A 72,089-nucleotide genomic window follows, 5' to 3' on the forward strand; every position below is an offset into this window, starting at 1 on the left:
TCAAAAAGCCCCCAAAGATTTTGCAAGATTTCTATTCATAGTACCGTGTTTGTCTTTGGCATCCATCTCTTAGGTCTCTTTCCCTTTAGGGGATATTTATCAACCTAGGGAACATTGGTGCCCAATTAACCTCTTAAGGACATATGACGGAATTTTTCCGTCATAAAACAATTGAGCAAGCTGAAAGCTGTGTCCTTAAAGGGTTAACGGAAGAGTGAGAAGCATCATATGCTTGGATTTAACATTGCACAAGTACATGGTTCTGCAGCACGGCCCCTTCTAATGAACAGCCAATAACTGAAGAACATTGTTTGCCAAAATCCCACCTCTGAGGTGGTAAGGAAGCTGGGGTCCTAGTTTAATTTCCAGGATCACATAAGCAAGCCTACACTGCAAGGACACCAAGTTACTTTGGCAGCTTAATAAATACAGCCCTTTATTTCTTTCACTTTCTCTCTTTCACTGTGTTTTTTTACTTTATTTTCTTCTCCCTTTTACTCCCTTTATCTCTCTCCCATCTATGGAAACACATAAGTGCACATGGCACACTTACATGTCCAACAAAATAGGCAGCCTGAAAGTGAATCATTGGCTGTGGGGAAAATGTGTGTTTGGCTGCCTGTCACTTAGGGCCCGATTCTCCAAAACCCTCTGCTCAGATGACATTATCTAAAAAGATCCGCCATACCACAAGGTACTTTACAGATTTCTGGAATGCCACATTTTGTGTATTACACTTTCTTTCACAAGAAAAAATCCTCCTCCGAAAAGAGTCAAATGCCACGAGCGGTTGCCTTCTTCCATATTTGGTAGCTATTTAAACTGCTGAATGTATATGTCTAATGTTTATGGTATCAAGAGGCATAATAGTTAGTGTTATTCTTTATATAGGTAACACTGAATGTTGGGACAATAATGTGCCATACGGGTGGAAAACAGTGCATACAGGGGGAGAAGAATCAGGGTGGTGGGCTAAAGGGCCCCACAAATTAGTCTTGCCCAGGGCCCCGCAAATGGTAAGGGTGGCCCTGCTAGAGAGGATGGTTCAGCGCTCTATGATGGTACAACAGGGAGGCTCTATCTGGTGAAGAAAACCAGGAGGTGAAGGGAGTTAATAAGTAAAGCTCTTTTTTAAATCTAGTAACTGACGAGTGCCCAGGCCAAGAAAAATAGTATGGTGATACGAGATCTGTGACATTGTGCATGGGCACTTGGTGTCAGTTGCTGGATTTAAAAAAGTAAAAGGAGCTGAGGTAATTAAAGAAAATGAGAGGGAGGAGGTTCCTTGGAAATTCCTAAGTAGTTAGGGGGTTGTCACCCTACTTATTTCACTCACTTATATGATCAGATCATTTGTGTCTAATATGTGAGGACATGACAATGCTGAACAGGACACATATCACTGTTATATGTTTTATGAGAGAGTAGATATTAGGTTCTGCTAAATTTGTATCTCAGAGAGAAAATATATTTATATTTTATTGCACTGTGCTGATGCTACATGCATGGTTATATTGTTATAATTAGTAACAATAGCACCATATGCATTATTATTATTAATAATACTATACAAAGGAAAATCAAAATATCTATCAGTGGGTGCCTCTATTTGTACTGCTCATAAAGCAGCCTAGTATCTCAAGGAATCGCCTGTTCACCTTTTTTCTATTCTTCTGACATTCTTGACTCCAGAGCCACTAATATTATACCTAGGGAATTGGAGAACTTAATATCTTGTCTGACAATGACAATTCATTAAAATTAAAGGCAAGAATTTGCTTGTACTTGAATGGAACTGAGTACCGTGACCTGAACAGACTGTTTTACTTGTTATGTCTGATCTCAATGCATTGTTACAATATCGCCAGCTGACAATGTGATCTTGTGTTTCTGTGAACATCCAATTATTTTAGTAGGGTGTAATCATATATGCTTTTGTAGGATAATTCATTTTACTGCTGCTTTGTCAGAAGTGATAATCATGTTTGTTTCTAATATCTCCTGATATAGATCTTAATTTGGAAACCTTCTATGAAATCTATTTTTTTTATGATCTGGTTTTTTTCTCTGCAAAAATTCAAGTAGCTGCTAGTCAGACCCTCAATCTTTTTAAAGGGACAGTCTAGTCAAAATAAAAAAATTCAGATAGGGCATGCAATTTTAAACAACTTTCCAATTTACTTTTATCATCAAATTTGTTTTGTTGTCTTGGTATTCTTTGTTGAGAGCTAAACCTAAGTAGTCTCATTAGCTAATTTCAAAGCCCTTGAAGGCCTCCTCTTATCTCAGGGCATTTTGACAGATTTAATAGACAGCACTAGTTCATGTGTGCCATTTTTATAACATAGTGCTCACTCCCGTGGAGTTATTTATGAATCAGCACTAAGTGGTGAAAATAACTGAAATAAGGGGGGGGGGGGCAGTCTGCAGAGGCTTAGATACAAGACAATCACAGAGGTAAAAAGTATATTAATATAACCCTGTTCATTATGCTAAACTGGACCAGCTCCTTGTATCATGTGATAGCCATCAGCTAATATATTTTAATAAAACTGGCTTCCTGTGATTCTTAAAAAAGAGGCTACAAAAGGTGAAGTAGTATGTAGTAAATAAAATAATTTTTTTACCATGCTAGATGCCTCCTGTAGATACATACTAGTTATATTTATATATGTACGCAGGACCATAACATTTGTGGTGAAAAAAAATGACTATAAAGCTAAATATCGTCATTGTAGAGGGGGCTGACAGGAGACTGTATCTTCTCTTTATTCTCCTATTTTTATTTTAGCCCCCAGCTCACCCTCTATATGTTTCTCTTTAATGTGCTAGACATGCAAAGTCTGCCATCCCTGTCTTGTGTTTATTGTACCCATTGTACAGATCTGTGGAATAATTCGGAACATTACAAATAAAGATTATTATAATAATATCTATTATTAATAACTGTAGTTGTATAACATATCCAGGATCTAATGCCACAACTCCATCCACACGATGCCCTGACTCCGCCCAACACTCAACATGCCCCGCCCATGGCAAAACCACAGTTCCACCCCTCCGTTCACAGCTTCACCAACCAAATATTAGTAGGTCACTGCCCACAGGTCACCCTCACCTCCCTGTCCCAGCAAGCCTTCAAGAAACATTGTGTTGTATTAAACTACCAGTGAATACATGCTTAAAAAAATACTATCCTCTAAAAGGGACAGTAAACACCTTGTAATGACAAGACATTTCTGTTATGTTGCTGTAGAATAGCATATCAGCCAAATCAAAACATTTTGCGAACAAATTAAGACCCTTTTTACTGCAATTATTTTTCAATCGCCAAAGTCTGGGCTTTAGTCTGCAGACAAGAAGGCTAGTCACTGTCAGAAAATTACTATAAACTACATTGTTATGCAGTTGTTATCTGTCAAATCCAATTAGAGACAAAAATGTACCAGAGTTAGCCTTGAAAAATCAGTAGCATGCATTTTACGTTCTGAGAATTAGAAAAAGTATATTGTAAAGATGTTTCATTATGCATAGCTAAACATTTTATTTAAAAATCTCATGATGTTTACTGTCCCTTTAAAGGTACATATAAAAATAGTTGGGATTTTTCAATTAAAGGACCAGTCAACACATTAGATTTGCATAATCAACAAATGCAAGATAACAAGACAATGCAATAGCACTTAGTCTGAACTTCAAATGAGTAGTAGATTTTTTTATAACAAATTTCAAAGTTATGTATATTTCCACTCCCCTTGTACCATGTGATAGCAATCAGCCAATCACAAATGCATATACGTATAGTCTGTGAATTCTTGCACATGCTCAGTAGGATCTGGTGACTCAAAAATTGTAAATATAAAAGACTGTACACATTTTTTTTAATGTAAGTAAATTGGAAAGTTGTTTAAAATTACATGCTGTATCTGAATCATGAAAATTTAATTTAACCTGAGTGTCCCTTTAAAGATATTTATGTTCATTGAATTAGCAAACATTTCATGTTTGGTTATTGCATACTGCAATAACCATTCTCATTGACTGTTAGTCAGAACTCTATACATGTGTATCAGTGAACAGAGGACAAGCCTTCATGATCAAGGAAAAGCAATGTTTGTCATTCATAAAAAGAATTATGAGGCAAAACAAAAAACATTATTTTACTATTTTCTCTTTAATTAAAAAAACATTTTGACAAATAAATACAGTACAGAAGATAGACACAAACAAGAGTGATGTTACTGATTTCTAGTCCAGAAAGGTAAGTTAGTCAACACTAATACATTTACATACATTAAAAAAACGGTATAAAAATGTTTAAAATTACCTAAAAAAAACATTCCACTTTATCTAGATGACTTCTAGAATTGCAAAAAAAACAAAAACATAACTATTTGCATTTTTAGATTTTGTGTAACAAAGTGGTAATGATAAAGTAATTGTACTTAACTTTCTATTTTAAAATACACTGTATTTTGATGACAAGAAAGGAACACATTCTTTTGTAAATGTTCATATTTGCTGCATAAAGTTTTACAGTGGAAAATTCTCCAAGGCCATAATAAAAGCAAATTAAAATGGGAGAAAAAAACAAACATAAAAGTACTCTGGCTTCAAAGTAAAGCCAGTGGTTAAACCAATACCAGTATTTTCCCTAATTTTGGGGATTTCCAGTATTGTCAGAAGCCAGCTATGAAAGTGCATCCATCAATAAAAAGATTTGTGCAGAATATTCCTATATCTTTATCGTTACAATTTTATGACAATCAATACATTTGAGATAAGTATGTTGTGATGAAATTTGCCAACTTATTGAAAAAGTAGTATATTTGTAAATCTCTTTATTGAATCTTTAACTTGTGCAATTAAGTATTCTGCTTTTTGACTAACGTAATGAAAGAAGTTTTAAGCTGGCTGTGGTCTGAATATGTATATATATATATATATATATATATATATATATATATATATATATATATATATATATATATAGTTTATATATATATATATATATATATATATATATATATCTTAGAAAACAATGTTCATGTGATGAAAATGTTTATAAATAGGTGCTTTCCTAGAAAATATTGTTCTACAATGGATTCAGTGTATTTTCTGCTGTCACTGTTACAGAATAACCATTTGGATTTTGTTTTCTGGTGTGGCCTGAACTTAGATGCACATTTTTCACAATCCAGATGACAAAAATAAAGCATTATCTAAGCTACGTGTTCCTAAATATTAAAGTCATATATTCTATAAATTGTAAAATATGGGATTTTAATGGGATAGGACTTGAATAAACATTCTATAAAATCATCACGAAAGAAAATTAATGGAGCATCCACAATTCATATTTACAGGACGAACATACAATGACCTAGGGGTACCAATAATTATTTTATGTTTTAAGGTGTTTTTTCCATTCCATGTTATCCAAGATGGGAATTGACTGTATGAAGAATAAAGGTTTTGAACAAGAGATGAATGGGCTCAGTCTTTCCAATAATATATCTCAGTACAAACCAGAAGCCTGTTAGGTTGGGGAGTACATTGACTTGGCGGAGCGTGCTGTAAACGGGACACTCTCTGCTTTGATAAAAGTGGTTATTGAAGGTTCAGAAGGTGATTTGGGTTGAGCCGAATAAGAACTTTGGATCTCCAAGTTCTTGGGAACTATTCTCGGATATAAATCCGTGTGCATACCACATCATCAGCAGTCATCGTCTGTAAGGAGAGAAAAGGATAAATAACCAAAAAGTAACAATAATCTTTGCAGTTCACATATACAAGGGACGATGCAAGCTCATTTAAACCATATACATTTGTATGCAAAATGGGCATTTGTAGAAATGGAAACATTTTGATAAATATGGGAGAAGTCTGGAATTTAGTACTCATTGTCTGCTGCTTTAAAGCACTACACTCTCTTGTCTATAACCTCCTCTCCCATAAATTATGTGTATTTGAATAGCTTCATTTTGTGCCATCCATGCAAAATGAATGAAAGTGAGAGTTATCATTCATGGTAAATGAATCAAATGATTATTAATGTAGCTCATTTACATATCACCAGACTTAATTTACGCAATAATTATGTTTTTCAAATGTTTTATTCTAATTAATATATCCATTTTGATACAATCAATAATAAAATATGTTAAACAAACAGAGCTGCAGAAATGTGGTTTGTATAATTTTTTTAGAATAAACTGACATTTTAGAAACACAGAAAGATTTTAACGCCAGATATGAACCACAGCCCAACAAGTATTCCCAAAATGTCCTAACTGCGTAAACGTTTTTAGTTTGTAAGATAGCCTTATGCTTATCTCATGTATTCTTGAAGTCCCCCACAGTGTTGTCCTTAACACCTATTATTTTATTTGTATATAATAGAAATAAACAGCAGATTGTTATTATATAGATGCTTTGCTGTAAGAAATGTGACAAGACCACCAAACATATGCACTGCCATTGACTAATGAAGAAACTAATTTAGGTCCAGATTACTAGTTGAGCACAAAATATCGATTCTGCAAAAGCGATATTTGTGCTCATCTGAGTAATACCAGTGCACGCAAATATACGTTGGTACCACGAGTTAGGTGCAATGCGAATGCAACCTCGAATTTGCATTGCACTGAAGCATTGCGCTCATGAGAGTGTGTTTCCATAGGCGCCAATAGGAGCCTCTTTCTGATGCCGTCATACACGGCACAGAACCTAAGTGCAGCAAATGTAAATATATATGTGTATAAATGTGTTAATATGTGTATATACATATATATTTACAGGGAACACAGAGCTCCCATAGACAGAAAAAAACAACAACACTGAAAAGTGCCTTTACAATGGGAACACCCGCCAACTTTAGCCCCCAAAAACTGCCTAGTGCAGTAGGTTTTTTTTGTGGGAAAAAGCTACATTTCTTTTTTAAAAAAAACCCTAAAATACAATTTTTTGGGGCATTAGGGGCACTTTTATAAAATTAACCAGTGATCTAATCTCTGGTTAATATTCAGAGTGCTAATTGCTACAGCAAACTCACGGTAGCAAAAACCAACCACTTGTAATGGCTGGTTATTTATCGGGTGCCTGCAAATGGGCGAATTTGCTTATTTGCGGGTGCACAATAAATTAGCGCTCCACTTGTAATATAGCCCTTAATGAATTATTGTTATTATACATGAAAATAACTGCACAGTTTGACTCATGTTCATAGTTTGATAAAGCTTATTAAAGGGACATAGTACTCATATGCTAAATCACTTGAAACTGATGCAGTATAACTCTAAAAAGCTGACAGGAAAATGTCACCTGAGCATCTCTATGTAAAAAAGGAAGATATTTTACTTCACAATTTCCTCAGCTCAGCAGAGTAAGTTCTGTGTAAAAAAGTTATACTCAGCTGCAGCCCAGCTGCAGGTAAAAAAAATAAAAAATGAAGAAATGAACAGCAGCCAATCAGCATCAGCAGTGCAGAGGTCATGAGCTCTTTTACTGTGATCTCATGAGATTTGACTTAAATCTCATGAGATTTCATTGTAAACTTCCTTACACTGAATAGGAAATAACATGAGAGTGCACAAGGCTCAATCCTTCGGCTGTCCCGGAACAGACATACTAATATGCTGCTTAGAAGTCCTTTACTGAGAAACTTTTGAGGTAAAATATCTTTTTTTTTTTACATAGAGATGTTCTGGTGATATTTTCTAGTCAGCTTTTTAAAGCTAACGTATACTGCATCACTTTGGGTATTATGGCCCTTTAATAGACTGATTTGAAGAAGACCTTCCAAATTGTGTGTCACATTTTCTCTTATTGTGACTTAAAGGGAAAGTCAACACCAGAATTTTTGTTGTTTAAAAAGATAGATAATCCCTTTATTACCCATTCCCCAGTTTTGCACAACCAACACTGTTATATTAATATACTTTACATGCCCTATTTGAAAGATGAAAGTGGATTCCCTTCTGTCTTCTTCACACCTCACTACCTGTCCACTTGACCCTATTACTTCACATCTAATACCTTCTCTGTTTCCCACCCTCACTCCGGCTCTTACTCACATATTCAACCTATCCCTTTCTCCCGGCTCATTCCCTGCCTCCTTCAAACATGCAAAGGTCACCCCCATCCTCAAAAAACCCTCCCTCGACCCTAACTCTTCTGCAAATTACCGCCCCATATCACTGCTCCCGCTAGCTTCAAAAATCCTAGAAAACTAGTTTTCAATCGCCTAACCCACTTCCTGTCCTCCACCTCATTGTTCGACCCCCTGCAATCTGGCTTCCATCCCGAACACTCAATTGAGACTACCCTCACCAAGGTTACTAACGATCTCCTTTCTGCTAAAAACAAAGGCTACTACTATATTCTCATCTTACTTGACCTCTCTGCTGCCTTTGATACTGTTGACTATCCCCTTCTCCTATGGACTCTCAGCTCTATTGGGTTCTGTGACACTGCCCTCTCCTGGATTCACTCTTATCTCTCTAACAGATTCTTCTCAATCTCTTTTGCTGGCGACTCCTCTTCTCCCCATCACCCCAAGTTCGCTGCCTTGGAGTCACACTTGACTCAAATCTGTCCTTCATTCCGCACATCCAATTGCTCTCTTCATCCTGCCGCAACCACCTAAATATCTCCAAAATTCGTCCATTTCTGAGTGCTGAAACTACTAAACAGCTAATCCACTCCCTGGTAATTTCCCAACTTGACTACTGTAATAACCTACTAACTGGCCTCCCTCTCTCCCGTCTCTCTCCCCTTCATTCCATCCTAAATGCATCTGCCAGGCTAATCTACCTCTCTCAATGCTTTGTTTCTGCTGCACCTCTCTATGAGTCCCTTCACTGGCTCCCCATTTACAGCAGAGTCAAATTCAAAATTCTCACCCTGACCTACAAAGCCCTCACCAATGCTGACCCACCCTACCTGTCCTCAGTCATCAACACATATACTCCAGCCCGCCCACTAAGATCCAACAATGACCTGCTCCTTGCATCCTCTACCATCACCTCCTCTCATGCTAGACTACAGGACTTCTCTCGTGTGGCACCAACCCTCTGGAACGCACTTCCTCAAGCTGTCAGACTTTTCCCTAATCTCTCCTCCTTTAAACGTTCCCTAAAGACCTTTTTGTTCAGGGAAGCTTATCACCCGACTCATTAACAAATGAACTTCACTTACCTAACAGTTGCCCTCATCTATCTCCTCACTAATATCATTCTCACCTTTGCAGTCCCCACCTCCTGTTTCCCATCCTCCTACCCATCTAGATTGTAAGTTCCCATGGGAATAGGGCCCTCAATTCCCTGTGTATTTGTCTTTTATTGTATTGCTTCTCCGTTGTACTTTTATCCTTGTACCCATGGGCAGCGCTGCATAATCTTTTGGTGCTTTATAAATAAAGAATAAATAATAATACTTTTTACCTCTGTGATTACCTTATATCAAAGCATCGTCTGACAGCCCCCTGATCACATGACATTTTATTTATTATCTATTTACATAAGTGCAGTGTCTGCCAAAAGCCATGGGTGTGATCACAAAGTTATCTATAAGGCTTACTTGAACTAGCTCTCTCCTGCTGTGAAAAGCAAATAAAAAAGCATGTGATAAGAGGTGGCCTTCAAGGGCTTAGAAATTGTATGAGCCTTCCTAGGTTTAGCTTTCAACTAAGAATACTAAGAGAACAAATCAAAATTGGTGATAAAAGTAAAAGGGGAAATTTGTTTAAAATGACATGCCCTATTTGAAACATGAAAGTTTTTTTGGACTTGACTGCCCCTTTAACAGTTCAGCAACTTGTCAAACAGTGTCTGGGTTAATGTACAAATTATACAATTTCCTTTTGAGACAAAAAATGGAAACAAGACACATTTCCTTACCAGGATAAGCTCTCCGTCATTGGTCATTTCTCTAGACCAGGCTGTCTTTGGTCCTTCCCCTTTCAGAAGCCTCTGTTCACACACCATCTTGTTCTCACTCTCCCATTTGGCCAGACTCTGAAGAAAGACAATGAAAGAGTCCTAAACAGTTCAGATACCTCATTGAATAACAATCAGCCTTTGCAGACAAGACTTTTTACACCTTCACCACAATTAATCATGCACAGGAGACAGCTGTCCTAATCAAAGGATATTCATTCCTGAGAAATCTGCAGTCAATTTGTTCCTTTTACACAATTTATAGACTTTTATCTGCTTTATCAAAAGGACTGTAGGAAGTGAACAGGAAGTGATGGAAACCTAGAGAAAAAGAGACAACTTCCCACCGTATATGTTAGTGCAGGTCAAGGGAAAATAAACACATAGGATAAACACCCACTAAACATTGCCCTATATGGTTGACATTCTGGCTTCTACCTTTTTGTTTTTTAATTCTTTTTTAATTTTGTGCTGTGTTTTCAAGATGGATTTGATGACACATATTCAGCCAGTAAGTTTTGCACTGCACGTACATTTATGTCATAGTAAAAAACTTTCTAATTCACTTCCATTATCTAAATATCCACAATCTTTTTTATATGCACACTTTCTGAGGCACCAGCTCTTACTGAGCATGTGCAAGAATTCACAGAATATATTAAATGCATTTTGTGATGGCTGTAGGCTATCACATGATGCAGGGAGGGGAAAGTGAACTAACTTTGAAATTAGTCAGAAAAAAAATCTACTACTCCTTTGAAATTTAATCTAAGTACTTTTACAGAGTTTTTTAGTGGATTATGCAAATCTACTGTTTATCTATAGTTAACAACCATACCGCTAGATTACGAGTTTTGCGTTATGAGGGGTGCGTTACTAACTTGCACGTTATTGTCACCGCTCACATCCCTACAGAGCTGGTATTACAGGTTGAGCGTAGAGTAAAATTGTGCTCTATACCGCACTCCAATACCAGCGCTGCTTAAGTCAGCGGTGAGTTGGTTTTACGTGCTCGTGCACGATTTCCCCATAGACATCAATGGGGAGAGCCGGCTGAAAAAAGCCTAACACCTGCAATAAAGCAGCGTAAAGCTCCATAATGCAGCCCCATTGATTCCTATGGGGAAACAAAAGTTATGTTTACACCTAACACCCTAACATGAACCCTGAGTCTAAACACCCCTAATCTTACACTTATTAACCCCTAATCTGCCGCCCCCGACATCGCCGACACCTACATTATATTTATTAACCCCTAATCTGCCGCCCCCGACATCGCTGCCACCTACATTATACTTATTAACCCCTAATCTGCTGCCCCCAACATCGCCACCACCTACATTATATTTATTAACCCCTAATCTCCCGCCCCCAATGTCGCCGCCACTATAATAAACATATTAACCCCTAAACCGCCGCACTCCACATCACAAACACTAGATAAATATTATTAACACCTAATCTGCCGCCCCTAACATCGCCGCCACCTACCTACATTTATTAACCCCTAATCTGCTGCCCCCAACATCGCTGCCACTATACTACATGTATTAACAAACCTAAGTCTAACCCTAACACTCCCTAACTTAAATATAATTCAACTAAATCTAAATAAAACTTACAATTATTACCTAAATAATTCCTAGTTAAAACTAAATACTTACCTGTAAAATAAAGCCTAAGCTAGCTACAATATAACTAATAGTTACATTGTATCTATCTTAGGTTTTATTTTATTTTTTACAGGCAAGTTTGTTATTTATTTTAACTAGGAAGAATAGTTACTAAATAGTTATTAACTATTTACTAACTACCTAGCTAAAATAAATACAAATTGACCTGTAAAATAAAACCTAACCTGTCTTACACTAACACCTAACCTTACACTACAATTAAATAAATTAAATAAATTACCTAAATCACAAAAAAAAAAACACTAAATTACACAAAATAAAAAAAGAAATGATAAGATATTTAAACTAATTACACCTAATCTAATAGTCCTATTAAAAAAAAGACCCCCAAAATAAAAAAAAACCCTAGGCTAAACTAAACTACCAATTGCCCTTAAAAGGGCCTTTTGCGGGGCATTGCCCCAAAGAAATCTGCTCTTTTACCTGTAAAAAAAAATACAAACAACCCCCAACAGTAAAACCCACCACTCACACAACCAACCTCCCAAATAAAATCCTAACTAAAAAACCTAAGCTCCCCATTGCCCTGAAAAGGGCATTTGGATGGGCATTGCCCTTAAAAGGGCATTTAGCTCTTTTTTTAGTGCCCAAAAGCCCTAATCTAAAAATAAAACCCACCCAATAAACCCTTAAAAAAACCGAACACTAACCCACTTACAGTTTTGAAGACCAGACATCCATCCTCAAGAAAGCAGGGAGAAGTCTTCATCCAAGTGGCAAGAAGTCCTCAACGGAGCCGGTAGAAGTCTTCATCCAAGCCGGCAGAAGTGGTCCTCCAGACGGGCAGAAGTCTTCATCCAGATGGCATCTTCTATCTTCATCCAGACGGCATATTCTATCTTCATCCATCCAGCACGGAGCGGCTCCATCTTCAAGACATCCGGCGCGGAGCATCCTCTTCTTTCCACGGCTAACGATGAATGAAGGTTCCTTTAAGTGATGTCATCCAAGATGGCGTCCCTTGAATTTCGAATTGGCTGATAGAATTCTATCAGCCAATCGAAATTAAAGGAGAAAAAATTGCATCAGCCAATAGGATTTTTTCACCTTTAATTCCGATTGGCTGATAGAATTCTATCAGCCAATCGGAATTCAAGGGACGCCATCTTGGATGACGTCACTTAAAGGAACCCCACAAAAGGCCTTTTTAAGGGCTATTGGTAGTTTACGTTAGGCTAGGGTTTTTTTTTATTTTGGGTGGGGCTTTTTTTATTTTGATAGGGCTATTAGATTAGGTGTAATTAGTTTAAATATCTGATCATTTCTTTTTTTATTTTGTGTAATTTAGTGTTTGTTTTTGTAATTTAGGTAATTGTATTTAATTAATTTAATTGTAGTGTAATGTTAGGTGTTAGTGTAAGACAGGTTAGGTTTTATTTTACAGGTCAATTTGTATTTATTTTAGCTAGGTAGTTAGTAAATAGTTAATAACTATTTAGTAACTATTCTACCTAGTTAAAATAAATACAAACTTGCCTGTAAAACAAAAATAAAACCTAAGCTAGCTACAATGTAACTATTAGTTATATTGTAGCTAGGTTAGGGTTTATTTTACAGGTAAGTACAGGTGGCCCTCGTTTTACAACGGTTCAATTTACACCGTTTCAGAATAGCAACCTTTTTTCCAGTCATGTGACTGCTATTGAAAAGTATTGAGAAGCAGTGCATTTATTAAAATAGCCAGTAGGTGGAGCTGTCCTCTTGTGCTGCAGCAAAGCCAAGCAAGCTGAAATTAATCAGTTCAACCAGACCTGAGCTATCAAGCAGATTTCAAAGGAACAAGATCTTCCTGTCTATAACTCAGTCCAGATTGGAATGCATAGAAAGAACTGTTTGCAGAAAAATGCAAGTGAAGTCTGTGTTTTGTGACAAACATTTGCTGTTTTTGTTAATTTAACTTAGTTTAATTATATATTATGTGTTGTGTGATTATTTTATTAGGTTTATAATGCTGTCTAGCATTTAAAGTCTTCATTTCAAAGCTTTTAAAATAATGTATTAGATGTTACTTATGACAATTTTGAGAGGGGCCTGGAACCTATCTCCCTCACTTCCAATTGACTTACATTATAAACTGGGTTTCAATTTACAATAGTTTCGATTTACAACCATTCCTTCTGGAACCTAAGCCCGGCGTAAACTGAGGACTACCTGTATTTAGTTTTAAATAGGAATTATTTAGTTATTATTTAGATTTATTTAGATTTATTTTAATTATATTAAAGTTAGGGGGTGTTAGGGCTATATTTATGGTTAGGTTTAGGGGTTAATAACTTTAGTATAGTGGTGGCGATGTCCGGAGCGGCAGATTAGGGATTAATAAATGTAGGTAGGTGGCGGCGATGTTAGGGGCGGCAGATTAGGGGTTAATAATATTTAACTAGTGTTTACGATGCAGGAGTGCGGCAGTTTAGGGGTTAATATGTTTATTGAAAAAAGACTTTACGCAAATTGTGTAAGTTAATTTGCGTTAAGGCCAAAAAGGTGTGCGGTACAGCTGTACCTACAAGACTCGTAATAGCAGCGGTAGTGAAAAAGCAGCGTTATAACCCATAACGCTGCTTTCTTACTCATAACGCAAAACTCGTAATCTAGCCGATAGTTACTAGACACTTCTAAAGCATTGTGGGCCAGATTATAAATGGCACGCTTTTTAGCATTTTAACTTGCGTGCAAACACCGCCAGAAGTAAACTTTCAACGCGCATGAGTTAGAGCGCGTATTACAATTTGAAATTAAAGTGTTTGCAAGAAAGCGAAAGCCGATGCTCGCTAATTTCAGGAATTCGGATATCGCGACTATGTTAACTTCTACTCACCACCATAGACTTCAATGGAGAGCGCAAACTGGGAAAAAACTAACACTTTTCACATGCACTCTAACCCAACAAATAAATACAGTAGATTTGCATAATCAATCAATGCTTGATAACAAGAAAATAGGTCTCCATTTATTAAGCAGTGGATGCTGCTTCAAAGTCCCATTGTTTCTGGTCCACCAGAAATGGAAGACCGCTGCTCTTTAACTTGTCCGCTACCTTTTAGTTATGTTTAAGTCACGTCTATTTCCACACCCACTTCATCATGTGATAGCCATCAGCCAATCACAAATAAAGTGTCCCTTTAAACCTACAGCGCTAACCCGAAGGTAGCTATGAATATTTTATATTCCAATGTTCTTCACAAACTAAATTTGTGGTCGAGCAGTCGCATTTACTTTCAACTTGTAATATGCGTGCAACTTACAGCTGGTGCAATATTTTAATATTCCACTACGCTAATGTTAGTGTGCCACTTGTAATCTAGCCCTGTGTGTTTCAGCATTTGCTAGTAATTAACGGGTTAACCACTGGTATGTGTTCTTGTACAAGAGTTGCATCCTAGTCTATACAAAATCACTCTTGAGTATGGGAAAAACACTATTTCTAACCAGAATAACAATTGCCATTGTATAGTAGTGTTGTTGTATTTACATTAGACAAATAAACCTGCAATGTGATGAGTATGTCTCCTCCCAAGAAGCACTTGACTGCCTGGTGATATCTAGGAAGGTGTGGTAGGGTTAGAATAATCGCATGACAAGTGCAAATATAAATCATACCTGGATGTAAGCTGCTAAATCATGGAAGGAGAGGTAATGAGAGAGATGAGGAAAGAACAAGAAAGGAGAGAGGGGAGAAAACATTAGAGAAGAGAAAGGGGCAAGAATAGAAGTGAGGTAACAGGAACAGAGTGCAGAGTTTGCCTGCCACCTTTTTTCTGGGTATTTCCAGGACTTTTTTTTGACAGTGTGCGATATTTGTACAGTCGTTTATGTGTCCCACTGTCTCTATACACAACACATGCACTCTGCATCCCATACTGTCTCTCCCCATGTTAGAGGAGCAAGTCTCCAGATATTCTATGTACCCAGTAGTAATTGTTATGAAAGGACATTGATTTGAGCTATTTATATGTGGCCTTTTGAGAAACAGATCGTCAGTACATGTTCCTTTAGCTAATTACATATTTTCTTGCCTACAAATAGGTATCTGAATTTGTAACTGTCACAATAAAGCTGTAAAGACGTATTTTAGTTTACATTAACAAACCAAGACAGCTCACCATAATACAACATTTATTTCTATATTTAGTCTTTATTATCTATACTGACCTGAATGATGACCATGTCAGTAAATTACCTGCAGGGTGGTGCCCCTAAAAAGTGTATGATATCACTATCTACACATCACTGTCATAATAAGTCAACTGTAAACCAGAGTCAATTGAATTACTTGTTAATACAGCTAAGTATGGGCAGAGCCCATGTGATGGTGTGGGATTTCCTTATGGCAGTAATTCAACATAACCTCACTTTACCCAACCACAAACTGCTTAGGAGAGCAGCCTCCAAGAAGTGTAATTTCCGCCCTGCTAAACTGGGCACTCAATAAATATTCTCAGAGTCCTTTTTATGAAGCTGAATCAGATACGGCATAAGAGGCGTGAAAATTCAAGCGTCTAGTTTCACAGTTTCTGTTACTTTCAAATGAGAAATTACTTTTTTTCTTATTCAAAGGAACTGTATATATGATGGCATGGGAAATAAGGAATATTGGTATAAAAAGAAACTGTGGTTATGTTCTGTAGTATGTGTGTACAATGTAGAGAGGTCTTTTTATATTCGCACTTTCTGAGGAACAAGATCCTACTGAGCATGTGCACAAGCTCACAAGGTATATGTATATTAGTCTGTGATTGGCTGATGTATGTCACATGATACAGGGGGCTGGAAAATGGGAGAAAAAATAAATTTGACAGAAAAAAATCTACTGCTTGTTTTAAATTCAGAGTAGGACCTATTGCATTGTATTTTTATTATGCACTGGTTAATTATGGAGTTCTATTGTATTGAGTATTTGTCACCGCATGTTTAAATAAAGAGGCTAGATTGTGTATTTTGTGCACAATGAAAAGGCTTATTAGTTATGTGTTTCTATAGGTAGGATCAGGTATATTTCCTGTGATGAACACATTGAGGGCATTAATGTATCATGTGCAAAGGGTCCAGGACGATGCCTGTTGTGCAGCATGAGAGTACAGAAAGGCACAATTATTTCTCCTAACTTACTATTAAAGGGACATTGTAGTGGAATAACAGGCACTAAATCATTAAGATCATGTCTTTTTTTTTTTTACTTATCATCCTGGAACTTCATGTATTTACCCCCCACAAATGGGTTAAATGCATAGATAAAATCATGCTTGGGAGCCACAGAGAACTTCTTTCACTGGTCAGAAGACAGCCGGTGAACCAATCATCAGCAGCAGTAGCACGACCCCTCCAATCACCAGCTCTGTTCAGTTTGGGAGCTGCAATGCTTGCTGCTCCAAAGCAGGACTTTACCAAGGTGTTTAAGCCCTTTGCAGGATCAGTAGCGAAAAAAATGACATGCTCTAACAAATGCTCTACATTTTCCATTACAATGTCCCTTTAAATAGTAGAATAGCTCGTAAGAAGTCAGCATTTAACTGTTTTCCATATATTCCATATATATATGTATGATAGTATGATGTGAAGTCATTTGTTTTATTATGGTCATAACCATTATATTTACTTGCTACGCTCGTCTTTATTAGCATTATGTTTATTCTGTTCTTTATTGTGTAAACTGCATAAATAACCACTAGACACTTTCTTAGACTATAACAAACACCAAGCATAGTCAGCATACTGTGTGCAAAACCTCTGATGCAAAACAATATGGGCCAATTTACAAGTGGAGCGCTAAAAGAGATATTTGCGCTCCACTGATCCAGCGCATGCTAATGTGAGCTGGTATTACAAGTTGACAGCAATGTGAACACGAGCTCGGGAACCATTGCGCTCATGAGAGCACACTTTAATAGGTTCCAATGGGAGCCTCATTCTGATGCCGTCATACACGGCACACAACCAAAGTGCAGTGAAAGGGGTAAGTAGCGCATCAATGGCAGCAAATTGTAAATATATTAAAAAATGTTTACAGTCATCATTGTTTGAAGAGAAACTTTTTACTAGAACCAGGGACAATGATCCACAAAAGAACCATAAAAAGTATTTAGTTTCCAAGCTTATTATAAAAGAATCTTTTGTACTGCATGGATTTGATTGCTCCTTAAAGGGACACTCAAGTCAACATAAACTTTTATGATTCAGATAGAGCGTGCAGTTTTAAGACACTTTCCAATTTACTTACATTTTGCAGTGTTTTTATATTCACGCTTTCTGGGGATCAAGATCCTACTGAGCATGTGCACAAGCTCACAGGGTATACGTATACTAGTTTGTGATTGGCTGATGTATGTCACATGATATATAGGCCGGATAATAGGAGAAAAAATAAATTTGTCAGAAACAAAAATCTACTGCTTATTTGAAATTTAGAGAAAGGGGTAGATTTATCAATGTGCAGGCGGACATCGATAAATGTCGACAGCATACGCTATCAGCATTTATCATTGCACGAGCATTTCTAGTGAAATGCTTGTGCAATGCCGCCCCCTGCACATAAGCAGGGGGTGTCAATCAACCCGATCGTGCTGATTGCTGTCCGCCACCTCAGTAACTTACATTTCCGGCGAGCCAGAAATTATTGGGGTAGATAGCAGCATCCTCTGCTTGGTAAATCTACCCCGAAGTATTATTGCATTGTCTTTTTTTTCTTTCACGATTCAGATAGCACGTTCAATTTTAAGTACTTTCTAATTTACTCCTATTATGAATTTTTCTTTGTTCTCTTGCTATCTTTATTTGAAAAAGCAGGAATCTAAGCCCCAATCAGCAAGCGCAACCCATGTGCTGAACCAAAAATGGGCCGACTCCTAAGCTCACATTCTTGCTTTTCAAATAAAGATAGCAAGAGAACGAAGAAGAAAAATCATAATAGGAGTAAATTATAAAGTTGCATAAAATTGCATGCTCTATCTGAACTGGGTTTAGTATCCCTTTAAAGTGATGGTAAAGTCTCCCCTTTTTAAAATCAGATCCAAAATGTAAGTGATATTTTAGATAGTTTAATTCATCAGTTGTAATGAAGATGCAACATAACTTACTTTTTAATGTAGATATGAAATTCAAATACCCCACAATGTGAACTAAAGGTTTGAATTGTTCTCTAATCAGCGCTCTAGCTACATTTAAAAGTGCCATATGGGGATAGTGCTGATTGGAGAACAATTCAAACCATTAGCTCACAGAAAAATAAACTTTTGAAGTGGGTGACGGAATACAGGGAATTTAAATGTCATGTCTACATTACAGAGTAAGTTATAGCACATCTTCATTACAACTGATGAATTAAACTCCATCTAAAATATTACATTCCAGACCTGTTTTTAAAAAGGGGGGACTTTACCATCACTTAAGTTTTATCCTACAAAACTACTTTTTTTTCATAAACCCTTATCAAGTAGTGTTAGATAGTAGAACTGCCTCAGATTCCTCAGCAGACAGCAATTTCTATTGTTTGTTATGTTTCACCAAAATATACAACCCCCCCCCCCAAAAAAAAAATAGCTTATATTTTAGGCCTCATTATGAACAAAAGAAGCATAATTGGCTTAGGATGGAGTATCTAGATCCTCACCTTGCAAGGACGGCCATCTACAGTCTGCTCTTCAAATTCTTCCCCAACTTTGAAATGAATCTCAGTGGTTCGAACTGTCGTGGAGGTTTTGATGTAGAAGCATTCCCCATCTTGCTTTATCTCCACTGCCGGTTTAGAAGCAGCAGCCACTGCGATCTTCCGCAACATGACGTTAACACCTAAAAAAAATTATTTAAATACATTTTGAAATGATAAAACAAATTCAGTCACCTCAAAACCAATCATTAACCAGGACATTAAATTGAAAGAAAAAAATGTAATGAATGAGGCCGATTTAAATATCCAAAATATATAAAACACAGAGGAAGTCTAGCACTCACTCGCAAACACTCAGCTAAGATTAAAAGCAAACATTTAAGAGTTAGTTAACGCATCTGGCCAAATGGAACAAACCCAGGTACTACGTCAAGGTCTCTCTCAAAACCAGGGTCCCTAATACAGCAATACAATTCAAGCTCTCAATCAAACACGTCAAGGGTGCACAGACTTAGGTAATCACCCTAGACCTATACAAAACACAGAGGGGGACTGCACTCACAGAGGTAAAATGTATATTAATATGTGTTGGTTATGCAAAACTGGGGAATGGGTAATAAAGGGATTATCTATCTTTTTAAACAATAACATTTTTGGAGTAGACTGTCCCTTTAAAAAGATTTGGATTTCAAAATAGTTAGGATTTTGGAATATTTGTATATTTACATCTGTAAAATGGGATAGCTTGGATAGGGGATGGGACCAAGTGTAAACATCAATATCTTATACATACAACCTAAAAGGTAGTTTTATGTTATTTTTAATACTTTTGTATACATAGTACCCTCAGAAAGATAGTATAGTACTGTTATCAGACAGCTAATAGTTTTAAATAAATATAGACTATTATCTACATTTTAGAATAAAAAACATACACACAGAAGAGACTGACTTACAGGCAAGGAAAAATAGAAATTTTTGATCATCTTAATTTTTTAAAAATATTAATTAAAACATTTGGATTTCAAAATAAGTGTGGATTTTGGAATTATATATATATACATACACTGTATATTCAAGAACTCTCTAATTTTTGCTCCTGTTGATTAATTACATATATGTAATTTAAAGAATTGTTAATGTTGGAGGTCACATTGAAACGTGCAGGTCAAGTGACTTGCAGTAGGTCACAGAACGCATCAGAAGACTTAGCTTACTAGACAAGACAGAGAGCAGATGTGCTTCCCCAAGACACTATGGGTCATCACCATTTGTCATATGATCTTTCAACCTGGATTGGGGAAATTTAATCCCACTGACTATGCTGGGTTCCTGTAGACCTCATCACACCTGATTTCCGCTTGACTGCAGTTTTCCAGGCCACCGAGGATTCCCTGAAAGTGTTTAGAGAACGTGATGAACTAAATATCACTCTACACCAGGTGCAGTTTCAGGAGGACTGCTTGACAGTGGCATTTTTGCCAAAAATGTAATAACTGTTACCAGAACTAGACGTTAATAAATCAGATAATGTGATACTCACTTAAGGAAAGATAAAGGCATTGCTGGCATCTATTAATGGGACTGTACCATTTTGTAATGACACATGACAACTTTAAATGCTTTAAAAAAAAAATTGTACTCAGGACTTATGCAATGCAGTGCTGATATATACTATGCTATATACTTATGGCATATAAAACTTACCAAGCACATTCTTCCCACAATGGGAAAAAAATGGAATACAAATTGCAGCAATAAAATTTGCATTAAAGGGACATTCTAATGAAAACAATTACATGCTCTAATTGGTTAGAGCAGGTAATTGTTGCATCAACTGTGTGTTTAACCCCCCAAAAGAGGGCAAACAGGTCAGTATAATTCAATTTGGGTGCTGCAAGCAATACAGCTCCTGAGCAGAACATGGTGGATGGGATAATCAGGAGTGGCAGCTGCACATAGCCAACAATTACTGGCCGTGTTCTGCTGAGAAGCTGAAAAGGAACACTTTGCCAAGGCTAACTAAACACACAAGCTCAAGTTTATGAACATGTGGGCAGCAAGGTTCCCATGCAGGGAAATTGTTTGCCTATGCTTGTGTGCAGTGATACGGTACCCGCTACTTGAATTTATGATTCCTACCAATTACACAAGAGTAGGGCATGTCAATCATCCCAGGCGGGATGATACAATTCTGCTACCTTACAAATGCTGCTTCTTAAAGGGACAGTTTAGTAAAAAATGTTTTCCCTTTTAATGTGTTCCCAATTATCCACTTTACCTGCTGGAATGTATTAAATTGTTTACAAGTATTTCCTTTACCCTTATATTGGCATTTGAAATAGTCAATTTAGCCTGTGGTATCCCCACCTATTCTGAAAGTGTCTGGTCTTAGGTCCAAGTTATAGATAAGCTGTGTAAACACAGCCAGCAGAAAAAAATTACCATCCCACTGGGGTATAGAAGATTTTCCATTGTTCTCTCCAAGTATTGGTCTTTGGTGTACAGACAGATATAAAATAAAGAAGCGTGTATATGTACACAATGTGATAAAGTAATGAGATCTGATTATACCTACAAGCTAAACCCATTTTATTAAGTTGTGGCTTCAAAAAACTAAATCAGTTATTTCATATACACAAATAAACCTTAAAAAGCAAATTCTCATACATTTTATACTCTGCAGCTTGTAAAAAAAGTTATGGGAAACACATTAAGGGTATACTGTCCCTTTAAAAATAGCAAGAGGAAGCCTGCACAAGAACTATTTCTGCAACTAGCTAAAATATCTCCCACAGTTAGCTAGGGTCAGTGACATAAAAATGACATGCTCTTACAAATTACTGCATGTCATTTTTTAATTAGAATGTCTCTTTAAATAACATTTAAAAACAAAGAGCAGCTCTCAGTAGGCTGACCCTAATTAAGCCTTGGAAATGTGATCAGTAAAGAATAGAAAAGACATTGTGCTGTGCCTTGTGAGCTTGGTGATCTCCAAGAAAACACGTGGTCAGTGCAGGCGTATGATATCCTTTAGGCAGAAAATGAGTTCATGTCTGTGACAGAGATGAACAACATCATCAAAAAAAAGCTGGAGGGCTTTGTTGGCAATTACAGGAACGCTGGCAAATATATCACTGTTGTTCCTCCCAAAGTTTATACAACAATAAATAATATAATTCCCCAATAGGACAGAAAGACATTTGAAAAAAATCCCAGTTAATCCCATGTTTATCTATGTAAATTCCAAATGCTATTGCAGGAAGCTCCAAAGAACATTTAAAGGGACATTAAACCCAGATTTTTTCTTTCATGATTCAGATAGAGAATACCATTTTAAACAACTTTCTAATTTACTTCTATTGTCTAATCTGCTTCAATCTCTTTATATTCTTTCCTGAAAAGCATATCTAGGTAGGCTCAGTAGCTTCTGATTGGTGGCTGCACATAGATGCCTCATGTGATTGGCTCACTAATGTGCATTGCTATTTCTTTAACAAAGGATATCTAAAGATTGCAGCAAATTAGATAATAAAAGTAAATTAGAAAGTTGTTTAAAATAGTATTCTCTATCTGAATCAAGAAAGAAAAAAAAAATATTTTGTGTTTAATGGCCCTTTAAATAGCATTTAAAGGGCAACCAATTGTATAATTCCAAACTACAAGCATATTTTAGTATATCAAGTTATTGACTAATAAAGAGAAACATTGTGCTAATGATGTTTATAAACACTGTGTAAACCAAGCTAGCCTAACTCAAGACCCTTTATTTAACCCTTCATTTCTTATGCCTGAATACAATCGCTAAACCATGGAGTTCATTGAATCTATGTTGGACATTTCTGTTTCTATAGATTTATGTAGAATCTGAGATAAAGTTCTGTTACAGCAGCTAAGGTGTTAAACCCCACCCCCAGGAGATTTGGTACATAAATAATAAAACACTAAACTCCCAACAAGGCCTGCTGGCCTTTGATCTACCAGTATGGTGTTTACCAATAGGGTGATAAACCATAAAACTGTAAAATCTTATAAGATTTACACCAGGCTGGGAACAATAGAAGAAGCACTAAAAACTTCAAGGGCTGTTTTCTGCTTGTGAATTGGTGTATACAGTCCAGTTGTCATAAAGAGAGGTTGATGGGTCACAGGTTTTGTTTGATGCAGATAACAGCTCAGTTAGTGGGGTTAAACTGTGGCTGAACCTAACAAGAGTGGCCTGGTGGGGATAGGGGTCCTAGCTGCAGTTATAAACCAATCATTTATCTATGTAATAAAATGGACCAAAGTCAAGGCTTGGAGGTGGTAGATGTAATCATTCGGCCACCCTGATCTTATATGTATCTGTTCAATGAAACTGTTTAATATGATTATCCTACAGCCAGTAAGTTGCCAGCCATTAGCTGCCTTCCTTAGTTCTCATCCACTGTCTCTTCCCGTCTTTATTGTCTATTTCTTACAATCTTTTCACACTCTCCCATTTTCACTATATATTATTAAACATACAAGGCAATCTTCCAATGTTTCTTCACTTTAACTCCTATGTTATTCTATGCAAATTGGAAATACTGGAGAATTTGGTGAAAGCTTTTAGTGAATTCTGTTTAATGACCTGTTATGGAAAAAGCAGTGAGGAGACATTTTGTATTTCCTACATTGTCACATTCACTAAGCAAATTCATTAAGATTAAGAGAGCTACCTTAGTGAATTACCTCTATATAATGACACAAGGATTTAATTAAGTCCCCTTGGATGGTCAGCGTATCTAGCCAACTGCCACATTTCCACCTCCACCCTTAAAGAGACAATCAAGTCAAAATGAAACTTTCATGATTCAGACACAGCATGCAATGTTAAACAACTTTCCATTTACTTCCATTAACAAAATGCAGAGTATATTTAGATTTACACTTTTTAGTCACAAGCTCCTACTGAGCATGTTCAAGAATCCACTAAATATACGTATGTACATTTGTGATTGGCTGATGGCTGTCACATGACACAGGAGGAGTGGAAATAGACATAATTGAAATTTGTCAGAAAAAAAATCTACTACTCATTTTTTCAGACTTTTGCATTGTCTTTTTATCATGCATGTGTTCATTATGTAAATCTACTGTATGCACTGGTTCTTTAATGTATATAAAACTACTAAAATTTATATAAGAAAGTGTACTTTTATAGTATACATTCCATAAGACAAACATGACCATTTTCTAATGCTACAGCTAAACCCATTGTTAAAAAAGTATATACATTAGCATTTGTTGCTAAATATTTCTATTCAAAGGTAACTTTTTGAACCTTAAAAGCCATCCTCTCAGCGACAGCATTGCTCAAGCTGTTCAACTGTATAGGAATATGCTGTCACTTTCTCCTTACTTTGGAGGACGAGATAAGCAAATGTTACTGAAATTATATGCAGCCGTAATGCTTAGGCCTCAGTACCCTTATGCTCATATAATGTATTAGCTCAAGCAACTTTAACTCTGATTGGCTGTGTAAAATAATGAGTGGGGACTGGTGCCTGGGTATAGCACAGTGCACTGGGAATAATGATGCCAACCAGATTGCATTTGTGATGTGTCCCTAAATGGCCTGTATTTTTGTTCTACATGTTGACAACCCTATCTGTAACTATTCACTTGAATAGCGCATCAAGTTGTACAGCGAAGTAGAAATAGAAAGATCTTACATAAATAGGGCAACCCAGACCTTGGCCTAGTCAGTTGTAACTCCACATACCCAACCTATCCTGGCTCCCCACACCCACATCCATATACCACCATAAATTAACCCCATAATTATGTAAGCACAGCCCCTAAGACTGAGTATGTATAAAAAAAAAGATATGGTTATCCCAAAAATTATTTTCTTTTGAAACAGAAAAAGTTTGAGTTCCAAATCAATTAATATGAATAGTTAGTGATTAAGACTACAAGATAATTGATATCATAACAAATGTTGCTATGCCATATATAAAATGGGGTTAGAACGATGTATCAGGTAAGAGTGATTAGATAATAAGCTCTCTTGCCAAGAAATACTTTATTGTAATTAAATTTTCCTGCAGCAAAACCACAAAAAAAAAACAACAATTGCATGTAGATTGTAAAACAAAACCTTAATTGAAAACAGCAGGGTATTTTTTTGGCAGAACTGGTGTTATTTTTCTCAGCTGGTGAATGTTGATAAAGTACCTTAGATGTGTCTGTTTTCATGCTGCGTCTTTTGCAAAACAATTATATTACATTAATGTTCATGTTACCAGAGGCCTTGGTGAGAAATCACTATTTTGCTCTCTGTAGGGGGAGTCAATGTCATTCATAGTGCTGAAGCAGTTCTGAATCCAGCTGGCAAACACTGCTGGGCCTGGGCCAGAATTCTGCCAGCGCCTGCCCTTTGCTATGTCTAGGGAACCACTGGCTAGGAACTCGATGCTCCAGCACCTGTTCTGTGTGGCCTCTGCAAATGTTGAGGGGATTTATTGCATTAACCCTATCCTGCCCAACCTAATGATTCAACGTACATTATCTAGACTGTAGCTTTACTGATTAAAGATATTTGAATTGCACTATTTAGAAGCCTTTTTGCAATATACTTGGGTTTGCAAAAATGTTTCTTTTAAAAGCCATCACAGTATGAGCCACAATTCTTAAATGTGTACACAACTCACTGCAGATATGGCTGTGCTTCTAGAGTTGTTGGTGACGTTGCCAGCTCTCTGTGCATGCGAGGAAATGCTCGTGCACGTCGCCTGCAGCCACTGGCAGCTGATCACATGCACCAGAAAGTGAAACAAATTCCGGAAGCCAGGTAACCACGGCTCCTAGAATTTAATTTCTGGCTCCTTACTTTTCTGATTATGCTGCATATTTACAAATAACCTTTTTTTTTTGACAAATAATAATGATGATATTTAGTTACTTAAGTAAACAATGAATGATACTGTCATTTTGTAAGCAAAATGTTCAGTTAGGGACATATATGTAGCAGGGATGGGTTTTATGATGATTGTAGTGTGTACTTTTTTTTTTAAATGACCAAAATGGGTGGGTAAATAAATAAATAATAATAGTATACTGCAACATTGTTTTACTAGACACAATTAAACATTTTATATTACAATTTATACGTGCTTCATGTCCCTTTAAAATGTATATCTACCAATATAAACTAGAAGATAATTATTCATAATTTCTCTACATCATTTACCATTTCTGAGCCATTTATTTATTGCCTGCAAAGGGACATGAAACCCAAAATGTTTATTTCATGATTCAGAGCATGTGATTTTTAAACAATTTACTTCTATTTTCTAATTTGATTTGTTCTCTTAGTATCTTTAGCTGAAAAGAATAACTAGGTAGGCTCAGGCGCTAGCTGCTGTTTGGTGGTTGCACATAAATGCCTCTTGTCATCCCCAGATGTTCAGCTAGCTCCCAATAGTGCATTGCTGCTCCTTCAACAAAGGATACTAAAAGAGGGAAGCAAATTTGTTAATAGAAGTAAATTGGAAAGTTGTTTAAAAATCATATGCTCTATATAACTAATTATTTATTTATTTTTTAGTTGTATGTTCATTTAATGTCTTGTATACATAATACATAAGGGCTTAAATGTGCACCATCAATAAGCACAAATACAAATTCATATTTATTAGTATAATAAACAGTAAGCTGTTTACCCAATGGTCAAAATGTACTATCCGTACAGGTAGAAAGGTTCGCAAGTAATTAACCGGTCTGCCTGCAATTAGCACTTGCAATGTTGCAATGTTTAACATTGCAAAAGGGGTTTTATGTTGTCTGCAGTTACTGAGCGGAACTTTATCCATGTATTTAACTTTGTGGGGTAAAACACGTAACCTTGCAGGGTCAGAAGTGCTAACATTGCATGTATTAAGATAATGCGCAAAACTTTATCCATGTATTTCACTTAGTGGGGTTAAACACATGGCCTTGCAGGATCAGAAGTGCTAACATTGCATGTATTAACACATTCATAATTAAATAAGAATTAATAATAAATGACTGCATATAATGTATGCATTACTAATGTCACTTTAATTTAAAATACTTTTACATGTAAAAAAAATCTTTTGCAAGATAAGAAACCCAAACTTATAAATACACAGAAAAGTACAGCAATATACCAATAATAAAGAAGAAAAACACTCTGTGGACTAATTCACTAAAATACTTTCATGATCATAAGCTTTTCCAAACTTAGATCCCAAGACTGGGAAACTGCTGGGGCATAGATTCAGTGGCCAAGGATGGGTCAGATGACCCAGAAGCACAGTGAGGTGGCATAATGGAAGGTCAATGTCGAATGGGAGTGGAGTCATTGCAGTGTGTGGGGGCGTGGCTGGTAATCCTCATGCATGATGGGTCGATTATGGGTAAGGTTAGGTCTCTAGTTTCACTTCTTGAGTCTGGGGGCTTCAATAGAGGAATGATGGGCAGTGGCACTGGCATAGTGCTCCCAAAATCATCCTGCAAAATGCGGGAAAGATGGGAACCAGTTCACTAAAGCTCTCACTCTTCTTTATTCTTTACTAAATTGGCTGTATACAATGGCTGTTAGTAAAGTTAAACTGTGTGTTGTAAATGGGGAGAGACAGCGAAGTAGTATGGGATGGGAAACAGATAACCCACTAGATAGATTTATGGTGTTCTCTAGGCTAAATTCACAGCATAAATTATTTTTACATAAAAAACATTAAATGTTAAATTTTAAACTAGGAGGAAATACGTGTTTGTGCAAAACAGATGTTAATATATAAATGTTCATTGGTTGATAGGATTTATAATGTGTTTTGAAATAATCCCTTTTGGATGAAGAGTAAAGAAAATGCAATGTACCTTTAGGATGAACAAAAATGTGTAGTTTCTTTTAAACTACAGAGCTCAAAATGTAATTCTGCTTGTAACAAAGAGATTTATAATATACTTTAAGCTTTACTCATATATGAAAAAACAGCATTTAAACATGTCAAATAATACTTTTGCATGAAAAATATTAGGTGAAAGCTGTTGAAATTGGAACAAATGTTACACTATAGTTTTCTTCTTCTAATCCCCACTGGCTGGTAAAGATAACTTCCACTGTATTACTGGTAGAGAGGGTTGTGCCTCTGCAATTATAACAAAATATTGGTTTATTCAATACAAGAAAATTAAAAACAAAACAAAAAAAAAAACTAAAATATCTTTTGAAATACCACTTTTTTTTTTAGATTAGTGCATTCTACAGGATGATGAAACTCTACCCTGCAACACACTACACAGTGACTGCTTGATCAGCACAAGAGTTCATGTGTATATGTCCCTTACTGGCTACACAAAGGAGATAAAATAAAGCTACTGAAAAGGTATAAGGGATATTAGGTAAATTGCAAACCAATGCGACAACATGATTAAACGATTTTAAGCATTTATTTTGCATGCCATTCTTTTGTTACGCAGTGCATAGTTACTGATATATAATAGGCTGTGCAAGGGCGTATTTAACCCCTTTACTGATGTCACCAGCAAGAACATTTGTCAGGGTAAACAGCAAACAATACAGGGCAGTGAGAAGAAAAAAATATTACACTGAGTGCAACAAAACCAGCTGTGGCCACACATTGCAATGTGCTATTATACAGCATTTTAAGTAACATTACACCATATCCATAGTTCTATATGACCACAGGTCTAATAATTATGCAAGTAACAACCTACAACAGATGGAAATGATTTTTTATTGCTAGTTACTTTGGAACTATGTTACTTCAAATCGGGAATAACCAGCACAACAATGAAAAGTAAAGAGGGGGTTTAAATGTTTGTTATATTTGCTCTCTCGCTTTCTTTTGCTCTCTATCTATTAGATCTATGTATCTGTCTTATTTGTCTGATCTATCTATATCTATTTATCCATCTATCTATCTGTCTATCTATCTACCCATCTGTCTTATTAGTCTTTTCTATCTATCATTCTATCTTATCTATCTTTCTGTCTTATCTATCTATCATTCTGTCTTATTTATATATCTAGCTGTCTATCTATCTAATCTATTTATCTATTACATATCTGGTATCAGCTATCTATCTTATCTATCCATCTACTGATCTGTCTATCTGTATTATCTATCCATCTTATCTATCTATCATGCTATCTATCTTATCTATCATTCTATCTGTCTTATTTATATATCTATGTATGTAGCTGCCTGTCTATCTAATCTATCTATCACATATCTAGTATCAGCTATCTATCTTATCTATCTATCTATCTATCTATCTATCTATCTATCATTCTATCTGTCTAATCTATTAGTCTTATCTAGTTATCTATCTGTCTATTTATTCTGCCTATCTATTACATATCTAGTATCAGCTATCTGTCTTATCTAGCAGTCTATCTGTCTTATCTAGTTATCTATCTGTCTATTTATTCTGCCTATCTATTACATATCTAGTATAAGCTATCTGTCTTATCTATCAGTCTATCTGTCTTATCTAGTTATCTATCTGTCTATCTAATGTATCTATCTATTACATATCTAGTATCAACGATCTATCTTATTTATCAGTATATCTCTTATCTAGTTATCTATATGTATATCTAATATATCTATTACATATCTAGTATCAGCTATATATCTTATCTATCATTCTATCCATCTTATCTATCAGGCTATCTAATCTATCTAAGACATATCTAAGTATCATCTATCTATCTTATCTAATCTATCTAACTGTCTTCTTTGTCTTATCTTTCTGTCTGATCTATCTATCTAACGTTCTATTGTTCTATTTCTCAGTCTGTCTATCTTTTCTCATTAAAGAATCTACCTTTAGGCTCATACATTTCTACTCTTCAAATTAAAAAACATCCATGTCTACAAGGCTTCATAAGCTTAGTTTATGGTAGTTTTATTATATTTTGTGTTTGTTTTGTTTTTCAATCTGTTAATTTCCCTTTTGTTTATAAGTTAGTATTACTAGTTACATTTTACTGTAATTATTTACATCTTTTACAGAATGGATAAATCAACTTTATAAAACTATATATAGTATGATTTGATTACAAGACAATGGCTCATTTTTCTTTATCTCATCAGAAATGTAGTATTGTTCCCCTTCTCTATCATCTATTCCAAATCCGTCATTCATTGTGTAACAGTAACATATTTCCCAGCAGGAGAGATGAAATACATGAGAATGAAAGGGTTTATTATATTCAGATACAATGAGATTGCCAGTGGCTATTTGGAATGTATTAATTAAGTGAGGATGAACTGCTAACATTGTACACACCCTGCACATAAGTCAGTTTTCCAGATAAGTTGGATGGAGATTTGATAGGAAGGTAATTATGTCACTGCAATTCTGCACTTGCCCTTTTTTCTGTGTATTAGGATAAAGTGAGAGTTATGTTTTGTGTATTAGAACAAGCCAGTAGAAGATAATATGCACATGACCTGATATTTGATGCTGTATTAATTCCAAGCATTTTTGTAAATGGATGAGAGAGAGGTAAGTGTCCTGACATCTGAGTATCATAAGAAAGTGAGAGAAAACGGTGTGTCTATTAGGATGAGGAGTGGGTAGGTGCCTTTATATTTGTGAAATAGGAGAGAGCTAAGGGTCTCTATTAGAAGGGGAGTGAAATGTGTCCTGGCATCTGGGCATTAGCAGAAAGTGAGTAATCTGTGTCTCTGAGTATTAGGAGGAGGTGTTTATATTTCCTGGCATGTACAAGGAAATACATATGTTGCTGTCTGTACAGTATGAAGAAATTATAGGCTTGTGTCCTCATGTTGCTTTATTAAGAGGAGGTGACAAGTATGTGTTCTAGTGTCTATGCATATAAGGAAATGAAATGGCTTAATGTTTGTGTATTAAGTGATGGCATTGTCTTGTGTATTGTGAAAACATTTGTATAAAGGTAGGTAATATATTTTCTGTTGGAGAATGTTTTAAGTGCTTATCTAATGTGTGTATTAGCACATAGTTGATATCTGTGTATGAGGAGCAGTACACATCTTAACATCTAAATACTTAGATAACTATAACCTGATATTTCTTTATGAAGAGATACAAACCCTAACAGCTATGTCCTAGGAGCTGAGATATAAACATTCTGGTGTCTGGTTTTTTTGGAAGAAGCGATAAATGAATAACCTAGTAAGTATGTTATGTCTCTGTTACAGCATAGGGTGGGAGGAATACACATAGTATTGCCATATGGAATTGTTCTGATGACTGCACATTTATTCAGATCAGATCTATGTATGTGCCTGCCTTAATGTCTGTGTATTAAGAGATATTAGCATTATTAGTGTATATATATATAGTTAATTCAAGTGGAAAAAAGCTAAAATATCTACTAGGTGATTAGTCAAAATATATTTGATTGTACAACATATTCTTGATCTTTTGTGGGCAGGAGGTGAGAGGTATATATCTTTGGTGTGTGTGTGGGCAGGAGGTGAGGTGTATATCTTTGGGGTTTTGTGTGGGCGGAGGTGAGATGTATATAGTACCTCCTTGGGCATATGAATAGACAGGAGAAAAAGGTTCCCATTTCTATAAGGGATGTCTGTACCCGTTAACACTAGCCACTGCACAGATGTCCAGTTAAGTGGACTTACCCAAAGCTTTCAGCATTTCTTCAAAATTCTCTGACTGCTTCATCTTCCAATTTCCTGACCAGTTGGGCATGTTTGGAGTAGAATCGGAGAACCACAAAAAAAAAAAGAATGAAAGAAAAAAAAATATATAGATGGGATCCTAGGACAGTTGCTTTGTTAAGGAGTCTGGTGCACAATTTGACTCTTTTAACTCTTGCAGCTTAAACAGTAAATTCTGGTGGTATCAGTCAAGCAAAAGACACTGTGGTCTAAGCTGTTCACCCTATATGTATATGTATGATATCCTTCTCTCCTGGCAGTGCAGGTTTAACATATACATAATAAAGCTCCAGGGCTCTCCTTATATATACTCTCCCCTCTATGCCTGAGCAAAGCTGCAAACCTCCCACTGCAATATCCCCCCTGCCTCCCTGGGGAGGAGCCAAAAGACAAAACCTTTTTTCAATCCCACCTGTGGCTTTATCTTAGAACCAGCTCCCCACCCCACCTCCAAAATAAAAAAAAAAGAAAAAGGAATTGATGACAATTTACAGTATGAAGCAAATCTGACACTTTCCAAGGAATTCTTCCTGTTTGCTGTAGTTTACAAGCTGATGATCTTAACCCCTTCACTAGCAAAAAAACAGCATTGCATATCCTGAAAGTAAAAAGATTAAAGACAATACTGATAGATATTTATATATTTTTTTATTTATTTTATTTTACTCAAATTGTTGGAATGACTTAAAATATGACCTGCTCATTTAATTTCTGAACATTGTTTTAACAAGTTAGAGTTCTGGAAATATTTTCTTTTCATCATGCAGAAATCTGATATGAGTTATCCCTCCCATATTCAAAGGGAAATAATGTAAAATATCAAATGAACAGCAGTGAAGCTGAATAGAAGAAAGTTTGTAATATGCTTATGGTAAAAAAAAAGAAAAAGAATTACTGCATGTGCACATCAGCACAAGATACTTTGTCTATAAAACATATAAATGCCATTTACTACATATGAACATAGTTAATGATGGTCCCAGGTCTTCTGTCCATCAATTTTTTTGGTTTGTCTATATGTTACCAGCTCTGATTATGAGGGGCACTTTTAAAGCTGCAGATATCTATAGAACTTGAGTTGTAAGATTTTGTGCTATATTACAAGTGGTGCGCAAGCATTTGCGCAAGGGTTTTTGCGATAGTTTGCGTGCAGGTTAAATTGTGCTCATATTACAAGCTGAGCGCAATCGCGATTTACACTAGAATCATTACGCCATTTCAGAACTGTGGCTAACTGTTACTCGAGTCAAAAAAGTATCACAAAACACATAAAAAATACATTACAAAGTACAGTTACTCATAATAATACCATCTAATAAAAGTAAAAAAAAAAACTGCACACTAAAGTTATAAGGACTTAAAGATATGAGATCTCAGGTTTTAGAGAAAAAAAGCAGGAGAAGTTTTAACATTGAGATTCATACATATACATCTCTAAAGATGGATATGTCTATCTATCCTATCTATCTGTCTATCTATCTATCTATCTATCTATCTATCTATCTATCTATATATGTGGATTGTGTACATATGTATTTATATGTGTATATATGTATTAACAGACATATATACACCTATAAACACATAAATACATATGTATGCATATATACACATATATATAGTGCATTGAAGCCCTTTGCCATTAATTAGAAGAAAACATGTAAAATCATATTTATGCAATATTCATATTTTCGTGTCAGACTTGTGCATATTATAATATGTGATGGGTACGTGCATATGAAAATATGCAATTGTGTTTGTGTGTGATTCGGGGTGTTAGTTTTTTCCTCCATTGACTTCTATGGGGGAAAGGTTATTGTTCGCACGACAGTCTAATTGCGCTAGAAGTAAGATGTTTGCACTCGTCGGGTTAGCGCGAGAGAGATAACTTTTAATTTTCAACTCATAATACCAGCGCAATCCGATGAGCACAAAAAGCAAAATACCGCTCCACTTGTAATCTAGCCCTTAGTGCATACCACTGTATGGTCTAGAATAACGGATATTTTTTCATGTCTGATTTATACATTTTATAAAAGATGCATAAACATAATACTGTGATCAAAAGAGAGTTATTATTGTTTTGGAATGTGTTAAACTTCGAGAGTAGTTTGTTTAAAGTGACATCAAAGTCATAATTAAACATTCATAATTTAAAAAACACATGCAATAAATAATAAACCTCTGATATCAAATTTTCTTTTGTTCTCTCGGGTTCTTTTGAAGAAAACTACCTTGATAGGCTAGATAGGATCAGCAACGTATTACTGGACACGCTAGCTGGTGATTGGTGGCTACACACATATGCTTCTTGTCATTGGCTCACCAGATGTGTTAAGCTAGCTTCCAGTAGTTAATTGCTGCTCTGGAGCTGATTTTAACTATCTGTTTAATCCCTTTAATCTGAGTCTTGCAGATGGTATAGGGACATTCCAGTCATCTTTGAATAGAACAATATTTGCAATATACATATATTGGCAAAAATGCCTCTAGTAAAAGTTATCCCTGTTTTAGTGTTAACATTTTTCTCTGCACGTGCATGTGAAGCATAGCTGGATATTCTCAAAGCACCAGCATTTTAAATACTACAGCAGCTCAGAGTGCCAGTGGGGCTTGTATCATGTCAGCACACAACTAGTTGAGTCATTACCAGATGACATAATCTCCTTAGGGTCTCCGAGCAAGTGTTTAAATGCTGGTGCATGGTGCATACTTAAATACACCTTTGAAACAGCTATAGCTTTTATTAAATGTAAAAAGAAGGTGGCGCAAAATTATTTGCTGATTTCTTGAGTCCTAATTAAACATATGTACTCCTTAACTATTGAGTTAATATTGATACATAGTTTGACAAATATCCATATCACTTTATTATCTTCTTACATATATTATAATAATAAGATTGACAGTAGTTGACTCTATAAAAGCAAAATGTATTTATTAATATACAAATGGGTTAATACCCGATAAAAATTGTTAGTGGACACCGGTGTCTAGTTAAACTTTGTGAATTATTAAATATTTTAAAATTATACACAAACTATGCAGTTAATAAATTTGTATACAAAAGATGTCTTATAAAATAATAAAACCAATAAGTGCAATTCCTGGTCCACAATAATAGTCGGTGGGAATGAAATTGAAATTGAATCCTTAAGGCTAATTATCTCTGTAGAGATATATTACTTTATATATACTAAGATCTTTGTCCCAATTTTATTATCGTTAATGATTCTTGCTTATAGTGCAGTCTGGTGAAGTAGCAGATATGGCTTGAATACAGTTTATGTAGTAACTGGGCTGGTATTGATAGATGTTGCAAATATGGATGACTATTATATAGCGTTGATGTTTGTGGTAAAGTTCCATGTATAATAATCAACTTACGGGAATCTTCAACCTTCCGGCCCAAATTACCTAAATTCTTGCTGGTGTAGATGAAATCCTACTGTCCTCGCTGTCTTTATGTTTCCAAAATTACAGTGCACTGTAATACTGATGAGCTGTTGATGTGCTTGATCAGTCTTCGGTAACCCTGGTGGAGTGCTCTATATGTAGCCTCCGTATACCATTTTTTTTTCTTTTTTGCAAGTTCCAGCAGTCCGTTGGTGTAGTGGTTAGGTTCCCGGATGCGTCTCCGGTTTGCAATGCTCCAATGAAGTGCTTAGTGGGCAGTCTTCTTCTCAGCAGTGCGCAGTGTGTGGTTTCCTTCTCAGTAGTCACAATGATCTGCTGATGTGATCAGGTTGTACGCGTTTCGGCTAGCTTTTATTAGTAGCATTTTTGCTAATACATACATCTTACAAAAATGCTTCTATTTAAAACTGAAATGCATCCATGTAGATTCCAATTTTGACTGGAATGTCCCTTTAATTGATCAATACAGTATCTTACCAACCCTATCTCATACTTAACAGTCCCAGAATTGCTTTTTTAGGATCTCTTATTGTTTGTATTTCTATATGTATACTTTTCTTGTTCAACCTAAGGCCTGGGGTCGTTCTGCAGCAATGCTTTTCAGTGTGCCCACACTTTTCCGACCACATGACCTTATTCTCCCCATCCCCTCATGTCTTCTTGTTCAATGGATATGCTTCAGTGTCTGCAAGTATATTGAAGTTGCACCACTTACCTTGCTAAAGGAGTTCTGATTTTAAGAATTTTGTTTTATTTGAAATATAAGAATTTGTTTCTATAAAGATCATTTTTAATTTGCTCTTCAGAGGAATAAGCATTCTATTGTAGAATCAGCAACATGTGAAAAAAATGACTTAGAATACAATAAAGAAAGCAATAAAGAAAGCAAGTTATGGGAGTACTGGCCACACCCACTCATGGATTGTATAGCTCCGCCTACTCTGCCTTTCTGCAAAAACTGTAAATTGCACACTGCATGGATAAAACATTACATATTGTATTATTCATATTTATATATGTAGACTACAAAAGATTCACAAATGCCTGTTTACCAATTTATATATATTATTTTATAATTGGAACAGTACAGGAGGCCAAAAACCCAGACTGTCCCGGGATAATTGGGACAATTGTCAAGTATAACACTTTGGCTACTGTTTTATGTATTAAATCCCAATCAAGGATCAGAGTTCTACAGACAAACATTAGCATCATAACCATGAGAATAGAATCCCTGGAATTTTTTCCCCCTTATCCATAATACTTTGAGATTATGCACATGAAGGGATACAAAACCCAAATTTTGTCTTTCATGATTCAGATAAAGCATGTAATTTTAAGCAACTTTCTTATTTACTCCTATTATCAAATTTTCTTCATTCTCTTAGTATCTTTATTTGAAAAGCAGAAATCTAAGCTTAAGACCTGGACCATTTTTGGTTTAGCACCCTGTGTAGCCCTTGCTGATTGGTGGCTACATTTAGTTATGATACTGCAAGTTATATAGGGCTGGGACAAAAAATGTGCATACATCACTGGGATCTGCTAAATACAAAATATATTGCAGCACATTCCAATAAAACTACATCAGGTTTTTTGGCAAATGTACAGTCTAGATGCATTTCATGACATTTAAGCTGATTAGAAAAAAAATGGTACCGTTCAGTCTGGAGACTATCACATTATATTAGACCATACTCCGGTGTCCCAGCACAACCTTTCAAATGGTCTTTGGGACAACGTGTCTAAATCAGATCTCAGATTTCTCAGTTTACCCTTGGAGTATAATTATGTCTTTTTTTTTACTCTAATTTTTAAACCCAGTAAAATATTATGTATTGAGTTTAAATACAATAGTAAAAGTGAGAATTGATTACCAAGACCATGTAAAGGGCTGCTGTCTTGCATCTGTTATGTTAAAGGGACGATAAATGCTTTGTATTTACAAAATTTTTGCTGTCTTGCAATAAATTAAAGCAACACGAAACCTAATATTTTTCTTTTATAAATCAGATTATTTAAAAACTTTTCTAATTTACTTCTATTTTTAAATTTGCTTTGTTCTCGTGTTATTCTTTGTTTAAGAGATATCTAGATAGGTGGCATGCACGTGTCTGGAGCACTACATGACAGGAAATAGTGCTGCCATCTAGTGCTTTTACTATTTTATAACATTGTTGCAAAATTGCTGCCATATAGTACTGAAGACATGTGCACCCTCCTGAGCTTATCTTCCTGCTTTTTAACAAAGGATATCCAAACAAATAAAGAAAATTTGATAATAGAAGTACATTGGAAAGTTGTTTAAAATTGTATGTTCTATCTGAATCATGAAAGACAATGTTTGGGTTTCCTATCACTTTAACATACTAGGCGAGTGTGAATTTTTTAAAATGCATTAACACCTTATTTTTTCAAAAGGCAAAATCCACCTGCCACTCACTTATTTGGAGGAGCCAATCAGGACCTGTTACTGAAGTATACACAGCTAGTCACTGTGGTTTTTTTAAGCATCATTTTTATTATTTTTCAATTTCTTAGTAGATTATCCCGCCTGAAGCCAGTTAGGGACAGCTATGTGGCAGGGTTACACTTGTGAAGCCTGGCATGCACTTTTAAATCATTGGGAAACTCTTTCAGAATTAAATTACAGTAAGGGGGGCACAATAAATAAATTGCAAGTTGTTTCACTACAAGTATAACATTTTTGCAGTGTTTACTGTCCCTAAAGAATATAATACTGTTGCTGTTTCTCATTATGGCTGCCCCCTAGTGGAGGCTTGTTTTATAGCTCGCAGGCACATTTTTTTAAAGGGGCATTCTAGTATAAAATGCTCTATTGTGTTAGGAAATGTTATTTTATTTTTTATACGGGTGTTCCCAATTGCAAGCCATAGCAACTCCTGAGAAGGACAAGGCTAATCATTAGTGACATATATATTAATCCCAGGCTCTGCTTAAGGAACAGCAGGGGAGCATGTTAGGTTAGAAACTTTAAAGTGATGGTAAACTCTCCCCTTTTTAAAATCAGATCTGGAATGTAAGCGCTATTTTAGATGGGGTTTTATTCATCATGTGCAATGAAGATGCGCTATAACTTAGTTATTAATATAGATATGAAATTCAAATACCCCACGTTACACCACCCACTTCAAAAGTCAATTTTCCTGTCAGCTAAATGATTGAATTACTCTCCAATCAATGCTCTAGCTACAACAAAAGTGCCAGATGGGGAGAGAATTGATTGGACAACAAGTGGGCGGAGGAGCATGTAGTATTTGAATTTCATATCTATATTAAAAAGCATGATATACTGCATCTTCATTACAGCTAATGAATTAAACTTCATCTAAAATAGCGCTTATATTCCAGATCTGATTTTAAAAAGGGGAGAGTTTACCATCACTTTAATTACATGTTAAAATCTTTTCAGGTCTTAAAGGGACAGTTTACTGTAAAATAATTTTTCTCTTAATTTGTTTCCAATGACTTGTGAGAGAAATATGTTTGTATATGAAATAGCTGGATTTGTTCTTTGAAATCACAACCCATTTAAATGAGTTAAGCTTGCAGGGAAATCATCTTTCCTTTCTGTATACACAAATGCTTCTTTATTTTATCTCTGTCTTTATTCCAAAGCCCAATGCAAAGGACCCGATGCTCTAAAGGTATGTGGGCTGGCGAGATTTTTAAAGAATGCTCGCTAGTCTTTCTATTTCCCTGGTGGAATTATCTAAAGCCACTTTTTATCCTGAAAACAGGGTGTCTTGCTAATATATTATCTATTGCATTTCATATGGGGTGGAGATGCATAATTACAAAAGTGCACAATAAAATTTAAGTGGTATCTGTAGCGAAGGAAAGAAGGCGCCAAATAGGGTGATATCGCTACAAACAAATTTGATGGCAAAGTGATATAGGTTATTACTCACAAGCCGGGCGGCACTGGATTGTGCCTTCACAAGCAGACCGGGACTTCAGCGTCGCCCGGAAGACCAACCAAGGCAATACCCTATCGAAGGTCAGGGACACGCTACCGACAGCCAATCAGGACCCAAATTGGTAACACACCTTCCTTTCGAAATCTACGGGTCTCTGCACTCTCAGCTGGGGATAGATAGTACACCACAGATGCCAGGAAATTCCTCCGATTCCTCGGTAGTGGTGAAGGAAATAGAATAGTGGATAAAGGGGAGAACAAACTCCAGCAGGATATGTAAAAACAAGTTTATTAAAATGTTTTTAAAAAGAAACGTGTTTCTTGGCTACACAGAGCCGTTTCATCAGGCTATCAAATTTGCTATAACAGGCTATAAAATTTGTTTTTTTAAAAATCTTACAGCATGAATAATTGAACAATTCACAGCAAAATATGCTTGGGGGAAAATTGTTTTGTTAAAGTGCATCAGAAATTGTAACAAAATTGTTCACCAAATATTGTATTTTATTAAAAATCTAACATTTGTATGTTAATTACTCAGGAATAAATCGTATTAAATATGCTCAGCGTTTAACGTAATGTAAGTACTCTGGATGTGCAAAAATCACTTAGAAATCCGTACTTATAAGTAAAAAATACAGAGCGTAATTGCTGTATTTTCGTAAAATGGCCGTTCCATTGGCGTATATCAAATTGTCTCTCTATTCCCAGCTTAGTTCTGTAGATTTTCACACTACAAATCTCAGTTTTTTTCTCGCAAACTAAAAGGTGGCGAGCTTTTTTCAAAACACTCAAAATACTTATAACTCTAATAGAAAAACACATGCATACGAAAATATATACATGATTGTAAGATGCTATACACAGAAATCAGCGTTATGTGACTTATATTGGCTGCAGGATTTACTTTTTAAAGTACTCCCCCTGCTCACTTTGCTCCACGGTACGCTTTCCCTTTCAAGCAAGCTCCATTACTTTCAATGGGAGACATCTCGCCACTCACAGAGACTGCCCCTTTTTATGATAATTCCACCAGCCAACACATTCCACAATTCCAACACCTGCGATGGTCGGCAAGAAAAACCACGCCTGAAATTGCGAGGTTTAGATCATCAGGCCCTTAGAGAAAATAATTGAAAAGTAATATTTTATTGCTTATATCTCCTACCTCCCACTGGGAGTGTAATTTCTTCTGCTGACTATGTTTACACAGCTTTTAGATTTAAAGGGATATGATAGTGTTAAAATTAAATTAAAGTTGCACTCCACTAGTTGGGTATTTGCATCAGATTCCATAAGGAATGTTCTATCTAGAAACTAGATCTGGACATCATCAAGTGTTGGAAAAGCATGTCAAATATGTAGGTAAGTTCATGGTTTGATTTGAGGAAACAACAATGTGAATGTCTGTGAGTGGAACAATGTGAAATCTGAAGTGGAACAACTCAAGATCAGCTAGTCAAGTATGACAAGCAATTGTTTCTGATCTAGATGCTGGTGGGGAGGGGGACCTTCTCCATTTTAGATGACAAGCAAGTCTGATCAAAGATAAACTGTCCCTATCTTATAGTCAGAATCTGAGGGACATGCAGGTCTGATCTGTGATGTGAGATTCTAATTTTTACCTTATTGCTTATTTTTTTTTACACTTGGACTCTGTGTGTGTTCCGGGGGCGTGATTTCAGATAGAATAGACCCAAAATACTTTACTTCTATTGAACCGTGACAGACTTTGGGGGTTAATGAGCAAATACATATGGTATGTGACAGACTGTGCTCATTGTTTTGAAGTAGAGATTTGCCCAAGCATGTCTTGGGGATGTTGTCTTATCATCCTGTGATCACAGATGGATTACTTCCAACAGGAAAAAAAAATCACATGTAACCTCCTTGTAATTCCCAAATAATCAAAATTATTTCAAATCAATTACTCAAGTTTTTTTTTAAATATTAAGACATCTACATCTAGCAAAACAGTCCTTCAACAAAGTCTACTAGTAGTTTATGTAACAGATTAGCAACTGAGCTTCAAAGAAAAATCAGATGTTTTAGGATTAGGTAAAGATTTAAGAAATAAATAAACAGATTTACAGATTTGTTATGGATTATTTATGACTATGACTATAGATCACTCACCCTAATGCCCTTGGCTCTTAAACTGAAGTTTTTCTCATCCAAAGCTCACTTTGGAATTACATACATGGAGGCACATTTTTATGGACCTTATTCACTAAGATTTTGATAGAAGCTCAAATTTGTTTCTCTGCAGATAAATCTTGATTCTTGGTGAATCTAGTACAGGTAGATATGCTTTCTGTCTATTTTTGTTAAAGGGACCGTCTACTTGAAAATTGTTATTGTTTAAAAAGCTAGATAATGCCTGTACTACCCATTCTCCAGCTTTGCAAAACCAGCATTCTTATATTAATATACTTTATAATTTTAAAACCTCTAATTTCTGTTTCTAAGCCCCAGCAGGCTACCTCTTATCTCATAACACTGTGCTCACTCCTTTGGAGTTACGCATGAGCCAGCACTGATTGGCTAAAATGCAAGCTTGTAAAAAGCACCAGGATAAGGGGTCAGTCTGCAGAGGCTTAGATACAAGGTAAATTATAGAGGTAAAAAGTATATTAATATGTGTTGTTTATGCAAAACTGAGGATGGGTAGCATTGGTATTATGTATCTTTTTAAAGGATAGCAATTTTCAAGTATACTGTCCCTTTAAATATAGCACCAACAAACTTACAAACAGCACCTTATTCCTGTAAATTATTCAATGCCAGTGGAACAGAGGTGACTGCAATCCTCTCCAGTATCCAAATGTATAAATCCACAGCACCCCTTTAAATACTGTATAGCTGTATATTATTATATATTATAAGGCTTGTCATGTTGTCATTTATTCTGTTTTATTTCAGTAATATTCTATGTATCACATTAAGTTTTCAGTTGTTATTGTTTTTTGTGTGTGTGCTGCTAATGTTGAGTCAATATAGGTTGTTTAGTGACTGAAGGTGGAATCCGTATGGCACTGAAGGGGTGTGACTGGACCTGCTATTTAGAGCTGATGAAAGTGACTCTGAAACAATCAGGAATTGCAAATAAAAGCATTTGGCCAATACTTTGTGTGTGTGTCTGTTGTTTTGGTATACAATAAAAGTCTAAACAATTTCAAAATAAATGAACATATAGTTTGCTGCAATGTTTCTTTCTTTCCAATAGCTAAACTCCACTCACCAGTTGCATTATTTGGAAGAGCCAATCCAGGCTGAAGTCTGCGGAGGACAAGGCTAGCCACGGTCATTATGTTGGTATAAAGTGCAAGTAAAAAGTGTTTTGGAATTGATATTTGCCAGAGATAATTAGGGAAATATAAGTATAATGATTAAAGTTACATGGAAAGGTTACAAAAAGTGAAAGTATATTGCAAAGTCGTAACTATGCACAACTGAACATTTTATATTCAATGTAAAGCTATTTACTGCCCCTTAAAAAGCTACTGTTTAATTAATTGAATGAAAACTACAGTATTCTAAGCCTGCAAACCTCCCAATAATCATCTCAGCACTCCTGCTTCTCTCTTTTATAACTACAGTTATCTCTCTGACTTCCATATTATTTAAATGACTTCAGGGGTTAAACATCAAACAGCAGGAGTCTGTAAACAAGCGTATACATCTGACACTGTGGGACTTGGATAGGAATCAGCACAATGTTATTAAAAAATAAGCAAAACTATACATTTTTACAAAAACACGACCAGATGGGCTATATAAATGGATCATGTGCAAAATATTTACACAAAGAAAACTCAAGTGTACAATGTCCCTTTAATGACTCAGATAGAGCATGCAGTTTTAAACAACTTTCCAATTTATTTCCGTTAACAAAATGTGAAAAGTTTTTTGAGTCACCAGCTCCTACTGAGCATGTGCAAGAATTCAAAGAATATATACGTATATGCATTTGTGATTGGTTGATGGAAAGGAGGAAATAGACATAGCTTTTTATTACAGTGCATTAAAAAAAATTTTTTTTTAAAGGGACACTAAACCCAAAATCTTTCTTTCATGATTCAGGTAGAGAATACAATTTTAAACAACATTCCAATTTATTTTTTATCTAATTTGCTTCATTCTTTAGATATCCTTTGTTGAAGAAATAGCAATGCACAAGGGTGAGCTAATCATGCGAGGCATCTATGTGCAGCCACCAATCAGCAGCTACTGAGCCTATCTAGATATGTTTTTCAGCAAAAGATATCAAGAGAATAAAGTAAATTGGATAATAGAAGTAAATTAGAAAGTTGTTTAAAATGACATGCTCTTTCTAAATCATAAAAGAAAACATTTGGGTTTCATGTCTCTTTAATGAGCTACTGAGTGAGAAAGGGTAGGTGCAGCTCCTGACAACCATACATCAACATTGTAACTGAAATAGACCCCCTTATATGCAGACTAGAGACCCTGTCACCCATCTGCCCATATCAGACCTCAGCTCTGGCCCAGAAGTGCCAGTTGTTTTATTTTTTACATATAATTTACTGTAAAGCAAGTTACAATGTTGTACTGCTTAGTTAAAGACTGGACAGTGGACACCTGAAGTTTAAGCAATCAGCGTAGGTAGCTGTGGAACACATAGATGACTGTGCCAGCTTCTGCAGCCTCCAGTGTATATCAAGCACCCGCACCAGCTTCTCATCTGTTGTTGACGTCATACGCTGGAACTGCTCAGTGTGGATTACGCTGCCGACCCAAGAAAACTGCTGTGTTTGGAAGAGTCTCTGTGGGCAAATGTGTTTGTGATCAGCTATATATAGTATTTATTTTCTGGCTGTGAGTGCAATCATATCTCTTAAAGGGACGGTAAAATCAAATTAAACTCATGATTCAGATAGAGCATGCATTTTTTAAACAACAGTCAAATTTATTTATTTAATTTGCTTAATTCTCTTGGCATACTTTGTTGAAAATCATACCTAGGTAGGCTACTGGGAGCTAGCTGCAATTTGATGTCTGCACACGTTAGCCTCTTGTCATTAGCTAACCTGATGTGTTCTGCTATCTCCCAGTAGTGGACTACTGCTCCTTCAACAAAGGATGGCAAGAGAATAATGCAAATTTGATATTAGAAGTAAATTGGAAAATGGCTTAAAGCACCAGTAAATAGAGCAGATTTGAGTAGTAGATTTTAACACCATCAATTTAAAATTGTGTCCTCTATCTCAATCATGACAAAAAATTGGGGTTTCATATCACATTCATGTCTAGCTCAGGACTGCCCAAATTATGGCCAATGGTCCACATCTGGCCCTTCAACGTTTTTTTTTTTTTGTGTGTGTCAAAAAACAGGCATCAGTAATTTATTATCTAGAAACTGTTTAATTTGAGTAGCATATACAGCTACAGTAGCTACCTTTGTATTTCTATGTAATAATGTGATTAATATTATTGTCTAATTTTATTTTAAAGGGATAGGAAACCCCAAAATTTTCTTTCATGATTTGGACACAACATACAATTTTAAACAACTTTCCAATATACTTCTGTTAAATTTGCTTCATTATCTTGTTATCCTTTACTGAAGGAACAGTATTGTACTACTGGCAGCTAGATGAAGACATCTATTTAGCCAATCACAAGAGACAAATGTATGCAGGCACAAATCAGCAGCTAGCTCCAACTAATGTAGGATATGTGCGTATTCCTTTTCAACAAGGGATACCAAAGGAACAAAGCACATTTGAAAATAGAAGTGATTTTAAAAGGGTCTTAAAATTACATTCTCTATCTGAATCATGCAAGTTAAATTTTGACTTTCCTATTTCTTTAAGACAATATCTTTGACATAAATGTGAGAAAATACAATGGGACATTGGGTCGATCTCACCATTAGTGACCATCCCTCCATACACCTGGGTGCAGCTTATTTTAGCCCAATAATGCTCCATACAAGTAAAGTTTGGGCTCCCCTTGTCTTGTGTATTGAGGACGCAAGCACCATTTTTTGTGTCTTGTGATACTCTTGTTTCTAGGTTTTCTTATTTTATTATTATTTTCTCTTTCTCTTCTGCATTCAGAAACACAATTCACAGATTTCGTAAGGTAAAAACATTCTTTATTTGCGTCTAGATAAGCATTTATAGTGTTGTGCCATGGCTGGATAAACTTAAATGTGTGTAGCTCTAACTTTAATGCTAAAGGGACGTTGCTTTAGAATAACCAATCAGGCAAGTCTAAACTTTTAACACAAATTGCAAACAAAATGTAAAAATGTCACTGTCCTTTTAATTATCAAATTTGTATACATACATACAGTCATGGCCAAAAATAGTGGCACCCCTGCATTTCTATATGATAATGCACCACTTCACCCCAAAAATTGTTGCAATTACAAATGTTTAGGCATTCTCGTGTTTATTTCTTTTGTTTGTATTGGTATGACACAAAAAAGTGGAGAAAAAAAGCCAAATCTGGCACATTCCAGGCAAAACTCCAAAAATGGACTGGACAAAATGATTGGCACCCTTAAAGGGCCACTAAACCCAAAATCTTTCTTTCATGATTCAGAAAGAACATACAAATTTAAACAACATTACAATTTACTTCTATTATTTATTTTGCTTCATTTTTTAGATATCCTTATTTGAAGAAAAAGCAATGCACATGGGTGAGCCAATCACATGAGGCTTCTATGTGCAGCAACCAATCAGCAGCCACTGAGCATATCTAGATATGCTTTTCAGCAAAGAATATCAAGAGAATAAAACAAATTAGTTAATAGAAGTAAATTAGAAAGATGTTTAAAATTGCATTCTCTTTCTAAATCATGAAAGAAAAAATGTGGGTTTCATGTCCCTTTAATAAAATACGTGGTAGCACACCCCTTGGAAAAAATAACTGAATTCAATCGCTTCCTGTAACCATCAATAAGTTTCTTACACCTCTACTGGAATTTTGGACCACTCTTCTTTCACCAACTGCTCTAGGTCTCTCAGATTCAAAGGGTTTCTTATCCCAATTGCTGTTTTGAGATCTCATCAGGTGCTCTATGGCAGTGATTTTTAACCTTTTTTTTGCCGTGGCACACTTTTTTACATTAAAAAATCCTGTGGCACACCACCATCCCAAAATTTAAAAAAAATCACACATTGTAGCCTAATACAGCATATATATATACACATACACACAAACACACACATACTGTATGTATTGTGCTGTTATGCCATGCCTCCTACAAACTACCCCTGCACTGGGAGTAAAAAACAAGCAAAGTTTAAAAAATATGTCACACTGTTGTCAGTCTGCCGTGGCACACCTGAGGATCTCTCACGGCACACTAGTGTGCCATGGCACACTGGTTGAAAAACACTGCTCTATGGGATTGAGATCTGGACTCATTGCTGGCCAGTTTAGTACTCTCCAGCTCTTTGTCTTAAACCATTTCTGGGTGCTTTTTGATGTGTGCTTTGGGTCATTGTCCTGCTGTAAGACCCATGACCTCTGATGGAGACCCAACTTTCTGACACTGGGCCTCACATTGCACCACAAAATTCTTTTGTAGTCTTCAGATTTCATAATGCCATGCACACAGTCAAGACATCCAGTGCCTGAAGCAGAAAAGCAACCCCAAAACATCAGTGAACCTCCACCATGTTTGACTGTGGGGACTGTATTCTTTTCTTTAAAGGCCTTATTTATTTTTCTGAAAACAGTAGAATGATGGGCTTTACCAAAAAGCTGTAATTTTGTTTCGTTTGTCCACAGCACATTCTTCCAAAATAATTTTGGCTTCCTCAAGTAAGTTTTGGCAAACTCCAATCTGACTTTTTTATGTTTTTGTGTCAGCAGTGGGGTCCTCCTGGGTCTCCTACCATAGCGTCCCTTTTCATTCAGATGGCGACGTATAGTGCAAGCTGACACATTTGTACCCTGTGCCTGAAGGATCAGCTTGAATTTGTCTGGAAATTGATCGAGGTTTTTTATCCACCATTTGAACAATCCTATTTGATAAATGTTTCTCTTTCGTCCACGTCCAGAGAGATTAGCTACAGTGCCACGGGCTGTAAACTTCTTGACGATGTGGTGCACAGTGGACACAGGAACATTAAGATCTCTGGAGATGGACTTGTAACCTTGAGATTGTCCATGCTTTTCAACAGTTTTTGTTCTCAAATCGGGAGACAATTATTTGCTGCTCTTTCTCTTCTCCATGCTCAGAGTGGCACACAGAGACACACAACAGTAAGGTTGAGTACATTTTTCACGATTTTAACTGGTTGCTGGTGTGATTTCTATATTGTCAGCACCTGTTAATAGATACAGGTGAGTTTAATTAAAAATTACAGGAGCATAACAAGCTTGGTGTGCAATTATTTCTTACAATTTTGAGAAGGTGACAATAATTTTGTCCAGTCCATTTTTGGAGTTTTGCGTGGAATGTGCCAGATTTTCTTTCTCCACTTCTTTGTGTCATACCAATACAAACAAAAGAAATAAACATGAGAATGCCTAAACATTTGTAATAGCAACAATGTTCTGGGCGAAATGGTGCATTATCTGACAGAAATGCAGGGGTGCCAATATTTTTGGCAATGACTGTATATATATATATATATATATATATATATATATATATATATATATATATATATATATATATATATATATATATATATATATATATATCAATTATTTTGCCTAAAAACATTGCTTTATAAATGTGAGTATGTGAATTTAAGAGAGAGAGAAGCTATAAGCAAGAAATGTACATTTTATATTCATAAAAAATGAAATGCTATGGCCCTCGGCTGGATTGTAAATCTGTTACATTGAACAGACTGTAATAGAATTTTCCAACTCTTTATTTATGGAGCAGGAGAATCCAATATAGTGAGGAAACCTCTATGTAAGCATTTCCCAAAACAGCTCTAAATCAGGTAATGAACTGAAAGCTTGGCCTGATGTAGGTAGCTATATGTTCAAGGATAGAAACAAATCCAGTATTAACCCCAAAGTTATTTTAGATTATTCTGAAATCTAGATTGCTTTAAAAATGCAAAGTTTCCATGATTTATCTCTGAAAAGTAGATAGGTTACATGATTAATTTAATAAGATCAGCTATTGACAGTTACTGCAGTTATTTTAAGAGGTTCACAAACATAAAAATGCATGGGAGGTTTCCATTAACCCATTCTTGCCAAGGACAGACTTGTGGAATAGGCAGAGCATTCTCTCAGAAGGAAACTAGCATTTCCAGTGGCTTCTTCCATTTACGTCAGATCTTCTAAAGTTTCACACAAATTGTTGAGTGCAGATGTGCTGTCCTTGGCATAGCTGTTCAGTAGAGGTGGTAACAGAGCGTATGTTCCAGCCTCTTCCTGCTATGTTTTATTACAGCAGCAGATAGTGAAGGGCAGACTGGGTAAGCAGTTCTTCTAGCCTGTAGTTGTCCACTCTGCCCATTCTACTTGCAACAGCTGGAAAATCTAAGAAGCCTATTGTGTCCCCTCCCTTTTCCAGTTGCTCATCCTAGTCAGAGAGCTTCCAAGGAAGTGCACAGGGCCCCTACTTTTTACCACTGTGTCAGCAAAAGGCAAAATTAAATTTGAATGATTAAGATAGAGTATGTCATTTTAAAACACTTTTAAATTCACTTCTATTTTCAAATGTACTTTGTTCTCCTGGTATCCATTGTTTAAAAATTATTTGTACATAGCCTACACTACTGGGACCTAGCTGGTGATTGGTGCTAGCTTCCAGCATGCTCCTTCAGCAAATGATAGCAAGAAAATGAAGCAAAGAAAATAGAAATTGGGGTTTTTATGTTCCTTTAAAGGGCCAGATCAATAAAGGGACAGCAAACTCCTTGTAATTACAAGACATTTTTGTGGTGTTGCTACAGAAAAGCATAACAGCCAGATCTTAACATTTTTAAAAATAAACATCCTTTTTACTGTAATTGATTGTCAATAGCCCAACTCCACCCACAAATTTCCTTATTTGGGGAAGCCAATATGGGCTTTAGTCTGCAGACAACAAGGCTAGTCATAATGTTAGTAAAAATGCATAGTTTTGTAGTTGTTATCAGTTAAATACAATTAGGGAAATATGTAGCAGGGTTAGCCTTGATAAGCCAGCAGGGTGCATTTTAAGGTCTGAGAATTAGAAAATCCTCAAAATAAATAGTGAAAGTATATTGCAAAGTTGTTTCATCACACATATCTTTTTGTAACATTTTATATAATATTCTTAAAGGGACAGTCAACTCAAATTGTTTTATTGTTTAAAAAGATAGATATCCCTTTATTACCCTCTCACCAGTTTCGCACAGAAAACGCAGTTATATTGATATACTTTTTACCTCTGTGATTACCTTGTATCTAAGCATCTTCTGTCAGCCCCTGATCACATGACTTTTTATTTCTTATCTATTGACTTGCAATGCTAGTCAATTCAAGGTGCATTGAAATACAATATATGTTCCTTTTTTAAACTTACCCCTTCAGTCTTATCGGCGCATTGCGCCAACCACACAGGAACGTGTACGATTGAGTAACTGCGATCACAGCCACATGATGACGATGCTTGTGACGAAATAGGGGAGGGGCAGGCGGACATTTTAAACAGGCAGAGGTGCAAAAAGTAAGTCCTATTACTTATAAACGATATATGTTACAAAATTGGGCTATAGTTAGAAATGATAAGCGTTTGCAACTTTATAGGAATGACTTAGGACACATTTTGGGTTGACTGTCCCTTTAAGCCAAATAGTGCTGTGTACTGTGTCCGTGAAGACATCATTTGTGACATACAAGCCATTGCTGACTCTCTGAGAAGGTGTAGTGTTTGAATACTAGTGCACATGCCATCACAGTATATCTGCATATGCCACTAAAAACAGTAATGACTTTTACTTGAAGCATTTTTGTTAATGGAAGTATATTGCCATTTTTTTTCTATTTGTGTACCTATACACATTTAATTTTTGACCTTTCTATCCCTTTATTATTGATATCTACAGTAAGTGTTCACTGTTTCAAAAAATAACCTAATTAATGAGAGATATAGCCGTCATGTTATGTTAAAGCAGTTACCTCTAAGGCACAAACAGTGGTGTGCACTGTGCAAATTCATTGATCGTATCATCACTATTACATTTCAACAGAGATAAAAGCTCCCCCTCAAATGGTGTCAATTTCTTTTTAAGAGAATGTAGTAATGGCACCACCTACTGGACAAATAAAAAATACCCCATGTTGTAACCCTTTATCATAGCTGCTATACCAATAAAATTCAGATAAAAGGGGATAATATACAATTCTTTATATTTGCCTATATAATATGATTTTGCATATATACACTGTATAATTTTTAGAAATGTGCGATTCGTTTCAGATCGATTCGGAAATTCGTCCGAATTCGGTAAATTCGGGATTCAGATCGATTCGAATTTCTGAATTCAAATAGTGCCGAATCTACCGAATAAATCCAAATTAGTTCGGATTTATTCAGATTTATTCGGTAGATTCGGATGGCAATGGATTACACTAGTATTGTACAGTATATTAGGTTATATCACTCTGCTATGGGTTACACCTAATATACAGTACATAATACTAGTCTAACACACAGCACATCCCACCTAACACGAATTTCCGAACCAAATCGAACCGAATCCAGCCGAATTTATTAGATTCCGAATGAATCTGAAACGAATCCGAACCGAATTGATTCAAATTTTTCCGAATTTGAATCGATCCGAACCAAAATTCGAAAAAATACGAATCGATCCGAACCGAGCCAAACCGATTTTTTTGCCCTGCACATGTCTAATTTTATAGGGGGCACAAGTAATAACTGTATTTTATAACTAAGATTTATCATTATGATGCACAGCTTGCTTAGAAGATACAAAGCATAATTGTTATTTTATCATAAAATGGGCTGAACATGAGTGTGTATGAATTTTTTTTCTCAAATCCAATTATAATTATCTAAACATTTCTGCCTTAGAGAGTTCACTGTTTTTTCTCGTAAACTAAAAGGTGGCGAAGTTGTGACAACGTTCGCAAAAAATAATACCCTAATAGAAAACCACATGCATATGAAAACAGAGGTGAATGTAAGATGCTACACACATAAAGCAGTGCTTTTTGATGCAGGATTTTTTTTTTAAAGCGCACACGCTGCACACTGCTGACTTCATCCCAAATAGCGAAGTTTCCCTTTCCAGCGAGCTCTATTACTTTCTATAGGAGGCATCTCACCTCTTGCAGGAACTGCCCCTTTTAAAGATAATTCCACCAGGGCAGCCCCTGCGAGAGTCACCATTAAATTTGTGTCATACCAATCACTCTCTGAGAAGTTGTGGTGTTTTAAAGGGACACTCAAGTCAAAATTAAAGTTTCATGATTCAGATAGAGCAGGTTATTTTAAACAACTTTCCAATTTACTTCCATTAACAAAATGTGCACAGTCTTTTTATAGTTACACTTTTTGAGTCATCAGCTCCTACTGAGCATGTGCAAGAATTCACAGAATATACTTATATGCTTTTGTGATTGGCGGATGGCTGTCACATGATACAGGGGGAGTGGAAATAGACATCTTTGAAATTTGCCAGAAAAAAAATCTACTACTCATTTAAAGTTCAGGCTAAAAACTGCTATTGCATAGTCTTTTTATCATGCATTTGTTGTTCTACTACTGTATTTACTGGTCCTTTAATGCTGGTGTATTAGACACTCACCACATATGTGCGTATGCCTCTGAAAACCAATAATAACTTTTACTAGCAGCATTTTTGCTAATGGAAATATATTATAAAAATGCTTCTATTCAAAACTGGAATCCACCCATGCACATTGGGTAGCGCTTGCTGATTGGTGTCTAAATGTAGTCACCAGGGTTCTGCACCAAAAATGGGCCGGCTCCTATGCTTACATTCCAGCTTTTTCAAATAAAGATACCAAGGGAACAAAGAAAATTGAATAATAGAAGTAAATTAGAAAGTTGCTTAAAATGGCCTGATCTCAGGGACGTAGCTACCGGTGATGAGAAGGTCGCCATTGCGACCGGGCCCAGCAGGTCTCCCAAACAGGGGCGGGCCAACAAGGCAGGTGGTTGTTTTTTTTTTATTATGAATTTTAATTTTTTAGGGGGCACTGCGGCACTAGGGTAGTCAGGCGCAGCAGCACATGCCACAATTGTCACTTTATTTGATGTCTCTGGACGGCGGGTGCTGTCTGCTGACGGCTGCCTGCCCCAGGAGGAACTTTCCATTTTGGCGCACACAGTACTGATCTCTTCTCCCTCCTCCTCCCTCCTGACTGGCTGCACTGACGTGTATCTCTTGTCTCGTGAGTGTGACTGCACGTGCGGTGCAGCAGTCAGTAGCAGGAGTCTGTCAACCGAGTCTGGATTGTGGGAACGTCTCTAGGACCACCTGGGTCCAGTCAGTGGGAGTCCCTCCCTGGCTAGCGCGGCAGGCCGGCACAGCAGCAGTGTCACAGCCAGTGACAGACTACTGAGTGGAGAAGAACGGAGTGGAACTGTGGAATCCGAGAGGTAAGTTAAAGCTGCTCAGACTGAGGGAGGGGGGGCCGCAGGGGCACGGTGAGCTCCTCAGAGTCAGAGTCAGACTGAGGGGGGGCCGTGGGGGGGGGGGGCAAGGTCACTCACGGTGAGCTCACTCAGCTCAGTGGCACTGGTTAAAAAATGTTTTGGTGCCTAAACTAATTAACGTGCTGGCCAGTTTACCTTAATATTGCAATCTGATCAAAACATGCCCAAAGCATGTGATAATCAGCTTTTCATGACTGTTTTTTAAAAGCTGACGTAAACTGTTTCTGCAAGTGGTAACAGCATCCACCAGAACTACAGTATACCTAACCCCAATGTAATGAACACTATAATCAGCAGACCCCCAACACATGTATCTACTAAACAGCCATCACAGTAACCCCCTCACCACTAAAACCAATAGCCGCTATTAACCCCTAAACCACACAACCCCCAATGCAGTAACCCTTTACTACTAAATCCCTGTAACTGCTATTAACCACTAAACTAAAAGACAATGCAAAATAACTAAACATAAATAACTAACATTCCTATTAACACTTTATCTGCACAAACCCCCAATGCAATAACCCCCACTGCTAAAAGCCCTTAAATGTTATTAATCCCCAACCACTAAAACACAATATATGCCATAACCTCCAATTAACCCCAACACTGTAACTACTATTCCCCTATTGCTTTAAATCCATAAACCAACACAACCACCAATGCAAATAACACTAATAAAATCCACTAACAGCTATTAACCCATAATCCACCAAAAAAACATACTATTAACCCCCTATTCCTACACAAGAAATACCCCACCAATAAGCCACCCTTACTGTTAGAAAACACAAACCACTATTAACACCTAACCACCCAACTCCCAATGGTACTTGCTCCTTTATTAACCCACTAACTACACAATCCTAACAGTAAAACCCCTCTAACTGCCAAAACCCCGCAATTCTTCTGTCATACAAATAAAAACAACAGATAAGACCCCCGGTCCCACAGCCCATCTGTCAGCCCCATACCAATAATTATTATTATTATCATTATCAGAACAGATACTGGTCCTGCAGCAACTCATTTGACCACATAGCAACTTTAAATCAGATCTGCTCAGGGGCGAAACTACAAGGGGTGCAGAGGTTGCAATTGCGACTGGGCCCCCAAGGGCCTGCACTGATGATATGTGAGTGTGACATGATGCTTCACTAGTGTCTCTGACTACAGGGGTTAGTCTTTCTGTTTTACCCATTGGTGTTTATGTGTGTGAGTGTGTGTGTATGTATGTGACTGTGTGTGTATTTATGCATGTATGTGTGTGTGTGTATGTTTGTGGAACCAGCAAATTACAGACCTTGTTACTACAGCATGGGGGGAGGGTAAACAGTGTCACTATACAGTACCACTATATACAGTACGGGGGGGGGCTGGACCATGTCACAGACTACTGTGGTCACTGTATAAAGTACTGGGGCAGGTAGGGGCAGATTACAGTACTGGAGGGTTAAACAGTGTCACTATATACAGTAATAGGGGGTCAGACCATCTCACAGACTTTGGGCACAGGGTACCTCCTTTTGCAAACATGTCATCTGATTCACATTTTTTTTCTGTGTTAAATGTTAAAAAAAAATTATATGTATCAATTCACTTTTTTTTTTGGGGGGGGGGGGTGGGTCCTTCTTAGATTATTGCACCTGGGCCCTGTGGTTTCTAGTTACGCCTCTGCCTGCTCTATCTAATTCACAAAAGAAAAATTTTGGGTTTCATCTCCCTTTAATAAATCAAAGACAGAAAAAAAAAAAAAAACTAAATATAAGTAAACAATATCAGCCCACACCTGCATTGACAATACCATCATATCCCTAGCTCCCAATAAAGTGTTAGTTACTAGGATGATTTATACTAACCACAAACTTTTTGTTTATTTGTAACTTTTCTAGACTGCTGCTAAGGGATGCTAAGGGATGCTGAAAATCCCAAAGTAGCCAATCACATTCAAGTTCATATTTACAACTGCATCTTCAGCTCCTGCTTTATTAACAGCTTTCGTAGGGCAGCAGTCACAGTCACTCCATTGTAAAATTGATATAATCCACACAGAGCTATAATGGAGCTGAGATCATCCAAGCATTTCCAAAATGCATTTGCCAGAACATACAATATACCCAAGCAATCAATGTAAATGGCTTTACACAGCCATAAAAAACACACACATTTGTACCAGCTGTGTGCTGCCTCCATTAATGCATATTGTCACAAATCAGACTACTGGATTTAATGGTTAATTATGACATGAAGCAGGAGATTAATCTATTCTAGACGACTGAATCTGAAAAAAGAAAAAAAAGCAATAAGAATCACCATGCTGGTCTGGCAAATAAAGTCATGTTATTTTCCTATTCAGTTTAAAGGGACATGAAACCCAAAATATTTCTTTCATAGATAGAGAATACAATTTTAAGTAACATACCAATTTACTTTTGTTATATCATTTGCTTCATTCTTTAGATATCCTTTGTTGAAGAAATAACAATTCACATGAGTGAGCCAATCACTCGAGGCATCTATGTGCATACAGCAATCAGCAGCTACAGAGCTTATTTAAACATGCTTTTCAACAAATGATTTAAAGAGAATGAAGCAAATTAAATAATAGAAGTAAATTGGAAAGCTTTTAAAAATTGCATGCTCTTTTAAATCATGAAAGAAAAAAAATATGTTTCATGTCCTTTTAAGGAAGTTTACTAAGCTCAACAGATAGCTCAGCATGCTAAGGCACTGTGACTAAGCTCTGTAGCAACCCAAGGATTGCAGGTTCGATCCCTGGTGGGGTTCACTCAGCCTTTCATCCTTCTGAGGTTGATAAAATGAGCAGCGCCTTGAGACCCTTACGGGTGATTATCTGTGCTTTACAAGCACCCAATACATACATTGTTTTTGTTTTTTTCAACTTGCAGCTGGACAGTAGCTGGAGTATAAGCACTTAGTTTGGTGAGCTGAATAAATTATGAGGTAAATTATCTTCCCCTTTTACATATAGATGTTCAGGTGATATTTAATGTCAGCTTTTTACAGTTATGCAGTTAGCATATGAGTATTATGTCCCTTTAAGGCAAGACTCAGAGGTTTTGAGGAGGAATGAAGGGTATAGAAGGAAGGGTAAAGCCAGTCTAGGGCCTTAAAGGGACATAAACCCCACATTTTTTTCTTTCATGATTCAGATTGAGAATACGATTTTAATCAACTTTTCTATTTACTTCTACTAGCTAATTTGCTTTATAAACTTGGTATCCTTTGTTGAAGAAACAACAATGAACTACTTGGATCTAGCTGAATGCATTGGGTGAGCCAATAACATAAGGCATATCTGTGCATCTACTAATTAGCAGCTTCTGAGTCTAGGTATTCTTTTCAACAAAGGATATCAAAAGAAGAAAACTAATTATATAATAGAGGTACATTGAAAAGTTTTTTTAAAATGACATGCTCTATCTGAATAATGAAAGAAACAAAATGGGTTTCATGTCCCTTTAAGGAAAGTGGAAAATAGCCATCAGAGGTTTCTTGGAAAAAGCCCTTGTAATTAAGATAATCCAAAAAAATGACTAGAATGAGGGTCCTATTAATAGCCAAACAGACACTCCTCAAGATGTGAATGACTAATTAGGAGACACTTATGAATGCCTTAATAGGGGAACAAGTAACCATGTTATCAGAGCTGAGATTGGTAAGTCAATGTGGAAACATGCCCGCTATTATTATTCCAATTACTGTTTATTTGTGAAGCATTGCCAAATATTATAGTGCTGAAGTAGGGGTATACAATGATATTGTTTCATAGAAAATTAATAAAAACTGGCCTTGATCTGAAGGTTTGGGATAGCCTGTTATGTGAAGGTGTGTGATAGCCTGTCATGCGGATTGTAGTTAGATCAGTAAGAAAAGGTAGTTTAAAGGGACAGTCAAGTCAAAATTAAACTTTCATGATTCAGATAGGGCATGCAATTTTAAACAACTTTCCAATTTACTTTTATTATCAAATTTCCTTTGTTCTCATTGTATTCTTTGCTGAAAGTTAAACCTACGTAGGCTCAAACTGATTTCTAAACTGTTAAAAAACACCTAATTTTGACAGTTTTTCAGTTACACATTGCTAGTTTATGTGTGTCATATACATAACATTGTTATCTGACAGCGGAATTCAGCATTGCACACGAGCGCTATTTTGCGCTCGCGTAAATCCTGCCCCCTGCAGTGGGTGAAAGGTTCCACTGCTTGTTAAATACAGACTGTAGGTTCTCTTGTGAGAACCTGCAGCCATAGCGGAACAAGGCCTTTGATAAATTGACCCCATAATGTTCTCTGTTAGGTTGCTGAAAGCTTTATAGGTTAGGGTCAATATTTGACTTGTTGTCAAAAGCAGTGAGAGCCAACTTCCTAACACATAGCGGCCAGAGATCAATATTTTAGAAGCCTTAAAGGGATAGTAAACACAAAAAATGTTATTGTTTAAAAAGATAGATAATCCCTTTATTTGCCATTCCCCAGTTTTGCATAACCAACACTGTTACAGAAATATACTTTTTGCCTCTGTAGTAACCTTGTATCTAAGCTTCTGCAGACTGCCTTCTTATCTCAGATCTTTTGACAGACTTACATTTCAGGCAATTAGTGCTGACTCTTAAATAACTCCACGTGCATGAGCACAATGTTATTTATATGAAACACATGAACTAACACCCTCTTGCTGTGAAAAACTGTCAAATGTGCTCAGATAAGAGGCAGCCTTCAAGGGCTTAGAAATTAGCATATGAGCCTACCTAGGTTTAGATTTCAACTAAGAATACCAAAAGAACATATAAAAATTTGAGGCTGAAAGTTAATTATAAAGTTGTTTAAATTGCATGCCCTATCCGACACAAGACAGTTTAATTTGGACTTTACTATCATTTTAAGGGTCAAATATTAATTAATGTCCAGCATCACAGGGCCAAATTTAGGTAATGTTGCAGGGTATACTCTAGCTGCTATTCTCACTCTCATTTGAGTTTGCCCACCAACCAGAATTGCCTAAAACCACAAAATCTATAACAACTATTTACGTTTCAATTTTTCCCCTGGGGCCACAAACACTGGTGCAGAGGGTTGCTAGTTGGCCATCACTGGTTTAAAGTATATGGGGAGCCAGGTTAATGACTGGCAGAGTGAGGCAGCTGATGTGAATCGGATGAGTCCAGCAGAATCAATCATTCATGATTGGAGGGGGGAAGAGACAGAAGATGGGACTTAGGAGTAGATTGTAGTGGTCAATATGAAACAAGTGAGAGAATTAATTAATATTTTTGTACTGTCTTGGGTGAATGGTGTAGGTGTGCTTTGGTAAGCATTTGCATATTTAAAGTGATTCAGGGTCTAGTGTGATACTAAGATAGGGGAGATTGGTTTATTATTTAAATATAGAGTGTGATAGAGTAAGAGAAATGTTCAGTGTAGATTGTCAGAGGAGGAATAAGTATAAACATCTCTTCCTCTGTTACAAGAGAAGGTTTAATTAATAGAGAGTGTGAGTAGAAGAAAAAAGCTACAATTGTGGGGCGCTATAGAAGACAATTTCACATAAAGGGACATAAACCCCATACATTTTCTTTTATGATTCAGATAATGAATACACTTTTGAACAACTTTCCAATCTACTTCTATTATATAATTTGGTTCATTCTCTTGGTATCCTTTTGTTGAATAAGCAGCAATGAACATCTGGGTGTTAGATGAATGCATTGGGTGGGCCAATAACAAGAGACATATATGTATGTATGTATGTATGTTTTGGGTACTTGTAAAGCGCGGCTAATCACTCGTAAGGGTCTCAAGGTGCTGCTCATTTTATCGACTTGGGAAGGATAAAAGGCTGAGTGGACCTTGCCGGGGATCGAACCAGCAACCCTCGGGTTGCTACAAAGCTCACCAATCAGAAGCTCTTGATTCTACCTAGGTATCCTTTTCAAAAGATAACAAATCTAATTAGGTAACAGAAGTAAATTGCTCTATATAAATCACGAAAGAAAAAAAAATGTGTTTCATGTCCCTTTAATATATAAATATTATACACAAAGAGAGTTTAGAAAGCAGCAGTTGTAAGAAGGGTCACATCTGCTGCTGACAAGAGGGCGGTGGAGCCGATATCCAAAGGTGATGGCCGCAGTCATGTAAGCTCCGTTATAGCCCAGCTCCATGTGGGATACTATTTGACATCAAGGGGAACACTGCATGCTGGAAACGGGATCATCTGCAGCTGCTTGATGTTAGGAGGGCCAGCGATTGTCCGGAAGAGCAGCAGATGAGGCGGCAGGTGTAATGTCTCGGAAGACATCAAGGTCTCCTACCAAGCATTAACTAGGCCAGTGATTTGCAACCTTTTTTTTGCCGTGGCACACTTTTTTACATTAAAAAATCCTGTGGCACACCACCATCCCAAAATTTTACAAAATCACACATTGTAGCCTAATACAGGATATATATATATATACATACATACACTGTACTGTGCTGTCATGCCATGCCACCTACAAACTATACATGACATATTGACATTTATTCACAAACACCCCCGCACTATTGTCAGTCTGCCGCGGCACACCTGAGGATCTCTCATGGCACACTGGTTGAAAAACACTGAACTAGGCCACATTAGATTACATGCTATATTGCAGCAGTCTCCTAGATAGCATAATGGAGTAGAAGACTAGTGGAGGAAGAGCAGATACTGACCTCTTGGCTCTGCACATTGAAGACCCCTGCATGTCACAGTAAGCGGGATCTTTCAGAGATGCCGTGATCTCCCTCAATCCTCTGCGTTGATTCTATAGTGTAGGCAACAAGGACCCTTGGCATGCCTTTGAGTAGGCAGTGATGAGAACCCTAGTATACATTCTGGGCAAGTGAAGGGGAAACATAATAATACATTTGTCTCACTTTTTTCATATTATGCAAAGATCTGAAGAAATAATTATTGTACATTTACATAACACTTGTGATGTTGGCAGAACTACATTTTAAATCACACACTAGCTTACTGGCAGTGTTTAATTAAGTAATTTGCAGACCGCAGATGCACTTCTATAACAAGACTGATCATGTACTTAAAGGGACATTGTACACTAGAGTTTTCTTTGCATACATGTTTTGTAGATGATCCATTTATACAGCCCATCTGGTAGTATTTTTAGAAAAATGTATAGTTTTGCTTATTTTCTAAGAACATTGTGCTGATTTTCAGACTCCTAATGAAGCCCCACAGTATCAGATGTATACACGCGTTTACAGACTGCTGGCTCCTGTTTATGTTATGTGTCTTTTCATATGCAGGGAAGAGGGGAGGTGGGGAGTGTCTGCTCTTTTTGTTTACCCAGCCCCTTTCAGTGGGTGTCCCAGACTTCCTCATCAACAGAGCTACATTGGGAGCTTCTAATTAAATTTTTAAAAGGTTTTATACTGGATTTTTAGATCAGCATCTGTGCATATTCTTCTTTATACTATTGTCTATTACATGCAGTTATATGAGAATTGATGTGTACTGTCCCTTTAAGTAGCAGGGTTGAATGTGAAGACTTCTTGTAAAAGGAACATTTAATAATTATGTATTTATTGGTAATTTTGCGCCAATTCAAGATACTTTGCTTTGGATACATCGGATAGACATCACATTAGTTATATACCTGATAGATTTCATTGAAATTATATCTATATAGACTGATATATACATAGGCCATGCTGTTAAACCAATCTGCCAACATTTGTTAAATATTGGCTCTTTAACTGTTGGCAGTACACTGACATCTTATCATCAAATGTGATTATTACAAAAAATGCAGTACTGTCAACATTGTCATCTTTGTATATGTCACTGTTTTCACAATTGTTTCTTCGTTTTATTTGTTTCTGTTACTCTAAGTTTTCAATAAAAATAAAAATAAAAAATATGCTGACAAATGAGGATGTCCAATGTATTGGTAATAGCAGTCGCATTTGCCTTATTAACATAATTTACTGCTAGGAAAACACAAGGCCTGAACAAAATGAAGATGGCGCTCCTTGTCACTGGTGAAGCAGCGACACCGGAAACAGCATCAGACTACAAAGTTATCAGAGGACGGTACCAAAGAATACTAGATTAGGAAAATATAAAATGCAGTTTAACAGGGGAACTGAGCATTGGATTCAAGCAGTCTGAGAAATATACCTGGGAAGATAGACAACATAGAGCCCTAGGGGCATATTTATTATCAAGTTCCGTATGGAGCTTGATGTTCCGTGTTTCTGGCGAGCCTTCAGGTACTAAAGACTGCTGCTCCATAACCTGTCCGCCTGCTCTGAGGCAGCGGACAGACATTGCCGGAAATCAACCCGATCGAATACGATCGGGTTGATTGACACCCCCTGCTAGCGGCCGATTGCTGGTGCAATGATAAATGCAGAGAGCGTATGCTGTCGGCATTTATCGATGTGCAGCAGACATGATCCGCAATATCGGATTATGTCCGCTCGCACAATGATAATTCAGCCCCCTATTATCAAAATCTCAGCTTCATGGAGAGAAATCACTCAAAGAACTAGAGACAGAGTGGCTGGCTAGGAATCCAAGGTTGGAACATCAAATAATAATGCCACAGAAACAAAGGAGACAATAACAGTTATTTCAAATGAAATAATTTAATACTCTCCAACAGGTTAAAGGAATTATGGGAAAACATTAAAGGGTAGACACTTATACAGTGCAATGTCCCTTTAAAAAGTAGATATTTCTTACTTATGTTCACCGGTGAAATAGCGTGTGAATGGAAGTATATTATAGTTTCCAAACAGTACAGGATGTTTTGCTTTAGAAGTTAAATATCTGGTTGAATTGGAAACTTTTTCCTCTAATGACGAATCACAAAAATATCCATTTTAATCAGCAGATTTTTCTGAGCGGTATATTTTGTTTTCTGTAGTCCATGGAGAAGACAGGGGAAGTTTGTTTATATTTTTATGATCAAAGTCACCTACCTTTCCCGTTGATCATTTACTACTCCAGAGCTGATTTTGGCTTCCGCAAGATGGAAAATTGCTTGGTAGTTATTTTTAGAAACACTGAAAGAGGGATATTTTCAGCCTTATTATATTTTTTTCACAGAGACATACTGACAACATTTATTTGCCAAATGCATTTTAGCTATATATATTTAAATGTAAGTGTAGTTTTTTTATTGTTATCATTTAAATGAGTTAAATCCGGCATCTCCAATCCTACCACATATTTTATAGTTATTTCAGACACTCCCAATTCATCTACCAAACTCCTTTTTGAACAATTTACAAAACTGTCCTAATAACTATATGTGGCAAGGCAGCTTCCCTAGGGCATAAAAAGATCTATAATGTATAGACCTAGCGATCGAGAGGGGCTGGGAGTTACCAATATTATTATTATAGACTAGCTACTTTTTTTTACAATGCATTACACAGTACATAAGGTTTCAGTCACCAGCCTTTAAATAATTACAGATTGTTGCAAGCACCAGGCAGTATTAGAGACTCATCCTCCGCCCTGTACGTGCCATTTTATTTGCATGAGGAGCAGAGAGAGCGAGACAGTCAGTGACAGAAGTGCAGATAGTCTGCAGACTGCGGTGCAATTTAAAGTGACATAGTCATGTATACACTATGTGCAGGCCTGTGCTATGTTGTTTTCTAAACATTAACAAATGAGTGCTTGATCATGTCAGTCACTGTATTCCTTCCTTGGTCACACAGTGCAGGAGTATTTGTCCCTTTCTCATTTTAAGTGTAAGTTGTCATGACTAACAGATTCTTTTTTTTTATTGTGTTACATGTTGCAAAAAAAAAAAAAAAAGAGAAAAATTAAATGTATAAAAATAAAAAAATTTTTTGGGGGGCCCTTTTAGTGGATTCTTGCACCGGGGCCCTGAGGTTTCTAGTTACGCCTCTTGTCTGGATGCTCGTCTTTATATTTATCTTGTTAGTGCCTATATAGAACATCAACAAGTTACACCTCTAAAAAAAAAAAAAAAAATTGACAGCCTATATTAATAATGGTTTACCTAATAAACAAGGGAGGGCCAGATGAACAATTGAACCTCCCAAGGCAGAGGCAAAAAAAATTGTGGACATAGGGGAACTACAGTGCAGCGTGTATATGTGTCTTATTAACAATGCCTACACTGGGCGTTTTATTGTGTGAGTTAGTAACACCTCCACCTGCAGTTACAGCCAATCAGCGGTTGTCAAGATTTGCTACCTGCATCTGTGCATGCTGGTGATAACATAATCACATTCTGCACATTCCTTTCAAACATATGTGGAGTGTTATTACGTAATTGTGAGCATGCGCAAGTTGAAGTATCAAATCTCAACAAGGTAGCTATTTTTAACAAAACACCGGCTCTATAATTGGACCAGGTTGGACCACAGGACTCAGGCAACAATTGACATGGGCAGCTCATCGGGAGAGCATATTATTATTATCAGGTATTTGTAGAGCGCCAACAGATTCCGCAGCGCTGATCCTGGATAATAGTGTTTTTAAAGAGAAATTAATCTTATGTGATGCTCATCTGATATTCACATACTAATTTTTAATCTGCTGAACTTTAATCTCTGACGCAACTGACCTTGTTTGGGTTTAGACTGTAGTGTGAAGAGAGTTTAGTGTGTAATTTTATTCTTCGACCCAGACACCACGTCTTGAGCCTGAATAGAACAATGGTACATTACTACATTAAATAATGATTTAGAAGATTATCATTCTTTAATGTTTATATCGGAACAATGTATCAGATCCTTAAAAATGGGAGTTTTCTCTGGACCAAATTAGGAGGCAAGAGGTCAAACAGCTGCCAGAAACAGTATGCAAAAGTGAAATGGCTGTTAAACTGAATCTCTTTATTAGCATTCCTTATATACAGAGCACGGGCGGAGTACCCATGTATGATTGCCATACTGGGGAAGTGGAGAGGTGGAGGTGAAAGCAACAGGGAGAAATCCAACAGACCAAAGGTATCCTGACTTCACCGGCAAACAAAAAAGTAAGTAAGAGAATACCTGGCTATATATATAGCTGGAAACCAAATAACAGCTTGACACTCTGCAATATAAAAGAAACTCTGCATGTCTTAAATAGAAATTCTCTCCCTGTGTAAAAATCCGCTCCCTGTTTAATACTTTATATATTCTCCCTGAACCACCTGTACAAAGTGAAAATATCTGCATTGCAACCAAGAAGTTAAAGGGACGCAATATCATTGTGTTTTTTTGTTGTTGTTGCTTTGTTACATTTTAGAGCGACAATGGACTATTGGGAGCAAGCTAAACACATCTGGTGAGTCAGTGACAAAAGACAATAATATAGCCAGCAATAAGCAGCTAGCTCACAGTAGTTTAATGGAGTTTCTGAACCTATCTAGGTATTGTTTTCAACTAATGATACCAAGAGAACAAAGTACATTTGAGAATAGAAGTTCAATGAAAAGTGTCTCAAAATTGTATGATCTCTCAAAACCATGAATGTTAGGTTTTGCCTTTCATGTCCCATTAACTTCACAATCTCCTTATAGATGCCGATTTCCAGATAGACACATTACATTCTGTAGACTACAGGTCACAGCTTGCAGGGGCTTTAAAGGGATTTGAAATCAAAGCATATCATTTTAAAAAAAGTTTCCAATTTACTTCTATTATCAATTTTGCTTTGTTAACATAATGTTCTTTGCTGAAGAGATACCTAGGTAGGCAATTGGAGCACTACATGGCAAATGGATTACATTCTTGCAAAACTGCTGCCATATAGTGCTCCATAAAATGTGCCGGCTCCTAAGCATGCATCCCTGCTTTTCAACAAAAGGTAAGACATTGGAGGAAATTTGATACAGGGGATGTTAGGTTTAGGGGTTAATAGCTTAATTTAGGTTGTTACGATGTGGGGAGTCGGCGGTTTAGGTGTTAATAGGTTAATTAGGTGTTAGTGATGCGGGGGGTGGTGGATTAGGGGTTAATAGCAATATTTATGGAGTCGCAAAGTGGGGGGGGTGACGGTTTAGGGGTTAATAGCTTTATTTATTAGTTGTGATGCTGGAGGGCGGCGGATTAGGGGTTAATAGTGTAGTTTATGGATGTTAGTGTACTTTGTAACATATTTTTATGGATTTTGTGAAACTTTTTGGTTTCACAAAATCCATAACTACTGGTCTTTGAATTTGGAATGGATCGTTGCGGTATAGGCTATAATGATCGCGGTAAAGCCATACGCGACTTTCAATATCAAGTAGCTGACCATTCCGCATGCAAAGACCATTTTTTTAGAGGTAAAGCCATACCGCACAACTTGTAATCTGGGCCATTGTGCACAAAGACCAGCAAAATATCCCATATTGTGTGTTAGAGTTAGCATGCCACTCGTAATCTAACTTAATATATGCAAGGAAGACAATCTTATCTATATGGTCTATGGAGGCACAAAAAGTGGAAACAGCTCTAGTTGAATTACCTGTGATGCATTCAGGGATTGTCTTGCCCACAAACATGGAAGCATTACAAATTAAAGCCAAAAGCCAAGCAGCGAAAGTTGCAGAGAAATGGACAAATGAGGAAAAAGAGAGTCTGAAGGTTTTTTGTGGTTTCTACGTAAAATTGTACACAAGAGGAATATATATGCAGCCACCAATCAGTCATCAGCTAGCTTTCAGTATCACTGCTCCTGAGTCTGCCTAGATATGATTTTTAACAAAGGATACCAACAGAACAAAGCAAAAGTAAATTTAAATGTTTTTTAAAATTGCACACTGTATCTGAATCCCGAAAATTAGATTTTGACTTCACTGTCTTTTTAGGAAGAAAATAATTTGAATTTTTCAGCCAATATGAATGCAAGGGTATCCCCATATTAAAAAGGGTACCTTGCATTCACTCTTCAGTGTGCAGAGGACAATCGCATGAAGAGGACCTCCGCATCGCCTGGACGTCGCCGATGACTGCACCGCCTCTGTGCTTCCGCCACCGGGATGAAGATAGAAGATGGTCCCGCGATGGATGAAGATGGAGCCACCTGTATGAAGATCTTTCGCCGTCTGGATGAAGATGGATCACCGGACTTCAGCAATTGTGAGTATCTATCTTGGGGTTAGTTTTTTTATTATTATTTTGGGGTGTATTTTTTTTTGATTAGGGCTTTTTTTATTTTTTATGGACTTTAAAAGCACTGAATGCCCTTTTAAGGGCAATGCCCATACAAATGCCCTTTTTGGGGCAATAGGTAGGTTATGGGTTTTTTTTTTAGTTGGGGGGTAATTGTTTTATTTTATTTGCAAAAGAGCTGTTAACTTTAGGGCAATGCCCTGCAAAAGTCCCTTTTAAGGGCTATTGGTAGTCTATTTAGAGATTTTGGGGTGTTATTTTTTCAACAGGGGTATAAGAATAATAATAATTTTTGTTATTTTGGAAAATTATGTTTTATTACTTTTTGTAATTTTGTTATTTTTTTGTTAGTATTTATTCCTTTTTTAAAAAAAAGAAAAAACTTACTTGCTTCCACTCTTGTGCTCCATTGATGAATCCATTTGGAATGCAGATATACTGTGGCTTTGCTATGAACTCTGGCTGAGACACGAACATGCATAAGCTATAGCATTAGGTCTTGATTAATTAGAATTTTATTTAAAAAGAGGCTAGGTTTATCAAACTTTGGTCAAACTTTGTACTTAAAGGGATATGAAACTCAAACATTTTCTTTCATAATTCAGATAGATCCTGCAATTTAAAACAACTTTCTAATTTACTTCTATTATCAAATTTTCTATGTTATCATGGTAATTTTTCGCTGGACAGTCCCGAATTGAGAGCTCTGCCCGGTGAGTGTGCTGACTATCCCGCATTGTCCCCTGCACTGACTGCAGGTTTTTTTTTTTTAAATCAACTTTCTAATCATCCTCCTTACTCTGTTACATCACCATGGTCACCTGACATATAATTTGCAATACTGGACACTGAAGTCCATTGGCTCGAATCACAAGGGCACACGTGATTGCAGGTGGCAAAACTGTTGGTCTCTATTCACAGCACTGGGCGGTGCTTGCATTCAGTGATGCGCATATGCGGTGGGCTCTGAAACAAAGTGACTAAGTGTCCCAGTCTGCTAAACTGCATATGTAACATACTTTGTATGAGCTACACTGCGCCAATGCTCTGAACTCACCGATGCTGTAATATATAGTGATATGCAGTGAGACTCCGCCCTGCCTGTGAGAGTGGCAAAGAGATCAAGTGGGCAAGCAACGCCTGGCAATCTGGCACAGGGGGTGAAGAAACGGGACCAACAGGTAAGGGCAGAGGGCTGACTATTGAGTATATATTGATTGTCAAAGCTAGAGAATGGAGAGCGCTACATCACTGGTGTCCAACACTTCTTGACGCAAGCTGGTAATTTTAAATTCCTTAACCTATTGTAACTTTATTTATTTTTATTTTCTCAGAGTGTCTTAGATACATTTACATTAAAAGATATGGGAGCAGAAGGTGAGGAGCAACCCTTTGAGCCAGGAAGGGAACAGATGGGCAGGGGTAATCCTTCAAACCAGGGAGGGTACATATGGGCAAGTAATCCTTCAATCCAGGAAGGGTACAGATGGGCAAGCAATCCTTCAGTCCAGGAAGGGTACAGATGAGCAGGGGTAACCCATCAGACCAGTAAGGGTACAGATGGGCAGGGATAACCCATCAGACCAGGAAGGGTACAGATGGGCAGGAGTAACTCAACAGACCAGGAAGAGTACAGATGGGCAGGGGTAATCCTTCAGAGCAGGAAGGGTACAAATGTGCATGGGTAATCCTTCAGGCCAGGAAGGGTACAGATAGGCAGGGGTAACCCATCAGACCAGGAAGGGTACAGATGGGCAGGGGTAACACATCAGACCAGGAAGGGAACAGATGGGCAGGGGTAATCCTTCAGGCCAGGAAGGGTACAGATGGGCAGGGGTAATCCTTCAGAGCAGGAAGGGTACAGATTGGCATGGGTAATCCTTCAGGCCAGGAAGGGTACAGATGGGCAGGGGTAATCCTTCAGAGCAGGAAGCGTACAGATAGGCAGGGGTAATCCTTCAGAGCAGGAAGCCTACAGATAGGCAGGGGTGATCCTTCAGGCCAGGAAGGGTACAGATGGGCAGGGGTAATCCTTCAGAGCAGGAAGGGTACAGATGGGCAGAGGTAATCATTCAGGCCAGGAAGGGTACAGATGGGCAGGGGTAATCCTTCAAAGCAGGAAGGGTACAGATAGGCAGGGGTAATCCTTCAGGCCAGGGAGGGTACAGATGGGCAGGGGTAATCCTTCAAAGCAGGAAACGTACACATAGGCAGGGGTAATACTTCAGGCCATGGAGGGTACAGATGGGCAGGGGTATACCTTCAGACCAGGGAGGGTACAAAAGGCAGATATAATCCTTCAGGCAAGGGAAGGTACAGAGGGCAAGGGTAATCCTTCAGGCCAGGAAGGGTACAGAGGGCATGGGTAAACTTTCAGGTCAGGGAGGGTACAGAGGGCATGGGTAACCCTTCAAGCCAGGGAGGGTAAAGAGGGCATGGGTAACCTTTTAGGCCAGGGAGGGTACAGAGGGCATGGGTAACCCTTTAGGCCAGGAGGGGTACAGAAGCATGGGTAACCCTTTAGGCCAGGGAGGGTACAGAGGGCAGGGGCTACCTTTTTGACAAGGGAGGGTACAGAGGGCAAGGGTAACCCTTCAGGCCAGGGAGAGTACAGAGGGCAGGAGCTACCTTTTTGGCAAGGCAGGGTACATAGGGCATGTGTAACTATTTAGGCCAGGGAGGGTACCAGTGCCGGATTGGCCTACCAGGATACCAGGAGATTTCCCGGTGGGCTGCAGCACCTGGGGCTGGGAAACCACAATTTAAAGGGGTGATTAATTGATGCAATTGGGTTGTAGGGTTGATATATATCATAATTCTAACATTTTTATTTAATACAAAGTAACATACTTTAATTTTGAAAAAATATATATTGAAAGGAGTGTCCCAATAATTCCCTTTGAGAAAAATGAGACATGTGCATTCTATTGTCTCAAAGAAACATAGGGCTGGTCTTCATATTTTCCAGGGCTGCTTTTTATTCCCAGTCCGTCACTGGAGGGTACGGAGGGCAGGGACTACTTTTTTGGCAAGGTACAGAGGGCAGATACCCTCACTGAACTTGAGATAAAAGTGGGCATATCCCCAAGGCTGTGGAAGATTTTCTAGGGAAGAAGGGGCAGGATGCAGAGGAACACAAACATTTATCTTTAGTGCATCATATTCAACCCACATTTCTGTTTTTATCTCAGATATTTAATGCACATGACGCACAGGCTAAACTTCCCTGTTTGATATGAAGCAAAATAAATGGCTCTTCCTTGATGTAATTTTTCTGTGTATCGGATAAGGGTTAAATTTAAATGTGCATCAATGCGTTTCAGTTTTAAAATAGAATCATTTTTGCAATATACTTCCACTAGCAAAAATGCTTCCAATAAAAGGTATTACTGTTCCAGCAGCATACGCACATATGCTATGTGTTACTAGAGGATCAGATTTCAAACACTGTGCTAGCTCAGAGAGCAGGTGTATATTTCATCGCTGCAGGCCTAATTTGTTTCATACAAGCCACTGCTAACTCAGAGAAGGTTTTCTGTTTGAATGCTTGTGCACGGACACTCACAGGATGTGCGTATATGCCACTGCCAAATGTTAACTTTTACCAGAAGAATGTTTGCTAATTTAAGTATGTTGTAAAAATGTATACATTTTGACTTTTCTATAATTTGTAAGTAAGTATTTTTTTGCAATGTACATTTTTGCCAAGGGAGGTCTCTCTTTTGAATTTTGAAATGTTGGGAGGTATGGAAATACATAAAAGCTTGTTTTTATCACCTGTCCCATAGGTAAAGAGCTGTCTGGTGCCTGCTCCCTTAAGGATAAAACTTTCTATACCTTTCCTTCTAAGTGAAGACAACTCCCATACCCACACAATAACCCAAAATAATTACTCAGACACCAGTTATGGGAGAAAAAAACCCTTCCCCCTCCGGGGACAGGGGTTGCATTTATTTAAAATATATTTAAACATTTATTATTAACTTGCATACTTAAATAGCTGAACGTTGGCTGGCAAGATCTTCCCTGTCCTACAACTCCTACGTAAGGGGTGCGACCGCCCTAAAGGAATGGGGCGCCCCCATTCCGTCAGCCTGGTCGGCTTACCAGGAGGGATCGTGCAGGGAGCCCCCAAGCGTCAGACTTTGTGGCTGGCATTGAATGTGCTCACGTGTCCCCCTTCTCTTGTGCCCCGCCAGACTGAGCCTAACCCTGATTTGTTGCACCCCGCTGCTTCCGCAACAGGACGCATGACGCCATGCTCCTACAATTAAGTCTGGAGTTGAGGGAGAGACCCCCAAACTACTAAGACAACACTTCCTCAGCCAAAAGACTGTTAGTTCCCAAGGAGGGTCCCTAAAAGCACAACTACATCACTTTGGTCTTACCAAGGTCCAAATGACTATTCAGCCCCCAGTCAAAGTGAGACTATTGCCGGCATCTCTGCTGCATGCTGTCAACCGCAACACTTCGTCCATAACTGGCAACCGACAACCTTTAACTTGGGAGGGATGGGAGGGAAGACAAGAAAAAGGTTAGTGAACCTCCTTCTTGCCTGCAGTCACTAATATAGGCTCTGCAACATCCCCTTCTAGCTGCAAGATCAGCTAATACACCTACACATACACCTAGCAGTTCAGACAAAAGTTAACCCTTAAGTTGCTGCATGCTTAATCAGCCCTCTACTTTCCTAAGGGTAAAACTTTCTATGCCTTTCCTTCTAGGTGATGACAATTCCCATACCCACACAATAACCCAAAATAATCACTCAGACACCAGTTATGAGAGAAAAAAAACCTTCCGGGGACAGGGGTTGCATTTATTTAAACAATAATTTGTTATTAACTTGCATACTTAAATAGCTGTCCCTGTCATACAACTCCTAAGTAAGGGGTGCGACCGCCCTAAAGGAATGGGGGCACCCCATTCCATCAGCCTGCTGGGCTTGCCAGGAGGGATTGTGCAGGGAGCCCCTGAACGTCAGCCCTTGCGGCTGGCGTTGAATGTGCTCACATGTCCCCCTCCTCTTACAACCCGCCAGGCTGAGCCTAACCCTGATTTGTAGCACCCCGCTACCGCCACCCAAAGAGGACACGGGACTCTTGCCGCCAATAAACACAAAGGGAAGCCAGGGAACAACAAATGGTTTTTGCAAAAATAAATCAGTGCCCCTATCTGACAGGCGAACCTTGTCCCCACGGAAGAGTCAAGGGTAGTCAATCCTAATGTTCTCGTGTTTGATAGCCTCTCCACCAACACTGCCCTACCTACATCCCCATTAAGCTGTCTCTTCACCCTGAATCCTGCCTGACGGTAATTCATGTGTCTCCATCCTGTACGAGAAATAATGTATGACCAAATCAACTTAACCCCGGGAAACTGAGCTGCCAACCATCTAATGTCTGCTAACCTGACACTAGCTAAATCACCCCTGGGCATAGTCCCGACATTATTTCCTATTGACTACTGGGGGGGAAGAAGCTGACAGCCTATTAATGGCGTGAACCACCCTCAACTTGTCACACCAAAAATTGACCACCCGGTTCTGCAAACCACTTAACAAAACACCAAGGAGCCTTGGAAGCGCGACGAGACCTCTCCATAGTTCCAACCTGCAAGACAAAAAACAAGTTAGTGACCCTCCTTCCTGCCTACAGTAACTAATATAGGCTCTGCAACACCCCCCTCTAGCTGCAAGATCAGCTAATACACCTAAACATACACCTAGCAGTTCAGACAAAAGTTAACCCTTAAGTTGCTGAGTGCTTAATCAGCCCTCCACTTTCCTTTTCTATAACAGCTCAAGGGATGCAGTTTCTTATTGGCTGCACTGATTTGAGCCTACTACACTGATGTATTTAGTTTTGTGCTCCCCTAGGAATTAAGTAATCTGCTGACTCCCCCCCCCCCCCCGCCCCCATGCACAGCAATATTAGTGCAAATTTATGCCATATATTTCTTACATACATGTACCAAGCAACTGAAAAATATGATGTATAGCACCTCTCCAGTGTCTGTATTTCTTATACAAATGCGTA

The 72,089-nt window shown here is 37.2% G+C and overlaps 1 protein-coding gene across 1 annotated transcript; it reads right to left on the minus strand.

Moving 5' to 3' along the window:
* Nucleotides 1-4,155: 4,155 nt before the first annotated feature.
* On the minus strand, nt 4,156-32,223 carry CRABP2 (cellular retinoic acid binding protein 2). Its single transcript, XM_053705271.1, has 4 exons — nt 31,883-32,223; nt 19,239-19,417; nt 9,900-10,016; nt 4,156-5,730 (listed from the first exon to the last, which is right to left on the minus strand). The coding sequence occupies exons 1-4, from the start codon at nt 31,950-31,952 to the stop codon at nt 5,680-5,682; spliced, it is 417 nt and encodes a 138-aa protein (XP_053561246.1). The 5' UTR covers nt 31,953-32,223; the 3' UTR covers nt 4,156-5,679.
* Between the last annotated feature and the right edge of the window lie 39,866 nt (nt 32,224-72,089).

Source organism: Bombina bombina, chromosome 1, assembly GCF_027579735.1.
Source record: "Bombina bombina isolate aBomBom1 chromosome 1, aBomBom1.pri, whole genome shotgun sequence".
NCBI classification, from domain to species: Eukaryota; Metazoa; Chordata; class Amphibia; order Anura; family Bombinatoridae; genus Bombina; species Bombina bombina.

Coding starts and splice junctions, on each gene's coding strand:
- CRABP2 (XM_053705271.1), bottom strand. CDS start 31,952: ATGCCCAACTGGTCAGGAAATTGGAAGATGAAGCAGTCAGAGAATTTT. Junction 19,418..31,882: donor AGAAATGCTGAAAGCTTTGG/GTAAGTCCACTT, acceptor AATTTTTTTTAG/GTGTTAACGTCATGTTGCGG. Junction 10,017..19,238: donor TAGATGGCCGTCCTTGCAAG/GTGAGGATCTAG, acceptor GTCTTTCTTCAG/AGTCTGGCCAAATGGGAGAG.